Source organism: Arachis ipaensis, chromosome B10 (genome assembly GCF_059453495.1).
Source record: "Arachis ipaensis isolate K30076 ecotype BB chromosome B10, ASM5945349v1, whole genome shotgun sequence".
In the NCBI taxonomy this organism is placed as follows: domain Eukaryota; kingdom Viridiplantae; phylum Streptophyta; class Magnoliopsida; order Fabales; family Fabaceae; genus Arachis; species Arachis ipaensis.
The window spans coordinates 55,188,828-55,260,916 of record NC_142435.1 but is presented as its reverse complement, the minus strand read 5'-3'; the positions used below and the strand labels follow the sequence as shown (position 1 = coordinate 55,260,916).

The following is a 72,089-nucleotide window of genomic DNA, read 5'->3' as shown; positions in this document are numbered from 1 at the left end:
ATGTGAATCTCATGGATATAAGATTCCTTTATGTAATTTTATGGAGATATGTTTGTAATAGAATTCAACTACAAGTGTCCACCTTTGCATTGTTTACGGCTTTTATTTTTAATTTTTTATTGATCCTTTTTCTTCCTTTCTTATTGTTTTGATAAATATTGTAATATCTGTTCATTTATTCAGCATGCTGCTTGCAGATTGGAATTTATTAGTCTTCATCAAGAAAACTTACAGCTAGATGGAATTATATTCTTTTTCCTTCCTGGTCTAGTCTAGGTCGTAGGGCTCATTCTGGTTGTGCAATTTGACATACTGCTAGCTATGAAACAGTCCATATGTAATGTCTAAGACAGAATTTAAAATGATTGTTACAAAGAATTTGATCCTTGTTACTTAGCTAGCCTAAAATATGTTTTGTTTTGTTACTTAAGTTCACAACTATAACAGGTTTTGTTACTTATGCATGTTCACAATTCTGAATTCTTGTTTCTCTATCCAAGTTCATATTTATATTTTATATATACATTACAATATAACAAGTTAAGGACTCTTTTTCTGTTCATGTATGGAAAAGCTTGTGGGATCCGTTTAAGCGTGACTGAATAGTATAATTAATTAATTAAATAAATAAGCGCAAAACATTTAGGCATTTAGCTAACTAACAACTCTAGTTGCCTTCTGTCTAAGCAGTCTTCTTTTTTTGCTTTCATTGAGCTGTTGTTATGCTAGTGTATAAAATAGATAAAAAATATATATAGTTAGTTTTTTTTAACATATAGTATCTTAAAAAAAACTGATTAGATTTTAGTCTTTTAAATTGACCATTATCCTTCTGATTCTGAGTTGCTTGCTCATGTCTTTCCAAGGTCATTGCTGTGGTTAGAAAAAGAGAGTTGCATAATTTTTCATGCTTTGCTGTTTCTATTTGATGGAGTAATGTTTAATTAATATAGTTATTCTTAGGTAGAAGTTTATTATTATTATGATTACCTTATGGCTTGAGAATGATTGTATTTAAAGTATACTTATCAGGAGACCTAAAATTAGATTATTGAAAAATCACAGCCTAGATATACTTTAATCTCAGAGAAATTAAAGTTGAGACATACTTGCCGGTTTAAGTCAAAATTGAAATAGTACTAGTAATTCATAAAACAGTTTATATAACAGCGAAAAATAATTCAGAAATGTGTTAATTGCTGGTTGGTTGCTACATGCTACAATGGCTATATTTTTCAGTAAAAAAAAATAGGCTGACAAGTGTTAGGGGCCACTCTCACCCTGGTTGAAGATGAGAATTAAAATTCTCAAAAGAGTTTATATTCATGTATTTTTTATGTCTTAAAGTAAGAAAAAAATTTAATTCTCAAGAGAATTTTTATTTTATGCTTTCCAACAGGCTTTTGATAGTTATCTATCCACTACTACTACCACTTCTTTTATTCTGCTGCTCCTGTGGTATTGCTTTGATGTTGCTGTGGTACTAATTATCTGCTGCCGAATCTCTATTCGCTGCTGCTGCTACCTTTCTAATTCTGCTTCTGTTGCGCTACTACTTTGGTGCTGGTGTTGTACGGATTAAGACAGTATTTAAGGTTGGTTCATGCAAATTTAAATACATCTATTAATTTGTTATTAATGTTATGTGGACAACTTAAGTGCTTTCCTGAGGCACTCACTTCAGGACCTTCTTTAAGAATTGCTAAAATTTAATTTTCTTTGCTATTTTATGTCCAATGCCTTCAAAGTATTTTGGAGACTTGGAAAATATTGTCTCTTAGTTAATTCAGAAGCTAGACTCGCAGTTAGTGAGACTAGCAGTAAAGACTTCAAACTAGAAACTTAGCTATCTATTTGAAATATATAGGTTTTCGATGGATGTGTCCAAGGATTGGATGGATACATCACGTCATGAAAAAGAATATCAACTCGGTGTAGAAAAGTTTTTACACTTTGCTTTTTCATCACCGGGAATTTCTCAAGGGGAAGAAATTCAATGCCCATGTGCAAAGTGTTGTAATAGACTTTGGTTAAGGAGAGATGTCGTGTATGACCATCTAATATGCGATGGATTCGTAAAAGGTTATAGGCGGTGGTTTAATCATGGGGAATCACTTGTTGCTATGGATGTTGACAGTGACACAGATGAGGAATATAACTACAATGATAACATTAATGAGTTGTTACGTGATAGATTCAGAGATACTACACAAGTTGATGGATATAACATGGGGCCTAACAAAGGTGCAAAAGAATTTTATAAATTGGTAGACGAGGCAAGCCAAGAACTATACCCTGGATGTAAAGGATTCACAAGATTATCCTTTACCATCCGTCTTTACTTGTTAAAATGCTTGCATGGTTGGAGTAAGGCGTCGTTCACTTCTCTCTTAGAATTATTGAAAGAAGGAATGCCACATTTGAATATTCCTACTTCTTTTGATAAAACGAAGAATATGGTGAAGAATTTGGGTCTTGACTACCAAAAGATCGATGCATGTCGCAATGATTGCATGTTGTATCGGAACGGGCATGAGAATGACTCATCTTGCCATGTCTGTGGAACATCCCGTTATATTGAGCATCATGTAGAAGAGGACGATGCTACCTCATCTAAAAAGCCTCGTAAAGTTGCTGCAAAAACTCTAAGGCATTTCCCCCTGATTCCCAGACTTCAAAGGCTTTTTATGTGCACAAGGACGGTCGAAGCTATGTCTTGGCATCATAATGAACGTGTTAAAGATAGGTCGTTAAGTCATCCTGCCGATGGTGAATCTTGGAAAGCGTTTGACAGTCGACATGAAGATTTTGCAAAGGAGCCTCGTAATGTGAGACTTGGCTTAGCAAGCGACGGATTCAATCCGTTTCGAACTTTGAGTAGTACAAATAGTACATGGCCTGTTGTTCTAATGGTGTATAATCTACCCCCTTGGATGAGCATGAAGCCTGATTATTTTATGCTCTCTTTACTCATTCCTGGCCCACAATCACCAAGAAATGATATTGATGTCTTTCTTCAACCACTAATTGAAGAATTAAAAGAATTGTGGGAGTTAGGTGTCGAAACATATGATTCCAAAGAGAACAAAACATTCAACATGAGAGCATGTCTTTTATGGACAATTAACGACTTTCCTGTGTATGCTATGTTATCTGGGTGGAGTACAAAGGGAAAATTGGCTTGTCCATGTTGTAATGATGAAACTTCTTCTATATATCTGAAACATAGCCACAAGACTGTTTATATGGATCATCGAAGGTTTTTACCTATGAACCATCAATGGAGACATAATAAAAGATCTTTCAATGGGAAAACTGAACTTAGGCTGTATCTACTAAGAATGCTGAAAATAGGTCAAAACAAACATGTCCTCACCGGATGGGTTCCACAAATTTTGGAATAGTGCGCAAGCAGCTGGTAATATAACTTATTTTTTTGTGATTTCTCATTTATATTCATGTTGTAATTTTCTAGTTAGTATGCTTCATGTAAATTTTTCTATATGTACTCTAGCGCGACTCTAAAGAGAACAGTGAAGAACCATCAAGAGTTGAAGTTTTCATAGTAACTCGCACAAGTAAAAAAGGAAAAGAAATTGATGCTAAAACACAAAGCACAATTGTGAGTTGTTTGTATTTGTATTTGGATTTGTACAATATAAATTCTATAGTGATTTCTATTAATATTGAGTTAATGCGGCTTTGTATTTTATTGCTCCTCACTTTTGACAGGCTAAACTTCAAATCCGCATAGAGGCAGGGGAAAATGATGAGGATGCATTTGTAGGAGTGCTAGGAAAGGACCAACCAGGTCGAGTTTGTTGTTATGGGGCTTCGATTACAAGAAGGTCTCTTAAAAAGGATGAGGAGATTCGACAAGTCAAAGTTGAATACAACAACAATGTTGAATCATTAGAGAAGAAGATGGACGGTGTATGTAGTTTATTAAAGGTATTGGTGCACCAAGTCAACCCTGGAATGAGTGAGGAAGAGGTAGCAGCCTTAGTGCAAGCTGCCCAAAATTCTCCTTTGGATGCCTCAAGTAGTAGACCGAGATATACTCCTCGCTCCTCCGAATCAACTCATATTCCACCCAAAGATGTAAGTCATTATCTTTGGATATTCGATATATTTCTATTCAAAGTAGTTGACTTATTGTTGTTGTTGATTTTGGACATTTGATAGTGAGATAAAATATTATAAATGGTGCTAATGGTGTTGAATTGGAATCTGAATTCAAAGTTGTTGACTTTTTAGTAGTGTTTTGTTTTGTATTTAGTGTGGTATTGAATCTCAATTTTGGAAAACACGAGAAATCTTTGAAGATTTGCACTTTTTCGTAATCAAATTGGAAAAAGGAAAAGAAAAGAAACCATAATTGAATTTTAATGGTTTTGTTTCTTTTGATTTTTGCAAACTCCAGAAGGAATTAATGGCTCTCATGGTATATCTTATTTTGCTTGATTTATTTGTTGAGGATTGGTCTTTTCTTTCTTTCTTTTCCCACCTTTATTAATTAGAAGAAAAAATCGGTTATTAATTACCGGCACCCTTGCAGTTGTGACCCTTTCAAAAGCGTGCCGGTAGCTCAAAAAGCGTGGCGAAAAGCTATCGCTACGCTTTTTTAGACTTTTCGCCACGCTTTAAAAGCGTAGCAAAAAGCTTGTTTTCTTGTAATGGCTCTCAATTGCGTTGGAAAGTAGATATCTTGGGCTTTCCAGCAATATGTAATAGTCCACACCTTGCCCGAGATTTGATGGCCCAAACTGGCGTTCAAAGTCAGTTTAAAAATTATGGTGTAAAATGCCCAAACTGGCACCAGAATTGGTGTTAAATGCCCAAACTGGCACCAAAGCTGGTGTTTAACTCCAGGAACAGCCTAAGCACGAAAAAGCTTCAATTCTCAGCCCAAGCACACACCAAGTGGGTCCTGGAAGTGGATTTCTGCACTATTTGCACTTAGTTACTCATTTTCTATAATCCTAGGTTACTAGTCTAGTATAAAAACTACTTTTATAGATTCATTTTACAACTTATGATATTTTTACACTTCAATTGTACCTTTGACAGCATGAGTCTCTAAACCCTATAGGTGGGGGTGAGGAGCTCTGCTATGTTTCAATGGATTAATGCAATTGCTACTATTTTCTATTCAATTACGCTTGATTCTATTCTAAGATATTCACTCGTACTTCAATATGGAGAATATGATGATTCGTGACACTCATCATTATCCTCAACCGTATGAACGCGTGCCTGACAACTACTCCGTTCTGTATGAGCTCAACGTAGTCATTGGGCGACAGCTTGAGTGCGTATCTCTTGGGTTTCTAATCCACGGACCGAGTCCGGAGGTTAGAACCTTCGTGGTATTGGCTAGAATCATTGGCAGCATTCCTGAGATCCAAAAAGTCTAAACCTTGTCAGTGGTATTCTGAGTAGGATCTGAAAGGGCATGACTATGACGAGCTTCAAACTTGTGAATATTGGGCGCAGTGACAGTGTGCAAAAGGATAATGGTCCTATTCCGACGCTAGTGAAAACCGACAGATGATTAGCCATGCGGTGATAGCGCCTGGTATTTCTCATTCGAGAGGATCATACAGCCTGCTGATGTTAGCTCGTGGACTACGTCGGTAAAGAATTTCTCGGTAACGTCGCGTTGCAAGTATAGCTCTACCAACAACAATCCTCGAGTATCAAATTTAGAAAGGGATTTGGTTGTCACAAGTTCAACCCCAATAGAAATAATCGAAGTATTCAAACCTCGGGTCATCTCACAAGGAATGGGAAAACATGTGCTTCAACATTGGTTAGAAATCCGGGGTTGTGAGTCATGAGCAAGAATTTAAACTAGGAATCTTAACAAGCAAGTAATCTTAAATTGCAAGAAACTAATTCAAATAACTAAGCAAGATATGAGCAATTCCAAACTAACAAAGTAGCATCCAATATAATTCTACACCAAACTAAACAACTAACTATAACTAAGATAAGTAATCAATAATTTTGGATTTTTAGATATGAATAATAAAAGCAACTCTTGGCTAGGCATGGGAATTGGGGTCACCATCCTTGTCTAATAACCATATCTTGACAATTATGAGGAACCAAACTCATTAAGTCTACTTCTATACTTGAAGTACGTCAAATGGTTTGGTCAATATTGGTGCACGAAATTGTGATCCTTAACAACGGCGCCAAAAACTTGGTGCTCGGAAGTAATTCACACACTTTATCACAACTTCGCACAACTAACCAGCAAGTGCACTGGGTCATCCAAGTAATAAACCTTACGTGAGTAAGGGTCGATCCCACGGAGATTGTCGGCTTGAAGCAAGCTATGGTAACCTTGTAAATCTCAATCAGACGAATTTAAATGGTTATAGAGTTTTAATAATCAAAAGATAAATAAAACGTAAAACGGGATAGAGATACTTATGTAAGTCATTGGTGAGAATTTCAGATAAGCGTATAAAGATGCTTTTGTTCCTCTTGAACCTCTGCTTTCCTGCTGTCTTCATCCAATCATTCCCACTCCTTTCCATGGCAAGCTTTGTCTAGGGCATCACCGTTGTCAATGACTACTTCCCATCCTCTCAGTGAAAATGGTCCAAGATGCGCTGTCACCGCACGGCTATTCATCTGTCGGTTATCGATCATACTGGAATAGCATTCAGTAATCCTTTTCCGTCTGTCACTACGCCCAGCACTCACGAGTTTGAAGCTTGTCACAGCCATCCCTTCCCGGATCCTACTCGGAATACCACAGACAAGGTTTAGACTTTCCGAACCTCAAGAATGGCCGCCAATAGTTCTAGCCTATACCACGAAGACTCTGATCTCACAATCAGAAGGCTAAGAGATACACATTCAAGCTTGTTTGCATGTAGAACGGAAGTGTTTGTTAGGCACGCGTTCATAAGTGAGAATGATAATGAGCGTCACATAATCATCACATTCATCATGTTCTTGTGTGCGAATGAATATCTTAGAGAAGAAATAGGCTTGAATTGAATAGAAAAACAGTAGTACTTTGCATTACTTCATAAGGAACAGCAGAGCTCCACACCTTGATCTATGGTGTGTAGAAAATCTACCGTTGAAAATACATAAGAATAAGGTCTAGGCATGGCCGAATGGCCAGCCCCCAAAACGTGATCCAAGGATCAAAAGATAATCCAAAGATAGATCTGAAGATGTAAATACAATAGTAAAAAGTCCTATTTATACTAAACTAGTTACTAGGTTTTACAGAAATGAGTAAATGATGCAGAAATCCACTTCCAAGCCCACTTGATGTGTGCTTGGGTTGAGCATTGAAGCTTTCACATGTAGAGGTCTTCCTTGGAGTTAAACGCCAGTTTGTAACCTGTTTCTGGCGTTTAACTCTGCTTTGCAACCTGTTTCTGGCGTTTAACTCCAGAATAGGGCAGAGAGCTGGTGTTGAATGCCAGTTTGCGTCATCTAAACTCGAGAAAAGCATGGAATATTATATATTGCTGGAAAGCCCTAGATGTCTACTTTCTAACGCAATTGAGAGTAGGGAGGTCAGAATCCAACAGCATCTGCAGTCCTTCTTCAACCTCTGAATCTAATTTTTGCTCAAGTCCCTCAATTTTAGCCAGAAATTACCTGAAATCACAGAAAAACACACAAACTCATAGTAAACTCTAGAAATGTGATTTTTATTTAAAAACTAATAAAAATATACTAAAAACTAACTAAATCATGCTAAAAACTATGTAAAAACAATGCCAAAAAGCGTATAAATTATCCGCTCATCACAACACCAAACTTAAATTGTTGCTTGTCCCCAATCAACTGAAAATCAAATAGGATAAAAAGAAGAGAATATACTATAAATTCCAAAATATCAATGAAACTTAGCTTTTTGCCTCTTGAATAGTTTTGGCATCTCACTTTATCCATTGAAGTTCAGAATGATTGGCATCTATAGGAACTTAGAATTCAGATAGTGTTATTGATTCTCCTAGTTCAGTATATTGATTCTTGAACACAGCTACTTTATGAGTCTTGGCCGTGGCCCTAAGCACTCTGTTTTCCAGTATTACCACCGGATACATACATGCCACATACACATAACTTGGTGAACCTTTTCAGATTGTGACTCAGGTTTGCTAAAGTCCCCAATTAGAGGTGTCCAGGGTTCTTAAGCACACTCTTTTTTTTGCTTTGGACCTCGACTTTAACCGCTCAGTCTCAAGTTTTCACTTGACACCTTCACGCCACAAGCACATGGTTAGGGACAGCTTGGTTTAGCCGCTTAGGCCAGGATTTTATTCCTTTTGGGCCCTCCTATCCACTGATGCTCAAAGCCTTGGATCCTTTTTATTACCCTTGCCTTTTGGTTTTAAGGGCTATTGGCTTTTTGCTCTTGCCTTTTGGTTTAAAGAGCTTTTGGCTTTTTCTGCTTGCTTTTTCTTTTTCTTTCTCTTTTTTTTTTGCCATTTTTTTTCGCAAGCTTTTGTATTCACTGTTTTTTCTTGCTTCAAGAATCATTTTTATGATTTTTCAGATTATCAAAAAATATGTCTCTTTTTTCATCATTCTTTCAAGAGCCACATATTTAACATTCATAAACAACAATTTCAAAAGACATATGCACTGTTCAAGCATTCATTCAGAAAACAAAAAGTATTGTCACCACATCAAAATAATTAAACTAGTTTCAAGGATGAATTTGAAATCATGTACTTCTTGTTCTTTTGTAATTAAAATATTTTTCCTTTAAGAGAGGTGATGGATTCATAGGACATTCATAACTTTAAGGCATAGACACTTAAATACTAATGATCATGTAATAAGACACAAACATAAACATAAAGTATAATAAACGAAAAACAGGAAAATAAGAACAAGGAGATTAAGGAACGGGTCCACCTTAGTGAGGGTGGCGTCTTCCTCTTCTTGAAGAACCAATGGTGGTCTTGAGCTCCTCTATGTCTCTTTCTTGTCTTTGTTGCTCCTCCCTCATAGCTCTTTGATCTTCTCTAATCTCATGGAGGATGATGGAGTGCTCTTGGTGCTCCATCCTTAGTTGTCCCATGTTGGAGTTTAATTCTCCTAGGGAAGTGTTGATTTGCTCCCAATAGTTTTGTGGAGAAAATTTCATCCCCTGAGGCATCTCAGGGATTTCATGGTGAGGAATTTCCTCATGCTCTTGTTGAGGTCCATGATCTCTTGTTTGCTCCATCCTTTTCTTAGTGATGGGCTTGTCCTCTTCAATGAGGATGTCTCCCTCTATGTCAATTCTAGCCAAATTGCAGAGGTGGCAAATGAGGTGAGGAAAGGCTAACCTTGCCAAAGTAGAGGACTTGTCAGCCACCTTGTAGAGTTTTTGAGGTATAATCTCGTGAACTTCCACTTCCTCCCCAATCATGATACTATGGATCATGATGGCCCAGTCTATAGTAACTTCAGATCAGTTGCTAGTAGGAATGATTGAATGTTGAATAAACTCCAACCATCCTCTAGCTACAGGCTTAAGGTCCAGTCTTCTCAATTGAACCGGCTTGCCTCTTGAGTCAACTTTCCATTGAGCTCCTTCCACACATATGTCCATGAGAACTTGGTCCAACCTTTGATCAAAGTTGACCCTTCTAGTGTAGGGGCGTGCATTTTCTTCCATCATTGGCAAGTTGAACGCCAGCCTTACATTTTTTGGACTGAAATCTAAGTATTTCCCCTGAACCATGGTAAGCCAATGCTTTGGATTAGGGTTCACACTTTGATCATGGTTCCTAGTGATCCATGCGTTTGCATAGAACTCTTGAACCATTAAGATCCTGACTTGTTGAATGGGGTTGGTGAGAACTTCCCAACCTCTTCTTCGGATCTCATGTCGGATCTTCGGATACTCATTCTTTTTGAGCTTGAAAGGAACCTCAGGGATCACTTTCTTCTTGGCCACAACTTCATAGAAGTGGTCTTGATGGACCTTTGAGATAAATCTCTCCATCTCCCAGGACTTAGAGGTGGAAGCAATTGCCTTCCCTTTCCTCTTTCTTGAGGTTTCTCTGGCCTTAGGTGCCATTAATGGTTATGGAAAAACAAAAAGCTATGATTTTACCACACCAAACTTAAAATGTTTGCTCGTTCCCAAGCAAAAGAAGAAAGAAAGAAGAAGAATAGGAAGAAGATGGAGGAGATGGAGGAAGAAGGTGTATTCGGCCAAGGGGAAGAAGAGAGGGTTGTGTTGTGTGAAAATGAAGAAGGAATGAGGGATTTATATAGGAGTGGGGGAAGGTTTAGGGTTCGGCCATTAGGGTTGGGTTTGGGAGGGAAAAGAGTTTGAATTTTGGAGGTAGGTGGGGTTTATAGGGAAGAGATGATGGATGTGAGTGGTGAAGAGGTGATGGGAAAGAGTGATTGAGGTGATTGGTGAAGGGTATTTGGGGAAAAGAGTTATAAAAAGGTGTGAAGAGGAGAGAAGAAAAGGTGGAGATCCTGTGGGGTCCACAGATCCGAGGGGATCCTATGGGGTCCACAGATCCTGTAGGGTCAAGGACTTAACATCCCTGCTCCAATTAGGCGTGTAAAATGCCCTTAGCATGCATGTCTGGCGTTAAACGCCAGCTTGCTGCTTGTTTTGGCGTTAAACGCCACTTCCATGCTCTGTTCTGGCGTTAAACACCAGTCTGGTGCTTGTTTCTGGTGTTTAACGCCAGCTTGATGCTTCTTTCTGGCGTTAAACGCCAGTTTGATGCTTCTTACTGGCGTTTAAACGCCAGTAAGTTCTTCCTCCAGGGTGAGCTATTTTTAATGCTGTTTTTCATCCTGTTTTTGATTTTTCAGTAGTTTTTGTGACTCCATATGATCATCAACCTAAAAAAAACATAAAATAACAATAAAATAAAATAGATATAATTAAATAACATTGGGTTGCCTCCCAATAAGCGCTTCTTTAATGTCAATAGCTTGACAGTGAGCTCTCATGGAGCCTCACAGATGTTCAGAGCATTGTTGGAACCTCCCAACACCAAACTTAGAGTTTGAATCTGGGGTTTCAACACCAAACTTAGAGTTTGGTTGTGGCCTCCCAACACCAAACTTAAAGTTTGACTTTGGGGGCTTTGGTTGACTCTACAGTGAGAGAAGCTTTTCATGCTTCCTCTCCATGGTTACAGAAGGAGATCCTTGAGTTTTAAACACAAGGTTGTCCTCATTCAGTTGAAGGACCAATTCTCCTCTGTCCACATTAATCACAGCTCTTGCTGTGGCTAGGAAGGGTCTTCCAAGGATGATGGATTCATCCTCTTCCTTCCCAGTTTCTAGGATTATGAAATCAGCAGGGATGTAAAGGCCTTCAACCTTTACTAACACGTCCTCTACTTGTCCATAAGCCTGTTTCCTTGAGTTGTCTGCCATCTCTAAAGAGATTCTGGCAGCTTGCACCTCAAAGATCCCAAGTTTCTCCATTACAGAGAGTGGCATTAAGTTTATTCCTGACCCCAGATCACACGGAGCCTTTTCAAAGGTCATGGTGCCTATGTTACAGGAAATTAGGAATTTACCAGGATCCTGTTTCTTTTGAGGTAATTTCTGCCTATCCAATGCATTTAGTTCATTGGTGAGCAAGGGAGGTTCATCTTCCCAAGTCTCATTACCAAATAATTTGGCATTCAGCTTCATGATTGCACCAAGGTACTTAGCAACTTGCTCTTCAGTAATGTCTTTATCCTCTTTAGAGGATGAATACTCATCAGAGCTCATGAAGGGCAGCAGGAGGTTCAATGGAATCTCTATGGTCTCTAGATGAGCCTCATATTCCTTTGGTTCCTCAGAGGAAAACTCCTTATTGGTCACTGAGCGTCCTAGGAGGTCTTCCTCACTAGGATTCACGTCCTCCTCCTCCTCTTTGGGTTCGGCCACACCAAGCAAGGTAATAGCCTTGCACTCTCTTTTTGGATTTTCTTCTGTATTGCTCGGGAGAGTACTATGAGGAGTTTCAGTGACACTTTTACTTAGTTGGCCCACTTGTTCCTCCAAATTTCTAATGGATGGCCTTCTTTCATTCATGAAACTTAAAGTGGCCTTAGATAGATCAGAGACTATATTTGCTAAGCTGGATGGATTCTGCTCAGAATTCTCTGTCTGTTGCTGAGTGGATGAAGGAAAAGGCTTGCTATTGCTAAACCTGTTTCTTCCACCATTATTAAAGCCTTGTTGAGGCTTTTGTTGATCCTTCCATGAGAAATTTGGATGATTTCTCCATAAGGGATTATAGGTATTTCCATAGGGTTCCCCCATGTAATTCACCTCTGCTATTGCAGGGTTCTCAGGATCATAAGCTTCTTCTTCAGAAGATGCCTCTTGAGTACTGTTGGATGCAGCTTGCAATCCATTCAGACTCTGAGAAATCATATTGACTTACTGAGTTAATATTTTATTCCGAGCCAATATGGCATTCAGAGTATCAATTTCAAGAACTCCCTTCCTCTGAGGCATCCCATTACTCACAGGATTCCTTTCAGAAGTGTACATAAACTGGTTATTTGCAACCATGTCAATGAGTTCCTGAGCTTCTGCAGACGTTTTCTTTAGGTGAATGGATCCACCTGCAGAATGATCCAATGACATCTTTGATATTTCAGACAGACCATCATAGAATATATCCAGGATGGTCCATTCTGAAAGCACGTCAGAAGGACACTTTTTGGTCAGTTGCTTGTATCTCTCCCAAGCTTCATAGAGGGATTCACCTTCTTTCTGTTTGAAGGTTTGAACATCCACTCTAAGCTTGCTAAGCTTTTGAGGAGGAAAGAACTTGGCTAAGAAAGCTGTGACCAGCTTATCCCAAGAGTTCAGGCTATCTTTAGGTTGAGAGTCCAACCATATTCTAGCTCTGTCTCTTACAGCAAACGGGAAAAGCATAAGCCTGTAGACCTCAGAATCAACCCCATTGGTCTTAACAGTATCACAGATTTGCAAGAATTCAGTTAAGAACTGAAAAGGATCTTCTGATGGAAGTTCATGAAACTTGCAATTCTGCTGCATTAGAGAAACTAATTGAGGCTTTAGCTCAAAATTGTTTGCTCCAATGGCAGGGATTGAGATGCTTCTTCCATGTAAATTGGAATTGGTGCAGTAAAGTCACCAAGCATCTTCTTTGCATTGTTATTATTTTCGGCCATGTCTCCTTCTTTTTCGAAAATTTCTGTCAGATTTTCTTCAGAGAATTGTGCTTTAGCTTCCTTTAGCTTCCTCTTCAGAGTCCTTTCAGGTTCAGGATCAGCTTCAATAAGAATGTTCTTATCCTTGTTCCTGCTCATATGAAAAAGAAGAGAATACAAAAGAAAATATGGAATCCTCTATGTCACAGTATAGAGATTCCTTATGTAAGTATAAGGAGAGAAGAATAGAAGAAAGAAAAGATAAGAATCTAAACACAGAGGGGAAGAGTGGGTTCGAATTCTTGAATGAAAGAGGGGTGTTAGTAGATAAATAAATAATTAGAAGGAGATGAGAGAGGGAAGAATTTTCGAAAATAATTGAAAAGAAAAGAAAAATATTTTTGTTTTTAATTTAAATTTAAAGTTGAAATTTGAAAATTAAATTAAATTAAAATTCAAAACAATTAGTTAATTAAAAAGGAATTTTGAAAAAGAGGAAGGTGATTTTCGAAAATTAGAAAGAGAATTAGTTAGGTAGTTTTGAAAAACATATGATTGAAATAGTAAACTTTTAAAATCAAACAAAAAGTCAAGTAGTTAATTGAAAAAGTTTTGAAAATCAATTTTTTTGAAAAGATAAGAAGTTAGAAAAGGTTTTGAAATTGATTTTGAAAAAGATGTGATTGAAACTTATTTTGAAAAAGATTTGAAAAAGAAATTAAAAAGATTTAATTTTTGAAATCAAAGTTGATTACTTGACTAACAAGAAACTTGAAGATATGATTTTAAAATTTAAAGATTGGACCTTTCTTAATAGGTCAGTAACAAACTTAAAAATTTTTTAATCAATCACATTAATTGTTAGTAAAGATTTTGAAATTATGAACAAGATAAGAAAAAGATTTTTGAAAATCAATTTGAAATTTTCGAAAATCATAAAAGAAAAATAAAAAAGATTTGATTTTTGAAAAAGATAGAATTTTTAAATTGAAAATTTTATTTGACTCATAAGAAACAACTAAATTTTAAAAAGTTTTGAAAAAGTGAACTCAAATTTTTGAAAATTTATGAGTGAATAAGGGAAAGATATTTTTTTCATTTTTGAATTTTTAATGATGAAAGAGAAAAATAACAAAGAGACTTAAAACATAAAAATTATGAATCAAAACACACAATGCATGCAAGAACACTTTGAATGTCAAGATGAACACCAAGAACACTTTGAATGTCAAGATGAACACCAAGAACTTTATTTTTGAAAAGGTTTTTTTTTTAAGAAAAGAAAAACATGCAAGACACCAAACTTAGAAATTTCCAATGTTAAGACATTAATAATTCAAAAATGCATATGAGAAACAAGAAAAGACACCAAACAAGAAAATATGAAGATCATACAAGAAGATTCATCAAGAACAACTTGAAGATCATGAAGAATGCAATGCATGGATTTTCGAAAAATGCAAGAGATAAACATGCAATTGACACCAAACTTAAAAACCGACACAAGACTTAAACAAGAAACATCAAATTATTTTTGATTTTATGATTTTATTAAATTTTTTCGATTTTTCGAAAATTAATTGGAAAAAGAAAAAGAAAAATAAGGACTTCAAAATTTCTAATGAGAATTCCAGGAGTCATGCAATATTAGTCTAAAGCTCCGGTCCAGGAATTAGACATGGCTTACTAGCTAGCCAAGCTTTCAGTGAAAGCTCCGGTCCAAAATACTAGACATGGTCAATGGCCAGCCAAGCTTTAGCAGATACAAATCAGACATACAATAGCTGATACTTCATTCAACTTGCTTCTGTGCTGATGAGTGGAAGCCTCGGTCCAAAAGAATTAGACATGGCTTTACAGCCAGGCAGGCTTCAACATGTAATCTTGAAACTCTAGAATTCATTCTTAAAAATTCTGAAGCCATAGAATAATTTATTTTTGAATATATATATATATATATATATATATTTTGAAAATTTTTCGAAAATAAAAAGAATAAAAGCAAAAACTTAAAATTAAAATAAAATTACCTAATCTGAGCAACAAGATGAACCGTCAGTTGTCCAAACTCGAACAATCCCCGGCAACGGCGCCAAAAACGTGGTGCACAAAATTGTGATCCTTAACAACAGCGCCAAAAACTTGGTGCTCGGAACGTAATTCACACACTTTGTCACAACTTCGCACAACTAACCAGCAAGTGCACTGGGTCGTCCAAGTAATAAACCTTACGTGAGTAAGGGTCGATCCCACGGAGATTGTCGGCTTGAAGCAAGCTATGGTCACCTTGTAAATCTCAATCAGGCGGATTCAAATGGTTATAGAGTTTTAATAATCAAAAGATAAATAAAACGTAAAACGGGATAGAGATACTTATGTAAGTCATTGGTGAGAATTTCAGATAAGCGTATAGAGATGCTTTCATTCCTCCTGAACCTCTACTTTCCTACTGTCTTCATCCAATCATTCCCACTCCTTTCCATGGCAAGCTTTGTGTAGGGCATCACCGTTGTCAATGGCTACTTCCCATCCTCTCAATGAAAATGGTCCAAGATGTGCTGTCACCGCACGGCTATTCATCTGTCGGTTCTCGATCATACTGGAATAGGATTCAGTAATCCTTTTGCGTCTGTCACTACGCCCAGCACTCGCGAGTTTGAAGCTCATCACAGCCATCCCTTTCCGAATCCTACTCGAAATACCACAGACAAGGTTTAGACTTTTCGGACCTCAAGAATGGCCACCAATAGTTCTAGCCTATACCACGAAGACTCTGATCTCATGATCAGAATGCTAAGAGATACACATTCAAGCTTGTTTGCATGTAGAACGGAAGTGTTTGTCAAGCACGCGTTCATAAGTGAGAATGATAATGAGCGTCACATAGTCATCACATTCATCATGTTCTTGTGTGCGAATGAATATCTTAGAGAAAAAATAGGCTTGAATTGAATAGAAAAACAGTAGTACTTTGCATTACTTCATGAGGAACAGCAGAGCTCCACACCTTAATCTATGGTGTGTAGAAACTCTACCGTTGAAAATACATAAGAATAAGGTCCAGGCATGGCCGAATGGCCAGCCACCAAAACGTGATCCAAGGATCAAAAGATAATGCAAAGATAGATCCGAAGATGTAAATACAATAGTAAAAAGTCCTATTTATACTAAACTAGTTACTAGGGTTTACAAAAATGAGTAAATGATGCAGAAATCCACTTCCGGGCCCACTTGGTGTGTGCTTGGGCTGAGCATTGAAGCTTTCACATGTAGAGGTCTTCCTTGGAGTTAAATGCCAGTTTGTAACCTGTTTCTGGCGTTTAACTCTGCTTTGCAACCTGTTTCTGGCGTTTAACTCCAGAATAGAGCAGAGAGCTGGCGTTGAACGCCAGTTTGCGTCATCTAAATTCGAGCAAAGTATGGATTATTATATATTTCTGGAAAGCCCTGGATGTCTACTTTCCAACGCAATTGAGATCGCGCCATTTGGACTCTTGTAGCTCAAGAAAATTCACTTTGAGTGCAGAGAGGTCAGAATCCAACAACATCTGCAGTCCTTCTTCAACCTCTGAATTTTTGCTCAAGTCCCTCAATTTCAGCCAGAAATTACCTGAAATCACAGAAAAATACACAAACTCATAGTAAAGTCCAGAAATGTGATTTTTATTTAAAAACTAATAAAAATATACTAAAAACTAACTAAAAATCATACTAAAAACTATGTAAAAACAATGCCAAAAAGCGTATAAATTATCCGCTCATCAAACATCAACCCATAAGTTCTAACCTCACTACTAATTGACTTAGTAGAAGGTTAGCGTCAATGGCTATCAAATTGACCACTAAGGGCTCCCAAATCATCAAATCCATTAGACCCAATGACTCAAGTTTTCCCAATTCCCTTAGCCTAGGCCAAGAGTAAAGAGAACTACTCCATAATCAAGGTAAACAATTCATCGAACACATGGTAAGCATTAATAAAAGACATGTTCAAATTGTAATTAAATTGAAATTAACAAGTACCCACTAACAATTATCCACATACAATCACTCAAACAACACAATTAATCATAGAAATCATAAATATAACATCAACAAATCAAGATTCACAACATTCATGAAATGGGTATAAAATGACAATTGACAAGAATTCATAAAACTAAAACAAGATCTAAGCAAAATTATACTAAGGAATTCAATTTAAACAATTAAAACTAGTAATCAACAAGATCCAAATCAGAATTCAACAAGGGAAGATCAAATTAAAGCTAGATCTAGAGAGGAACAAGGGTTTCTCTCTTTAGAACAAAGAACCAAAAACTAGCTAAAAATTGTGTTTAGTGTAAAATGAATGATCCCCTCTTTTCCCCTAGCATCCTTGGGTATTTTCCATGCAGAAACAACTTGAATTTGGGCCTGATGAGCCTCAGAAATCGCCAGGCACGATTTCCTTTAGTGAGGTCACGTGCAGCTTTCCGCGCATGCGCGCCATGCGTGCGCATGCGCCGATTGCTCTTGTGATCCACGCGTGCGCGCCAGGTGCACGTGCGTGACAGTGGGAATTCTTTGATCTGCGCGGATGCGTCCATCCTTGCGCGCCACTTCTAGCTATCCTCATCCATGCGTGCGCGAGCGCGCCAATGATAAATTTCCCAAAATCCAAATCTTCATGTTCCTTCCTCTTGTGCATGCTTTGTTTCTCTATTCTAGGCCATTCTACCCTATAATTCCTGAAATCACTCAACAAATACATCACGGCATCGAATGACAATAAAAGAGGATTAAAATATGGAAATTTTAAGGCAAAAGAAGCATATTTTTCATCATGGAGCAATATTAGGAAAAGAACACAAAACCATGCATTTCTTGTGAATAAGTGTGAGAAATATTGTTAAAAACCCCCAAATTCTACACAATATAAACCACAAAATTGGGGTTTATCACCTGCCATGGAAGAAAACCATGCGTGTTTGGAGAAGAAGACAGTAGGAAAGCAGAGATTCAGATGACAGAGCATCTCCGATACCTCAGCCTGTTTCTCATTACTGAATCACAAATACTATTTATTTTATGTTATTTATTTTTCATAAATATAATCACTCTTATCATTAATCTCTTGACTAAGATTTACAAAATAACCATAGCTTGCTTCAAGCCGACAATCTCCGTAGGATCGACCCTTACTGACGTAAGGTATTACTTCGACGACCCAGTGCACTTGCTGGTTAGTTGTGCGGAGTTGTGAAAAGTATAATCACAATTTCGTGCACCAAGTAGTTCTCTTGACCCTTGGCCTAGGCTAAAGAGGATTGAGTAATCTTGAGTCCTTGGGCGTCATTGAATTGGTAATTCTAGAACCCTTGGGGATCAATTTGATAACAATTCACTCTATCCTACTACTAAGTTAATTAGTAGCTAGGTTGGGACTTATGGATTGATGTTGATCAAGCCATTCGACGTACTCCAAGCCTAGCAGTAGAGATTACGTACTTAAGGCTTTAGTGAGTAGACCTAATGCGCTCGATTCCTCATAATTATCAATATTTGAATTGTTGACAAGGATAGTGATCTCAATTACCTAAGTCTTAGCCAAGAGTCCTTTATCTTGCTTCCTTTAATTACTTGCTTGATTTACTTTTCTTGCTCCTCTTATAAACCAAAACCCCTTGCATTCTCATAGCCAATAATTTACTACTTCATTGCAATCCTTTTGAGACGACCCGGAGTCTAAATACTCCGGTTAATTCTTATTTGGGGTTTGTTCTTTGTGACAACCAAAATTTTTTATGTGAGAATTGTTTGTTGGTTTAGAGCTATGCTTACAACGAAGTAATTATTTCCTATAAGAAGAAAATCTAGACCATCGAGAAAATCTACACCTATCAAAATGGTGCTGTTGTCGGGGATAGCAATGGTGCTATGTTATTGGCTATTGTATATATTGTGAATAGCTTGAATTTTGGCTTGTTTGTTAGTTTTTGCTAGTTGTAGAATTTTGCTCTTTTTGCTTCTTATTAGTATTTGTTTTTATTTTCTCTTAACACTATGAATTCTCATCCTTTTGGTTATGAGTGTGGTTCAAATTATGTTGTAGGAAATGGGAGTTACAATGAGGATGTGCATCAAGGATGGAACAATCAAAGATGGGAGGAGCCTCAAGGAATTAATCAACCTTCTTGGCAACAACAACCTCTGGATTCTTATGGGTATAATCCTAATCCTAATGTATACCAATCTAATGTATGTGATGACCCTTATTGTGATTGTCAACAACCACCACCATATGCCTACGAACCACCTCCGTAACATAATTTTAAACCACCTTACTCACAAGCCTTCTACCACCATTTACCTCCATATGACCCCAATCCATACCCACCATACCAACCACCATATGAACCACATCTAGAACCACCACCTTTCCAACACCAATACTCCCATAAACCACAAAGTCCATACACACCACCTCAAGAATTTTACCAATATGAACCACCTCCCAATTACAACAACCTTCCCTCAAACAATGAACTTTCTCTTCCACCATCACCTTCCGATGAAGCCCCCATGTTGGAATTGAGAGATCTTGAATCTCATGTTTTAAGGCGACAAGAGGAGGATGAAAAGAAATTTGCGGAGTTAAGAGCAAAAATGGCTATCATGGTAGAAGCCATTGGTAATATGGTCTCATCCTGCCTAAGCCTATGCGATCAAGGCGCTCCCATTGTTGAATGTGGAGAAGCAACCAAGGAACTTGGTGAGGGAGTGAACTTGAAGCTCCATGGTGAAGAGGAGGAGTTAAAACAAGAAGTACAACAAGAGGAGGAGGTAGAAATTAGTGAACAAAAGGAAGTAGTAGTTGGATGTTTATGATATGTTGAGCACATAAAGGAATCTCAAGTTGAAGAGCCCTCCTCCACGAAGTTTGGAAGGGATGTTAAAGAGGAGAGTGATGTTGAGGAAGTGGATAGAGAGTTGAAGGAAATTGATCAAGAAGTGGATTTCGTCATTAGTGATTTTTTGTCCACATTGATCAATCCCCTTGATGATCTTGTTAAGCCTTCTTCCAGTGAATTAGAAAGCAATGTTGAGGAGGACGTGCAACCTCCAAGGCATATTGTGAATGAAGAATCGGAAGAAGTGTCCCAAGCAACAAGCCCCCTATATATGATTATTCTGCATCAACATATGACCCTTTTCGACTTGAAGAGTCCTTCCCCACTATGCTTGGAATTGATGACGAGGTAGACTTCACTAAATCTCCTATCTATGATGAGAGTAATAGGGAAGGGATTGAAGAAATTAGTGGAGAAGAAGGTGAACTTGAGGAAGCTTGGCGAGAGGTAAAGCTTGAAGAACCTTGCCAAGTGGTGGGAACCTCTAGAAAAGGATGGACGGGAGTGGAGCGTGCCTTGTCAAGATCATTGGAAACTCTTCCACCTAGGTTATCATCCAATCTTTCATTTGAGTGGGTAAAACTTCTAACTCTTAGCTTTATTATCCCACTTGAGTATGGTTTGCTTGAGACGGATGACCAACTTAGGGCGCTTTGTGGAATTAAGCAAAAGAGGAGGATGTTTAGTGGTTGGCGTTGTAAATCTAGACTCATTATGGTTGGAAGCTCAAAATTGAAGAGCATGGATTGGTGTCATGCTCAATTAAATGGGTCTAGGAGGGTAGTTTGGTGCTTTCACGAGAATTCAGCTTTCTTGTCACCCGGGCAGAATCAAGGCAGTCAACTAGAAGATGGGTGCGAAGATAAGATATGGGATCTTGGATCACACCATGAAAACCAATTTTGGGAGCTCATATCTTGGAGAGAACCTCACCAAAGCTTGGTGAAAATGGTTGGAACTTCTGACAACCAATTAAAGGACAAGCACTCTTGGAGGTTCAAGGATGAATACCGGCATAAACCACCTTGACAAGAAACCTTCCAAATGTCCAACTTAAGGACTTAAACCAAAAGTGCTTGGTGGGAGACACCCCACCGGTAAACTCTTTCCATTCTCTTGTAGATATAATAAATGAATGAATTGGGTTCTAGTTTCTTTACTTTTAAGTATATTTTGCTTTTCTTGCTAAGGTGTTTATAAATTTCATGCCTTAATTAGGGATGATTCTTGGAATTTGAGTTTTTGCTTGGATTGCAAGTTTCCTCAATTTGATTGAAAATTTCCAAAAATTCAAAAATTGGTTGGTTTTGCATTTTAGTTGGTTTTTGAGTCTTAGAGAAGGCTATGAGGATTTTGAGCTCTTCTTGGTGCTCTTAAAAAAAAAGAAGAAGAGCCACGCGCAAGCGCACTGTGCGCGCGCGCGTCGGCTGTGCATTTGAGCTTTCGGGGCCAAGGACCAGATGGTTGTGCCAATTTTGGGCCAACTCTGCGCCTCAACTCAGGTGGATGCGTGCATAACGCGTCCGCATCCTTTTGCATTTTCCTACCCACGCGTAAGCGCACCTGGCTCCCCCGCGCCCCGCTTGTCACTCAACTCATCCAAGCGCAAGTGCACAGTGCGCATACGCATCGATGCAGTTTTGCATCACCCAGGCCAAAGACCCGAGAATTGTGCCAACTCTGGGCAACTTTTGTGCCTCTGGTCCAGCTCGACCCGCGCAGACGCGCGCTGTACGCGTCCGCGCCCATGCCTACACAGCCCATCTACGCGACAGCGCATATGACGCTTCTGCGCCAGTTCCTTATTCTCCCACCCATGCGAACGCCCACCGTGCACGCACGCATGGATTCGAAAAATTCACTTACCCAAGAACGCAAAAGCCCTAGCGCAGTCGCTCCCCAACTCTTTTTCTTCTCCAACGTTCCATTTCCTCTTCTGTCCCACCATAACCAGCTCTGCAACCAACACCCTTCACCTCCAGCGACCACGTTCTGCCACCATCAACCACTGTTGCGACACTTTCCCCCTCTCTCTTCTTCCTCCCTTCCTCACCCTCTCTTTCTCACCCCCTTGCTCTGTCTCCGGCTCTGTCCCGGCGCCACCTGGGAGCCACCACGAGCTCCACGGCGCCGCCACCATTCCTGAGCAGCGCCACCATTCTGCTACTTCTTCTTTCCCCTTTTCAAATTCTTTCACTCTCTGCCTCTGCTTTCCAGGTTCCATACCCTTGACCCCTATTTTGTTCTCTGTTTCTTTCCTGTTTAATTGATTTTGTTAGTTAGTGTTAGACTAGATTATTATTTAAATTTTTTATGTTAGGTTAGATAGAGATATATGCTATTATGTAGTTAGGATGTGGTTAGAGGATTCTAGGCCTGATAAGTGCTCCATTCCTGTTTATCTGTTCAGCTCCCTCAATTTCAGCCAGAAATTAACTGAAATCATAGAAAAATACACAAACTCATAGTAAAGTCTAGAAATGTGATTTTTATTTAAAAACTAATAAAAATATAATAAAAAGTGACTAAAACATATTAAAAACTACCTAGAAACAATGCCAAAAAGCGTATAAATTATCCGCTCGTCACAACACCAAACTTAAATTGTTGCTTGTCCCCAAGTAACTAAAAACAAAGTAGGATAAAAAGAAGAGAATATACAATGAATTCCAAAAACATCTATGAAGATCAGTCTTAACTAGATGAGCTGGGCTATTAGCTTTTTGCTTCTGAACAGTTTTGGCATCTCATTTTATCCTTTGAAGTTCAGAATGATTGGCGTCGATAGGAACTCAGAATTCAGATAGTGTTATTGATTCTCCTAGTTTAGTATGTTGATTCTTGAATACAGCTACTTTATGAGTCTTGGCCGTGGCCCTAAGCACTATGTTTTCCAATATTACCACCGGATACATACATGCCACAGACACATAACTGGGTGAACCTTTTCAGATTGTGACTCAGCTTTGCTAGAGTCCCCAATTAGAGGTGTCCAGGGTTCTTAAGCACACTCTATTTTTGCTTTGGACCTCGACTTTAACCGCTCAGTCTCAAGTTTTCACTTGACACCTTTACGCCACAAGCACATGGTTAGGGACAGCTTGGTTTAGCCGCTTAGGCTAGGATTTTATTCCTTTAGGCCATCCTATCCACTGATGCTCAAAGCCTTGGATCCTTTTTATTACCCTTGCATTTTGGTTTTAAGGGCTATTGGCTTTTTGCTCTTGCCTTTTGGTTTAAAGAGCTTTTGGCTTTTTCTGCTTGCTTTTTCTTTTTCTTGATCTCTTTTTTTTTTTCGCATTTTTTTTGCAAGCTTTGTTCTTCACTGCTTTTTCTTGCTTCAAGAATCATTTTTATGATTTTTCATATTATCAAATAACATTTCTCCTTTTTCATCATTCTTTCAAGAGCCAACAATTTTAACATTCATAAACAACAAATTCAAAAGACATATGCACTGTTCAAGCATTCATTCAGAGAACAAAAAGTATTGCCACCACATCAAAATAATTAAACTATTTTAAAATTCGAGATTCATGTATTTCTTTTTCTTTTTCAGAAAACATTTTTCATTTAAGAAAGGTGATGGATTCATAGGACATTCATATCTTTATGACATAGACACTTAGATACTAGTGATCATGTAATAAGACCCAAACATAAATAAACAAAAAGCACAGTAAACAAAAAACAGAGAAATAAGAACAAGGAGATTAAGGAACGGGTCCACCTTAGTGAGGGTGGCGTCTTCCTCTTCTTGAAGAACCAATGGTGCTCTTGAGCTCCTCTATGTCTCTTCCTTGTCTTTGTTGCACCTCTCTCATAGCTCTTTGATCTGCAGTCAAATGCTCTACCACTGAACTATGGACCCTTGAGATGAACCTCTCCATCTCTCGTGACTCCGGGGTGGAAGCAACTGCCTTCCTTTTCCTCTTTCTAGGGTTTTCTCCGCCCTTAGGTGCCATAAATGGTTAAGGAAAAATAAAAAGCAACGCTTTTTTCCATACCAAACTTAAAAGGTTTGCTCGTCCTCAAGCAAAAGAAGATAGAAGGGAGTAGAAGGAGAAGTGGAGGAGAAGGAAGTGCGTGAATGGGTGGGTATGGGAGGGGAATGGTTTGAATTGGAATGGTGAGGTAGGTGGGGATCCTATGGGGTCCACAGATCCTATAGAGGATCCTGTCGGATCCACAGATCAAGTGGGGTTAAGAACTTAACATCCCTGCTCCAATTAGGCGTGTAAAACACCCTTGCTGTGCAATCCTGGCATTTAACGCCAGACTGCTGCTTGTTTCTGGCGTTAAACGCCCAAATGTAGCCTATTTCTGGCGTTTAACGCTAGGCAGATGCTTGTTTCTGGCGTTTAAATGCCAGACTGCTCTCCTCGAGGGTGTGCTGTTTTCAATGCTGTTTTTCATTCTATTTTTGATTTTTCAGTAGTTTTTGTGACTTCACATTATCATCAACCTAATAAATCACGAAATAACAAAAAGAAAATAAAATAGATATGATTAAATAACATTGGATTGCCTCCCAACAAACGCTTCTTTAATGTCAATAGCTTGACAGTGAGCTCTCATGGAGCCTCACAGATTATCAGAGCAAGGTTGGAACCTCCCAACACCAAACTTAGAGTTTGGTTATGGCCTTCCAACACCAAACTTAGAGTTTGAATGTGGGGGTTTTGTTTGACTCTGTATTGAGAGAAGCTTTTCATGCTTCCTCTCCATGGTTACAGAAGGAGAACCTTATGTCTTATAGTTTGCAATGTCTGCAAACCACAGAGCTTCCTGAATAGCAAACAATTGCTCATCCAGAAAGGTTTCAGAGATCTCAGTAGAAGGGAGGGATACTCCTGCTACTGGTTCTATCCGGGACAGGTGATCAGCTACTTGATTCTCTGTCCCTTTTCTGTCTCTTATTTCTATATCAAACTCTTGCAGAAGCAACACCCATCTTATGAGCCTGGGCTTTGAATCCTGCTTTGTGAGTAGATATTTAAGAGCAGCATGGTCAGTGTACACAATCACTTTTGATCCTACTAAGTATGATCGAAACTTGTCAATGGCATAAACCACTGCAAGCAGCTCTTTTTCTGGGCATCATTTAAAACACGGCTAGCATAATAAATGACATGCAGAAGCTTGTTATGCCTCTGTCCCAATACTGTACCAATGGCATGGTCACTGGCATCACACATTAGTTCCAAAGGTAATGTCAAATCTGGTGCAGAAATAACTGGTGCTGTGACCAGCTTAGCTTTCAGGGTTTCAAACGCCTGAAGACACTCTGTGTCAAACACAAATGGCATGTCAGTAGCTAGCAGATTGCTCAGAGGTTTTGTGATTTTTGAAAAATCCTTTATAAACCTCCTATAGAATTCTGCATGCCCCAGAATGCTTCTGATTGCCTTAACATTGGTGGGTGGTGGTAATTTTTCAATTACCTCTACCTTAGCTTGATCCACCTCTATTTCCTTGTTCGAAATTTTATGCCCAAGGACAATTCCTTCAGTCACCATAAAGTGACATTTTTCCTAATTTAGAACCAGGTTAGTCTCTTGGCATCTTTTCAGAACAAGTGCTAGATGGTTAAGACAGGAGCCAAATGAGTCTCCAAATACTGAGAAGTCATCTATGAAGACTTCCAGAAATTTCTCTACCATATCATAGAAGATAGAGAGCATGCACTTCTAAAAGGTTGCAGGTGCATTGCACAGACCAAAATGCATTCTTCTGTATGCAAATACTCCAGATGGACATATGAATGTTGTTTTCTCTTGGTCCTGAGGATCTACTGTAATTTGGTTGTAACCTGAATAGCCATCCAAAAAGTAGTAGTATTCATAACCTTCTAGTCTTTCTAGCATCTGGTCTATGAATGGTAAAGGGAAGTAATCCTTTCTGGTGGCTGTATTGAGCCTTCTGTAGTCAATATACATACGCCACCCTGTAATTGTTCTTGTAGGAACCAGTTCATTTTTTTCATTATGAACCACTGTCATACCTCCCTTTTTAGGGACAACATGGACAGGACTCACCCAGGGGCTATCAGAAATAGGATAAATAATCCCAGCCTCTAGTAACTTAGTGACCTCTTTCTGCACCACCTCCTTCATGGCAGGATTTAGCTGCCTCTGTGGTTGAATCACTAGCTTAGCATCATCCTCCAATAGGATCTTGTGCATGCATCTAGCTGGGCTAATGCCCTTAAGATCACTTATGGACCACCCAAGAGCTGTCTTGTGTGTCCTTAGCACCTGAATTAGTGCTTTCTCTTCCTGTGGCTCTAAAGCAGAGCTTATGATTACAGGAAAAGTGTCATCTTCTCCCAGAAATGCATATTTTAGGGATGGTGGTAGTGGTTTGAGCTCGGCTTTAGGAGGTTTCTCCTCTTCCTAAGGAGTTTTTCAGAGATTCTTTTATTTCCTCTCGTTCCTCCAGATCAGGCTGAACATCTTTAAAAATGTCCTCTAGCTCTGATTCAAGACTCTCAGTCATATTGACCTCTTCCACCGGGGAGTCAATAATATCAACGCTCAGGCAGTCGTCTGATGTGTCTGGATGTTGCATAGCTTTGACAACATTCAACTTAAACTCATCCTCATTGACTCTCAGGGTTATCTCCCCTTTTTGGACGTCAATGAGGGTTCGTCCAGTTGCTAGGAATGGTCTTCCTAGAATGAGAGTTGCACTCTTGTGCTCCTCCATTTCCAGCACTACAAAGTCAGTAGGGAAGGTAAATGGCCCAACCTTAACAATCATGTCCTCAATTATGCCTGATGGGTATTTAATAGAGCCATCAGCAAGTTGAAGATAGATCCGGGTTGGTTTGACATCTTCAGTCAAGCCAAGCTTTCTGATAGTGGATGCAGGGATTAGGTTGATGCTTGCCCCAAGATCACATAAAGCTGTCTTGGTGTAATTACCCTCTAATATAAATGGTATCATAAAGCTCCCGGGATCTTTAAGCTTTTCTGGAAAGCTTGTTAGAATGACTGCACTGCATTCTTTAGTGAGGAGAACTCTTTCAGTTTCTCTCCAATCCTTCTTATGACTCAAGATATCTTTCATGAACTTGGCATAAGAAGGTATTTGCTCAAGTGCCTCTACAAATGAAATCTTTATTTCAAGAGTCCTGAGATAGTCTGCAAAGCGAGCAAATTGCTTATCCTGCTCCTCTTGGAGGAGTTTTTGAGGATAAGGTATCTTGGCTTTGTACTCCTTAACCTTGGTTACTACAGGTTTATTTCCTACAGAAGTGGTTGGGAAAGCCTTTTTAGAGGGGTTGTTATCAGCACTTGTGTGTGTCTGATCCCTCACTGGCATTTGAATGCCAGGGTTGGAAGCTTGATTGGCGTTGGACGCCAACTTCCTACCTGTTCTTGGCATTTGAACGCCAGAACTATGCGTGGGTTGGGCGTTTAACGCCAACTTTGCACCCTTTTCTGGCGTTTGAACGCCAGAGTTATTCCTCTCTGGGCTCTTACTGTCCTCAGAGGGATTTTGGATAGTATTTTGCTCATCCTCTGTCAGTTGTTCTTTTCTTGGCTTTCTTCTGCTCTGAAGTGAGGTATTTAATGTTTTCCCACTTCTTAATTGAACTGCTTGGCACTCTTCTATTATTTGTTTTGATAACTGCTGTTTTGTTTGCTTCAACTGTACTTCCATATTCATATTACCGATTCTTGTGTCTTGTAGTATCTCCTTGAATTCGGCTAGCTGTTTTGTTAGAAAATCTAATTGCTAATTAAATTCAGTAACTTGTTCTGCAGGACTGAGTTCAGCAGTTACTGTTTTAGCCTTTTCTTTCATGGAAGACTCACTACTTAGGTACAGATGCTGATTTCTAGCAACTGTATCAATGAGCTCTTGAGCTTCTTCAATTGTCTTTTTCATGTGTATAGATCCACCAGCTGAGTGGTCCAAAGACATCTGAGCTTTCTCTGTAAGCCCATAATAGAAGATGTCTAACTGCACTCACTCTGAAAACATTTCAGAGGGGCATTTTCTTAGCATCTCTCTGTATCTCTCCCAGGCATCATAAAGAGATTCATTATCTCCTTATTTAAAGCCTTGGATGTTCAGCCTTAGCTGTGTCATCCGTTTTGGAGGGAAATATTGATTCAGGAATTTTTCTGACAGCTGTTTCCATGTCCTTATGCTAGCCTTAGGTTGGTTATTTAACCACCTCTTAGCTTGGTCTTTTACAGCAAATGGAAACAGTAATAATCTGTAGACATCCTGATATACTTCCTTATCATGTACTGTGTTAGCAATTTGTAAAAACTGTGCCAGAAACTCTGTAGGTTCTTCCTGTGAAAGACCGGAATACTGGCAACTTTGCTGCACCATGATAATGAGCTGAGGATTCAACTCAAAACTACTGACTCCGATGGAGGGTATACAGATACTACTCCCATATGAAGCAGTAGTGGGGTTAGCATATGACCCCAGAGTCCTTCTGGACTGTTCATTTCCACTTAGGTCCATAATGGAGAAAGGGAGATGATGCGGATTGCAAATAATTTTTTTTTTTTGAAAACCGAAATTAAAATAAAAGAAAATAAATGAAAAATTAACTATAATTTCGAAAATTTGAAGAAAAATAAATAAAAGAAAATTGAAAACTAAATTAATTAATTAAAAAGATTAGAAAAAGATGTGGGTGAGGATTTTTGAAAAACTGAAGAGAGAGAAATTGGTTATGAAGTTTTGAAAAAGATATATCTTAAATTTAAAGATACTTGTAATAAAATAAAATAAAATAAAAAAAGAAAAGATATGAAAAAGGTTTGATTTTAAGATTTGAGATTAGAAAAGATAAGATAAGTTAGGTAAGAGAAGATAAGAAATTTAAATTAAAAATTTTGAAATTTGAATTTTGAAATTTGAAATTTGAATTTTAGAAGTTGAAATTTGAAATTTGAATTTTAGAAGTTGAAATTTGAAATTTGAAATAGGATAAGATAAGATTTAAAAAAAAAGACATGATTTTTTTTTAAGACTTGACAAATAAGATATGATAAGATAAAATTTTGAAATTGAAATCTGAATTTTTATGAAAAATTTTGAAATATTTGCTTAAAATAGTTAGAAAAGATATTTTTTTTATTTTTGAATTTTATGATGAAAGAGAAAAAGACACAAAAGACACACAACTTAAAATTTTTAGATCTAATGCTCCTTATTTTCGAAAATTTTGGAGGGAAAACACCAAGGAACACCAAACTTAAAAATTATAAGATCAAAACACAAGGAAGACTCAAGAATACTTTGAAGACTCACAAGAACAACAAGAACATGAAGATAGAACACCAAACTTAAAATTTTTAGAAAACCAAAATAAAATTTTCGAAAACTAAAGAAAAGTTAACAGGAGAACACCAAACTTAAAGTTTGGTGCAAGATTTATTCAAAGAAAAATTATTTTTGAAAATGTTTTAAAAAGAAGATAGCCAATTACCAAGAACATAAGCATAACACTCTAGCAAATGGAGCTATAAATTTAACGTGTTTTAATAAGGTATTTAATAATAATTTTTTTTTTTGAAAAATGATATTTTGAAAAAGCACAAGAAAAACAAGAAAATACATAAAATAGGAAAAACTAAAGATCAAACAAGAAAAATAGCAAGAACAACTTGAAGATTAAGAAAGAACAATGAACACAAATTCGAAAATTTAAAAGAAAATAAAAACATGCAATTGACACCAAACTTAAAATAAGAAACTAAACTCAATCAGAAAAACTCAATTATTAGTTTATAAAATTTTTTTGAAAAATTTAAAAAGAGAAAATAAGGATTAAAAAGAAAATTTCAACCAAAAACAATAATATAAGACTCTAGACCAAAAAGAAAAAATTTTCCTAATCTAAGCAATAAAATAAACCGTCAGTTGTCCAAACTCGAACAATCTCCGGCAACGGCGCCAAAAACTTGGTGCACGAAATTGTGATTCACACTTTTCACACTTCCGCACAACTAACCAGCAAGTGCACTGGGTCGTCCAAGTAATACCTTACGTGAGTAAGGGTCGATCCCACGGATATCGTTGGCTTGAAGCAATCTATGGTTATCTTGTAAATCTTAGTTAGGAGATTAATTATGATTATCAGTTTTAATTGTGAAAAATAAAGGAGCATGAAATAATTACTTGTTATGCAGTAATGGAGAATATGTTGGAGTTTTGGAGATGCTTTGTCTTTTGAATCTCTACTTTCCCCCTGTCTTCTTCTTCACTCATGCAAGGTTCCTCCTATGGCAAGCTGTGTGTTGGTGGATCACTGTTGTCAATGGCTACCATCCGTCCTCTCAGTGAAAATGGTCCAGGTGCGCTGTCACCGCACGACTAATCATCTGTCGGTTCTCACTCATGCTGGAATAGGATCCATTGATCCTTTTGCTCTGTCACTACGCCCAACCCTTGTGAGTTTGAAGCTTGTCACAGTCATTCAATCCCTGAATCCTACTCGGAATACCACAGACAAGGTTTAGACTTTCCGGATTCTCAAGAATGCTACCAATGGATTCTAGCTTATACCACGAAGATTCTGATTAAGGAATCCAAGAGATACTCATTCAATCGAAGGTAGAACGGGAGTGGTTGTCAGGCACGCGTTCATAGATTGAGAATGGTTATGAGTGTCACGGATCATCACATTCATTATATTGAAGTGCGAATGAACATCTTAAATAGAAACAAGCGTGTTTGAATAGAAAACAGAAATAATTGCATTAATTCATCGAGACATAGCAGAGCTCCTCACCCCCAACAATGGAGTTTAGAGACTCATGCCGTCAAAGAGTACAAAGTTCAGATCTAAATTATCATGAGGTACAAAATAAATCTCTAAAAGTTGTTTAAATACTAAACTAGTAACCTAGGTTTACAAAAAATGAGTAAACTAAGATAGATAGTGCAGAAATCCACTTCTGGGGCCCACTTGGTGTGTGCTGGAGCTGAGACTTGAGCTTTACACGTGCCTAGGCTGTTTCCAGAGTTAAACGCCAGGTTGTAACCTGTTTCTGGCGTTTAAGTCCAACTTGTAACTTGTTTCTGGTGTTTAACGCCAGAATGCAACATGGAACTGACGTTGAACGCCAGTTTACGTCATTTATCCCTGAGCAAAGTATGGACTATTATCTATTGCTGGAAAGCCCTGGATGTCTACTTTCCAACGCAATTAAGAGCGCGCCATTTGGACTCCTGTAGATCCAAAAAATCCACTTTGAGTGCAGGGAGGTCAGAATCCAACAGCATCTGCAGTCCTTTTTCAGCCTGAATCAGATTTTTGCTCAGCTCCCTCAATTTCAGCCAGAAATTACCTGAAATCACAGAAAAATACACAAACTCATAATAAAGTCCAAAAATGTGATTTTTATTTAAAAACTAATAAAAATATAATAAAAAGTGACTAAAACATATTAAAAACTACCTAGAAACAATGCTAAAAAGCGTATAAATTATCCGCTCATTAGGAGTCACAAAAACTACTGAAAAATCAAAAACAGAATGAAAAACAGCATTAAAAACAGCAAACCCTAGAGGAGGAGCATTCTGGCATTTAAACGCCAGAAACAAGCATCTGTCTGGCGTTTAACGCCAGAAACAAGCACCAAGCTGGCGTTTAACGCCAGAAACAAGCATCTACCTGGCTTTAAATGCTAGAAACAGGCTACATTTGGGCGTTTAACGCCAGAAACAAGCAGCAGTCTGGCATTAAACGCCAGGATTGCACAGCAAAAGCGTTTTACACGCCTAATTGGAGTAGGGATGTTAAGTCCTTGGCCCCACTGGATCTGTGGATCCCACAGGATCCCCACCACTTCTTCTCTCCTCTTCACACCTTTTCATAACTCTCTTCTCCAAATACCCTTCACCAATCACCTCACTCACTCTTTCCCATCATATCTTCACCACTCACATCCATCTACTCTTCCCCATAAACCCCACCTACCTCCAAAATTCAAACTCTTTTTCCTCCCAAACCCAACCCTAATGGCCGAACCCTAAACCTCCCTCCACTCCTATATAAACCCCTCATTCCTTCTTCATTTTCACACAACACAACTCTTTCTTCTTACCCTTGGCCGAATACACACCTCTATCCCTCTCCTCTATTCTTCTTCTTCTTTTCCTTCTTTCCCTCTTCTTTTGCTCGGAGACGAGCAAATATTTTAAGTTTGGTGTGGTAAAAAGTATTGCTTTTTGTTTTTCCATAACCATTAATGGCACCTAAGACAAGAGAAACCTCAAGAAAGAGGAAAGGAAAGGCAATTGCTTCTACCTTTGAGTCATGGGAGATGGAGAGATTCATCTTAAAGGTCCATCAAGACCACTTCTATGAAGTTGTGGCCAAGAAGAAAGTGATCCATGAGGTTCCTTTCAAGCTCAAAAAGAATGAGTATCCGGAGATCCGACTTGAGATCCAAAGAAGAGGTTGGGAAGTTCTCACTAACCCATTCAACAAGTCGGGATCCTAATGGTTCAAGAGTTCTATCCAAACACATGGATCACTAGGAACCATGATCAAAGTGTGAACCCGAATCCAAAGCATTGGCTTACCATGGTTCGGGGGAAATACTTAGATTTCAGTCTGGAAAATGTAAGGCTGGCGTTCAACTTGCCAATGATGGAAGAATACGTACGCTCCTACACTAGAAGAGTCAACTTTGATCAAAGGTTGGACCAAGTCTTCATGGACATATGTGTAGAAGGAGCTCAATGGAAGGTTGACTCAAGAGGCAAGCCGGTTCAATTGAGAAGACTGGACCTTAAGCCTGTAGCTAGAGGATGGTTGGTGTTCATTCAATGCTCAATCATTCCTACTAGCAACCGATCTGAAGTTATTGTAGACCGGGCCATCATGATCCATAGTATCATGATTGGGGAGGAAGTGGAGGTTCATGAGATTAGACCTCAAGAACTCTACAAGGTGGCTGACAAGTCCTCCACTTTGGCAAGGTTAGCCTTTCCTCACCTCATTTGCCACCTCTGCAATTCGGCTGGAATTGACATAGAGGGAGACATGCTCATTGAAGAGGACAAGCCCATCACTAAGAAAAGGATGGATCAAACAAGATATCATGGACCTCAACAAGAGCATGAGGAAATTCCTCACCATGAAATCCCTGAGATGCCTCAAGGGATGCACTTCCTGCCATAAAACTATTGGGAGCAAATCAACACTTCTCTAGGAGAATTAAGTTCCAACATGGGACAACTAAGGGTGGAGCACCAAGAGCACTCCATCATCCTCCATGAGATTAGAGAAGATCAAAGAGCTATGAGGAAGGAGCAACAAAGACAAGGAAGAGACGTAGAGGAGCTCAAGAGCACCATTGGTTCTTCAAGAAGAGGAAGACGCCACCCTCACTAAGGTGGATGGTGCACGAAATTGTGATCATCAATGTCACCATCAACATGGTACGCTCAATTGTAATCTCAACTTTTTATCACAACTTCGCACAACTAACCAGCAAGTGCACTAGGTCGTCCAAGTAATAAACCTTACGCGAGTAAGGGTCGATCCCACGGAGATTGTTGGTATGAAGCAAGCTATGGTCATCTTGTAAATCTCAGTCAGGCGGATATAGAATGGTTATGGAGTTTTCGAAAATAAATAATAAAATAGGGATAGAAATACTTATGTAAATCCTTGGTGAGAATTTCAGATGAATGCATGGAGATGCTTTCGTCCCTCTAAACCTCTGCTTTCCTGCTGTCTTCATCCAATCAGTCTTACTCCTTTCTATGGCTGGCTTTATGTAAGGACATCACTGTTGTCAATGGCTACTTTTGATCCTCTCTGAAAAATAGTCCGATGCACTGTCACTGCATGGCTAATCGTCTGGAGGCGTCACCCTTGCCAATGGCTGCATCCTATCCTCTTGTGAAAATGGTCCAAATGCTCTGTCACAGCATGGCTAATCATCTGAGGTTCTCGATCATACTGGAATAGGATTCACCCACCTTTTGTGTCTGTCACTACGCCCAGTACTCGTGAGTATGAAGCTCGTCACAGTCATTCAATCCCAGAGTCCTACTCGGAATATCACAGACAAGGTTTAGACTTTCTGGACTCTCATGAATGCCGCTATCAATCTAGCTTACACCACAAAGATTCTAATTAACAGATCCAAGAGATACTCATTCAATCTGAGGTAGAACGGAAGTGGTTGTCAGGCACGCGTTCATAGGGAATGATGATGATTGTCACGTTCATCACATTCAGGTTGAAGTGCGAATGAATATCTTAGAAGCGGAACAAGTTGAATTGAATAAAAAACAGTAGTACTTTGCATTAATCTTTGAGGAACAGCAGAGCTCCACACCTTAATTAGGTGAACCTTTTCAGATTGTGACTCAGCTTTGCTAAAGTCTCCAATTAGAGGTGTCCAGGGTTCTTAAGCACACTCTTTTTTTTTTGCTTTGGACCTTGACTTTAACCGCTCAATCTCAAGTTTTCACTTGACACCTTCACGCCACAAGCACATGGTTAGGGACAGCTTGGTTTAGCCGCTTAGACTAGGATTTTATTCCTTTAGGCCCTCCTATCCACTGATGCTCAAAGCCTTGGGATCCTTTTTATTTGCCCTTGCCTTTTGGTTTTAAGGGTTATTGGCTTTTTGCTCTTGCCTCTTGGTTTTAAGAGCTTTTGGCTTTTTCTGCTTGCTTTTTCTTTTTCTTTCTATTTTTTTCGCCTATTTTTTTCTTTTTTTTTTTCTGCAAGCTTTGTTCTTTGCTGCTTTTTCTTGCTTCAAGAATCATTTTTTATGATTTTTCAGATTATCAAATAACATGTCTCCTTATCATCATTCTTTCAAGAACCAACATATTTAACATTCTTAAACAACAATTTCAAAAGACATATGCACTGTTCAAGCATTCATTCAGAAAATAAGAAGCATTGTCACCACATCAATATAATTAAACTAAGTTCAAGGATAAATTCGAAACTCATGTACTTCTTGTTCTTTTGAATTAAAACAGTTTTCATTTAAGAGAGGTGATGGATTCATAGGACATTCATAACTTTAAGAAAAAGTTACTAAATACTAATGATCATGTAATGAAGACACAAACTTAGATAAGCACTTAACATAGAAATGAAAAACAGAGAATGTAAGAACAAGGAATGAGTCCACCTTAGTGATGGTGGCATTTCCTTCTTGAGGAACCAATGATGTCCTTGAGCTCTTCTATGTCTCTTCCTTGTCTCTGTTGCTCCTCCCTCATTGCTTTTTGATCTTCTCTAATTTCATGAAGGATGATGGAGTGCTCTTGATGTTCCACCCTTAGTTGTCCCATGTTGGAACTTAATTCTCCTAGGGAGGTGTTGATTTGCTCCCAATAGTTTTGTGGAGGAAAATGCATTTGAGGCATCTCCGGGATCTCATGGTGATGAGCTTCATACGCCTCTTGAGCTCCATGAATGGGCTCTCTTGCTTGCTCCATCCTTTTCTTAGTGATGGGCTTCTCTTCCTCAATGGGAATGTCTCCTTCAATGAAAGCTCCAGCTGAGTAACATAGATGGCAAATAAGATGAGGAAAAGCTAGCCTTGCCATGGGGGAGGGCTTTTCGGCTATTTTGTAGAGTTCAAGGGAGATGACTTCATGAACTTCTACTTCCTCTCTAATCATGATGCTATGAATCATGATGGCCCGATCCACAGTAACTTCGGATCGGTTGCTAGTGGGGATGATGGAGCGTTGTATGAACTCTAACCATCCTCTAGCTACAGGCTTGAGGTCCAGTCTTCTTAGTTGAACCGGCTTGCCTTTGGAGTCAATCTTCCATTGAGCTCCTTCCACACATATGTCCATGAGAACTTGGTCCAACCTTTGATTAAAGTTGACCCTTCTAGTGTAGGGGCGTGCATCTCCTTGCATCAAAGGCAATTTAAACGCCAACCTCACATTTCCGGACTAAAATCTAAGTATTTCCCCCGAACCATGGTGAGATAATTCTTTGGGTCCGGGTTCTTACTTTGATCATGGTTCCTAGTGATCCATGCATTGGCTTAGAACTCTTGAATCATTAGGATGCCGACTTGTTGGATGGGTTTTGTTGGATGGGTTTTGGATTTCATGTCGGATCTCCGGATACTCATTCTTCTTGAGCTTGAAAGGGACCTCAGGGATCACCTTCTTCTTGGCCACAACATCATAGAAGTGGTCTTGATGAGCTTTGGAGATGAATCTTTCCATCTCCCATGACTCGGAGGTGGAAGCTTTTGTCTTCCCTTTCCCTTTTCTAGAGGATTCTCCGGTCTTAGGTGCCATCAATGGTAATGGAAAAATAAAAAGCTTATGCTTTTACCACACCAAACTTAGAATTTTGCTCGCCCTCGAGCAAGAAAAGAAAGAATAGATGAAGAAGAAGAAGAAATGGAGGAGAGGGAGAGAGAGATGTGTTTCGGCAAAGAAGGGGAAGAGAGGGTTGTGTTGTGTGAAAATGAGGAAGAATGGAGGGCTATATATAGGGAAGGGAGGGGGGGTAAGGTTTCGGCCATTAGGGTGGGTTTGGGTGGGAAATTGATTTTGAATTTTGAAGGTAGGTGGTGTTTATGAGGTAGGTTTATGGGGAAGAGTGGGTGGATGTGAGTGGTGAAGTGGTGATAGGGAAGAGAGATTGAGGTGATTGGTGAAGAGTTTTGGGGAAGAGTGTTTATGGGATTGTGTGAAAGAGGGTGAGAGGAAGTGAGTGGGGGTAGGTGGGGATCCTGTGGGGTCTACAGATCCTGAGGTGATCCTGTGGGGTCCACAGATCCTGAGGTGTTCAAGGATTTACAACCTTGCACCAAATTAGGCATGCAAAATGCCCTTGCACACAACTCTGGGCGTTCAGTGCCAGATTGGTGCTTGTTCTGGGCGTTGAACGCCCATTTGTTGCCCATTTCTGGCGTTGAACGCCAGAACCATGCTTGTTCTGGGTGTTCAGCGCCAGCTCTTCTCCAGGGTGCAATTTTGGCATTCAAACGCCCAGATGCTGCCCATTTTGGGCGTTCAGCGCCAGAACCATGCTTTGTTCTGGCGTTGAACGCCAGCCAGATGCTTCTTACTAGCGTTTAAATGCCAGTGAGATCCTCCTCCAGGGTGTGATTTTTCTTCTGCTGTTTTTGATTCTGTTTTCACTTTTTATATTTATTTTGTGACTCCACATGATCATGAACCTAATAAAACATGAAAGAACAAGAAAAATAAAATTAGATAAAAATTAGGTTGCCTCCCAACAAGCACTTCTTTAATGTCAATAGCTTGACAGTGGGCTCTCATGGAGCCTCACAGATATTCAGAGCATTGTTGAGACTCCCCAACACCAAACTTAGAGTTTGGATATGGGAGTTCAACACCAAACTTAGAGTTTGGTTGTGGCCTCCCAACACCAAACTTAAAGTTTGACTGTGGGGGCTCTGGTTGACTCTACAGTGAGAGAAGCTTTTTATGCTTCCTCTCCATTGGTACAGAGAGAGATCCTTGGGTTTTAAACATAAGGTTGTCCTCATTTAATTGAAGGATCAATTCTCCTCTGTCCACATCAATCACAGCTCTTGCTATGGCTAGGAAGGGTCTTCCAAGGATGATGAATTCATCCTCATCCTTCCCAGTATCCAGGACTATGAAATCAGCAGGGATGTAAAGGCCTTCAACCTTTACTTACACGTCCTCTACTTGTCCATAAGCCTATTTTCTTGAATTGTCTGCCATCTCTAATGAGATTTTAGTGGCTTGCACCCCATAGATTCCCAGTTTCTCTATTACAGAGAGGGGCATGAGGTTTATCCCTGAACCAAGGTCACACAAAGCCTTCTCAAAGGTCATGGTGCCTATGGTACAAGGTATTAAGAACTTTCCAGGATCCTGTTTCTTCTGAGGCAATCTCAGTTGATCCAGATCACTTAGTTCATTGGTGAACAAGGGAGGTTCATCTTCCCAAGTCTCAATACCAAATAATTTGGCATTCAGCTTCATGATTGCACCAAGAAACTTGGCAGCTTGCTCTTCAGTAACATCCTCATTCTCTTCAGAAGAGGAATACTCATCAGAGCTCATGAATGACATAAGGAGGTTTAATGGAATCTCTATGGTCTCTAGATGAGTCTCAAATTCCTTTGGTTCCTCAAAGGGAAGCTCCTTATTGATCACTGGACATCCTAGGAGGTCTTCCTCCTTGGGATTCACGTCCTTTCCTTCCTTCACAGGTTCGGCCATGGTGATTAATTCAATGGCCTTGCACTCTCCTTTTGGATTTTCTTCTGTATTGCTTGGGAGAGTACTAGGAGGGATTTCAGTGATCCTTTTACTTAGCTGGCCTTAGATAGATCAGAGACTAAGTTTGCTAAATTAGAGGTATTTTGTTCAGAGTTCTCTGTCTGTTGCTGAGTGGATGATGGAAAAGGTTTACTATTGTTAAACCTATTTCTTCCACCATTATTAAAGCCTTGTTGAGGCTTTTGATCCTTCCATGAGAAATTTGGATGATTTCTCCATGATGGGTTATAGGTGTTTCCATAAGGTTCACCCATATAATTTACCTCTGCTATTGCAGGGTTTTCAGGATCATGAGCTTCTTCTTCAGAAGATGCCTCTTGAGTACTGTTGGATGCAGCTTGCATTCCATTCAGACTCTGAGAAATCATATTGACTTGCTGAGTCAATATTTTGTTCTGAGCCAATATGGCATTCAGAGTATCAATTTCAAGAACTCCCTTCTTCATAGGCCTCCCATTACTCACAGGATTCCTCTCAGAAGTGTACATGAACTGGTTATTAGCAACCATGTCAATGAGTTCTTGAGCTTCTGCAGGCGTTTTCTTTAGGTGAATGGATCCACCTGCAGAAACATCCAATGACATCTTAGCCAATTCAGATAGACCATCATAGAATATATCCAGGATGGTCCATTCTGAAAGCATGTCAAAAGGACACTTTTTGGTCAGTTGCTTGTATCTTTCCCAAGCTTCATAGAGGGATTCACCTTCTTTCTGTCTGAAGGTTTGAACATCCACTCTAAGCTTGCTCAGCTTTTGAGGAGGAAAGAACTTGGCTAAGAAAGCCGTGACCAGCTTGTCCCAAGAGTTCAGGCTATCTCTGGGTTGAGAGTCCAACCACACTCTAGCTCTGTCTCTTACAGCAAAAGGGAAAATCATGAGCCTGTAGACTTCAGGATCTACTCCATTAGTCTTAATAGTATCACATATCTGCAAGAATTCAGTTAAGAACTGAAAAGGATCTTCAGATGGAAGTCCATGAAACTTGCAGTTCTGCTGCATCAAGAAACTAATTGAGGTTTTAGCTCAAAGTTGTTTGCTCCAATGGCAGGAATGGAGATGCTTCTTCCATGTAAATTGGAATTAGGTGCAGTAAAGTCACCAAGCATTCTCCTTGCATTATTGTTGTTGGGTTCGGCTGCCATCTCCTTTACTTGTTCGAAATTTTCAATAAGGTTGTCTCTGGATTGTTGTAATTTAGCTTCTCTTAGTTTCCTCTTCAGAGTCCTTTCAGATTCTGGATCAGCTTCAACAAGAATGCCTTTTTCCTTGTTCCTGCTCATAAGAAAGAGAAGATAACAAGAAAAGAAGAGGAATTCTCTATGTCACAGTAAAGAGGTTCCTTATTGTTAGTAGAAGAAGAAAAGGAATAGGGGTGAAGAAGAATGAAGAATCCAAACACAAGGGTAAGGATAGGAGCAGTGATGTGAGATGAAGAGAAGTGTTAGTAGATGAATAAATAATTAGAAGGAGATGAGGGAGAAGGATTTTCGAAAATTATTTTTGAAAAGGGGTTAGTGATTTTCGAAAATAGTTTTTGAAAAAAAAGGTTAGTTTTCGAAAATTAAAATCAAAAATTAAAATAATTAGTTAATTAAAAAGAAATTTTGAAGAAGAGGGAAGATATTTTCGAAAATTAGAGAGAGAGAGAGTTAGTTAGGTAGTTTTGAAAAAGATAAGAGACAAACAAAAAGTTAGTTAGTTAGTTGAAACAAATTTTGAAAAGGTAGGAAGTTAGGAAGTTAGAAAAGATATTTTGAAATCAAATTTTTGAAAAAGATAAGATAAGAGGATATTTTTGAAAAGATATGATTGAAATTAGTTTTGAAAAAGATTTGATTTTTAAAATCACAATTAATGACTTGATTCACAAGAAATCATAGGATATGATTCTAGAACTTAAAGTTTGAATCTTTCTTAACAAGTAAGTAACAAACTTGAAATTTTTGAATCAAAACATTAATTGGTGATATTATTTTCGAAAATTAAGAGATAAAGATAAGAAAAAGGTTTTTGAAAAATATTTTTATAATTTTCGAAAATAAATAAGAAAAAATGAAAAAGATTTAATTTTTGAAAAAGATTTTGAAAAAAGATGAGATTTTTAAATTGAAAATTTGATTTAACTCATAAAAATAACTAGATTTTAAAAATTTTTGAAAAAGTCAAATCTAATTTTTGAATTTATGAGAGAGAAAAAGGGAAAGATATTTTTTTTTATTTTTGAATTTTTTTATGATGAGAGAGAGAAACAAGAAAAATGATGCAATGCATGAAAGTTATGGATCAAAACAATGAATGCATGCAAGAATGCTATGAATGTCAAGATGAACACCAGGAAAACTATGAAGATCATGATGAACATCAAGAACATATTTTTGAAAATTTTTATATGCAAAGAAAATATGCAAGACACCAAACTTAGAAATCTTTCATGTTCAGACACTATGAATGCAAAAATGCACATGAAAAACAAGAAAATACACAAAACATGAAAACATCAAGATCAAACAAGAAGACTTACCAAGAACAACTTGAAGATCATGAAGAACACTATGAATGCATGAATTTTTTCGAAAAATGCAAGATGAATATACAATTGACACCAAACTTTCAACTTGACTCAAGACTCAAACAAGAAACATGAAATATTTTTTATTTTTATGATTTTTTTATTTTTTTTTTGGATTTTTATTTTATATTTTTCGAGAATCATTTGGAAAAGAAAAAGAAAAATAAGGATTCCAAAATTTTTAAAATGAATTCCAGGAATTTTGTATTCTTATTCAAAAGCTCCAATCTGAGGGTTAGGCATGGCTTAATAGCCAGCCAAGCTTTAGTATGTAATTACATGCATTGAAGTGATTAGTTGAATCCTCAGTCCAAAGGAATTTGGACATGGCTTCACAGCCAGCCAGGATTCAACAAATTATCATGAAACACTAGAATTCATTCTTAAAAATTCTGAAGAAAAAAATATATTATTTTTTATTTTGAAAACATTTTTTTTCGAAAATAGATGAGATATTTTTGAAAACTTTTTGAAAAATTTTTGAAAATAAAACAAAAAGAAAATTACCTAATCTGAGCAACAAGATGAACCGTCAGTTGTTCAAACTCGAACAATCCCCGGCAACGGCGCCAAAAACTTGGTGCACGAAATTGTGATCATCAATGGCGCCATCAACATGGTACGCTCAATTGTAATCTCAACTTTTTATCACAACTTCGCACAACTAACCAGCAAGTGCACTGGGTCGTCCAAGTAATAAACCTTACGCGAGTAAGGGTCGATCCCACGGAGATTGTTGGTATGAAGCAAGCTATGGTCATCTTGTAAATCTCAGTCAGGCAGATATAGAATGGTTATGGAGTTTTCGAAAATTAATAATAAAATAGGGATAGAAATACTTATGTAAATCCTTGGTGAGAATTTCAGATGAATGCATGGAGATGCTTTCGTCCCTCTAAACCTCTGCTTTCCTGCTGTCTTCATCCAATCAGTCTTACTCCTTTCTATGGCTAGCTTTATGTAAGGACATCACCGTTGTCAATGGCTACTTTTGATCCTCTCTGGAAAATGGTCCGATGCGCTGTCACTGCATGGCTAATCGTCTGGAGGCATCACCCTTGCCAATGGCTGCATCCTATCCTCTTGTGAAAACGGTCCAAATGCTCTGTCACAGCACGGCTAATCATCTGAGGTTCTCGATCATACTGGAATAGGATTCACCCTCCTTTTGCGTCTGTCACTACGCCCAGTACTCGCGAGTTTGAAGCTCGTCACAGTCATTCAATCCCAGAGTCCTACTCGGAATACCACAGACAAGGTTTAGACTTTCTAGACTCTCATGAATGCCGCCATCAATCTAGCTTACACCACGAAGATTCTGATTAAGAGATCGAAGAGATACTCATTCAATCTGAGGTAGAAGGGAAGTGGTTGTCAAGCACGCGTTCATAGGGAATGATGATGATTGTCACGTTCATCACATTCAGGTTGAAGTACGAATGAATATCTTAGAAGCAGAATAAGTTGAATTGAATAGAAAACAGTAGTACTTTACATTAATCTTTGAGGAACAGCAGAGCTCCACACCTTAATCTATGGAGTGTAGAAACTCTACCGTTGAAAATACATAAGTGAAAGGTTCAGGCATGGCCGAGAGGCCAGCCCCCAAAAACGAGATCACAGGATCAAAAATACAATCCAGGATTATCCGAAGATGTCTAATACAATAGTAAAAAGTCCTATTTATAATAAACTAGCTACTAGGGTTTACAGAAGTAAGTAATTGATGCATAAATCCACTTCCGGGGCCAACTTGGTGTGTGCTTGGGCTGAGCTTGAATGTTACACATGCAGAGGCTCTTTCTGGAGTTGAACGCCAGGTTGTAACGTATTTCTGGCGTTCAACTCTGGTTTGTGACTTGTTTCTGGTGTTTAACTCCAGACAGCAGCGTAGAACTGGCGTTCAATGCCCTTTTACGTCGTCTAAACTCGGCCAAACTATGGACTATTATACATTTCTAGAAAGCCCTGGATGTCTATTTTCCAACGCAATTGGAAGCGCGTCATTTTCAGTTCTGTAGCTCCAGAAAATCCACTTTGAGTGCAGGGAGGTCAGAATCCAACAACATCAGCAGTCCTTCTTCAACCTCTGAATCTGATTTTTGCTCAAGTCCCTCAATTTCAGCCAGAAAATACCTGAAATCACAGAAAAATACACAAACTCATAGTAAAGTCCAGAAATGTGAATTTAACATAAAAACTAATAAAAACATCCCTAAAAGTAACTAGATTCTACTAAAAACATACTAAAAACAATGCCAAAAAGCGTATAAATTATCCGCTCATCAGTGGACCCGTTCCTTAATCTCTTTGTTCTTATTTTTTCTGTTTTTTGGTTTTATGCCTCATGTTTATTTATGTTTGTGTCTTATTACATGATCACTAGTGTCTACGTGTCTATGCCTTAAAGTTATGAATGTCCTATGAATCCATCACCTCTCTTAAATGAAAAATGTTCTAAAAAACAAAAGAATAAGAAGTACAGGGTTTCGAATTCATCCTTCAAACTAGTTTAATTATTTTGATGTGGTGACAATACTTTTTGTTTTCCGAATGAATACTTGAAAAATGAATATTAAATATGTGGTTTATGAATATTAAATATGTGGTTTATGAATACTTTTGATATTGTGGTTTATGAATATTAAATATGTTAGCTCTTGAAGAATAAGGAAAAAGGAGAAATGTTATTTGATGATCTGAAAAATCATAAAAATGATTCTTGAAGCAAGAAAAAGCAGTGAATACAAAAGCTTGCGAAAAAAAAGGAAAAGAGAGAAAAAAAATTAGCAAAAAAAATAAAACAAAAAAAAAGAAAAAGAAAAAGCAAGCAGAAAAAGCCAAAAGCTCTTTAAACCAAAAGGCAAGAGCAAAAAGCCAATAGCCCTTAAAACCAAAAGGCAAGGGTAATAAAAAGGATCCAAGGCTTTGAGCATCAGTGCATAGGAGGGCCTAAAGGAATAAAATCCTAGCCTAAGCAGCTAAACCAAGCTGTCCCTAACCATGTGCTTGTGGCGTGAAGGTGTGAAGTGAAAACTTGAGACTGAGCGGTTAAAGTCGAGGTCCAAAGCAAAAGAAGAGTGTGCTTAAGAACCCTGGACACCTCTAATTGGGGACTTTAGCAAAGCTGAGTCACAATATGAAAAGGTTCACCCAGTTATGTGTGTGTGGCATTTATGTATTCGGTGGTAATACTGGAAAGCAAAGTTCTTAGGGCCACGGCCAAGACTTATAAAGTAGCTGTGTTCAAGAATCAACATATTGAACTAGGAGAATCAATAACACTATCTAAATTCTAAGTTCCTATAGATGCCAATCATTCTGAACTTCAATGGATAAAGTGAGATGCCAAAACTATTCAAGAGGCAAAAAGCTACTAGTCCCACTCATCTGATTGGAGCTAAGTTTCATTGATATTTTGGAATTTATAGTATATTCTCTTCTTTTTATCCTCTTTGATTTTCAGTTGCTTAGGGACAAGCAACAATTTAAGTTTGGTGTTGTGATGAGCGGATAATTTATACGCTTTTTGGCATTGTTTTTACATAGTTTTTAGTATGATTTAATTTGTTTTCAGTATATTTTTATTAGTTTTTAAATAAAAATCACATTTATGGACTTTACTATGAGTTTGTGTGTTTTTTTGTGATTTCAGGTATTTTCTGGCTGAAATTGAGGGACTTGAGCAAAAATCAGATTCAGAGGTTGAAGAAGGACTGCAGATGCTGTTGGATTCTGACCTCTCTGTACTCAAAATAGATTTTCTGGAAATACAGAACTCCAAATGATGCGCTCTCAATTGCGTGGGAAAGTAGACATCCAGAGATTTCTATAAATATATAGTAGTCCATACTTTGCCTGAGTGTAGATGACGCAAACTGGCGTTCAACGCCAGCTCCCTGCCCTATTCTAGAGTCAAACGCCAGAAACAGGTTGCAAAGTGGAGTTAAACGCCAAAAACAGGTTATAAACTGGCGTTTAACTCCAAGAAAGACCTCTCCACGTGAAAGCTTCAATGCTCAGCCCAAGCACACACCAAGTGGGCCCCTTAAGTGGATTTCTGCATCATTTACTTATCTCTGTAACCCTAGTAACTAGTTTAGCATAAATAGGACTTTTTACTATTGTATTTAGAGCTTTTGGAACATCTTTGGATGTTTAGTTCTAAGATCATGGAGGCTGGCCTCTCGGCCATGCCTGGACCTTGTTCTTATGTATTTTCAATGGTAGAGTTTCTACACACCATAGATTAAGGTGTGGAGCTCTGCTGTTCCTCGTGAATTAATGCAAAGTACTATTGTTTTTCTATTCAACTCAAGCCAATTTCTTATCTAAGATATACACTTGTTCTTCAACCTGAGGAAGGTGATGATCTGTGACACTCATCATCATTCTCACCCATGAACGCGTGCCTGACAAACACCTCCGTTCTACTTGCAATCGCTTAAGTGCATATCTCTTAGCCTTCTGGTTCATGAGGCATGGTTGCCTCGCCTGAAAACCAAACCTTCCATTCCATGAGATCAGAGTCTTCGTGGTATAGGCTAGAATTATTGGCAGCCATTCTTGAGATCCGAAAAGTCTAAACCTTGTCTGTGGTATTCCGAGTAGGAACTGGGAAGGGATGGCTGTGACGAGCTTCAAACTCGCGAGTGCTGGGCGTAGTGACAGACGCAAAAGGATGACTGAATCCTATTCCAGTATGATCGAGAACCGACAGACGAATAGCCGTGCGGTGACAGTGCATTTTGGACAATTTTCACTGAGAGGACGTGATGTAGCCATTGACAACGGTGATGCCCTGCATAAGCTTACCATGGAAGGGAGTATGAATGATTGGATGAAGACAGCAGGAAAGCAGAGGTTCAGGAGGAACGAAAGCATCTCTATACGCTTATCTGAAATTCTCACTAATGAATTACATAAGTATCTCTATCCTAGTTTATATTTTATTTATATTTTTTATTATCAATTCACCATAACCATTTGAATCCGCCTGACGGAGATTTACAAGGTGACCATAGCTTGCTTCAAGCCGACAATCTCTGTGGGATCGACCCTTACTCACGTAAGGTTTATTACTTGGATGACCCAGTGCACTTGCTGGTTAGTTGTTCGAAGTTGTGACAAAGTGTGATTCACGTTTGAGAGCACCAAGTCTTTGGCGCCATTGTTGATGATCGCTATTTCGTGCACCAGCATTCCTGAGATCCGGATTGTCTAAACCTTGTCTGTGGTATTCCGAGTAGGATCTGAGAAGGGATGACTGTGACGAGCTTCAAACCTGCGAATGTGGGGTGCAAGTGACAGTGTGCAAAAGGACAATGGTCCTATTCCGACGCTAGCGGGAACTGACAGATGATTAGCCGTGCGGTGACAGTGCATATAGAATTGTTTTCATCCGAGAGGATCATACAGCTTGCCATGGAAGGAGGTAACGCATGGTTGGAAGAAGGAAGTAGAAAAGCATAGGTTCAGAAGCAACAAAGCATCTCCATACGCTTATCTGAAATCCCACCAACGAATTACATAAGTATTTCTATCTTATTTTATATTTTATTTATATTTTAATTATCAAAACCTCATAACCATTTAAATCTACCTGACTGAGATTTACAATGATGACCATAGCTTGCTTCAAGCCGACAATCTCCGTGGGATCGACCCTTACTCAGGTAAGGTTTATTACTTGGACGACCCAGTGCATTTGCTCGTCAGTTGTGCAAAGTTGTGAAAAAGAGTTGAGATTACAATTGTGCGTACCAAGTTGTTGGCGCCATTAAGATCACAATTTCGTGCACCAGGCCCCCTACACTCTTTATTAAAAATAAAAGGAGTGCCAGTGGCAAAGAGATTGCACTGTGGTTTTGCAATTTTGGAGAAATCTTTGATAAACCTCCTGTAGAATCCTACATGTCTTAAGAAGCTTCTGATTGCCATAAGAGTAATAGGTGGTGGTAACCGCTCAATTACTTCCACCTTGGCCTGATCGACCTCTATCCCCTTATTGGAAATTCGGTGTCCAAGAACAATGCCTTCAGTTACCATGAAATGGCATTTCTCCCAGTTTAAAACTAGGTTAGTTTCTTGGCATCGTTTCAGAACTAGGGCCAGATGGTCAAGGCAGGAATCAAAGGAATCCCCAAAGACAGAGAAATCATCCATGAATACTTCAAGGAATTTCTCAACCATGTCTAAAAAGATGGAGAGAAAACACCTTTGAAAGGTGGCAGGTGCATTGCAGAGGCCAAATGGCATCCTCTTGTAAGCAAACACTACATATGGGCATGTAAATATTGTCTTTTCTTGATCTAGGAGATCTATTGCAATTTGATTGTAGCCTGAATATCCATCCAGGAAGCAGTAAAAGGCATGTCGAGCTAGTCTCTCTAGCATCTGGTGTATGAACGGCAGAGGGAAATGGTCCTTACTTGTGGCATTATTGAGTCTTCTATAATCAATGCACATGCGCCACCCTGTCACTGTCCTTGTGGGGATCAGTTCATTTTTTTCATTATGGACCACTGTCATCCCTCCCTTTTTGGGTACAACCTGGACAGGACTGGCCCAAGGGATATATTTGAGATGGGATAGATAATCCCGGCCTCCCAGAGCTTAGTGACTTCTTTCTGCAGCACTTCCTTCATGGTGGGATTCAGCTGCCTTTGCGGTTGTACCACAGGTCTGGTATCATCCTCGAGCCTTATCTTGTGCATGCAACGAGTTGGGCTAATCCCCTTTAAGTCACTTATGGTCCAGCCTAGAGCCGTTTTGTGTGTCTTCAGCACCTGAATCAGTGCTTCTTCCTCTTGTGGCTTAAGGGAAGAACTTATGATTACAGGGTAAGTGTCACTGTTTCTGAGAAACACGTATTTCAAAGATGATGGCAGCGGCTTGAACTCGAGTTTCGGAGGTCCATCCTCCACTTTAGGAGCTTTTGAAGCCTTCTCCTGCTGTTCCGACACCTCCTCGTCAGAGCTGGCATCCTCAAGGATGTCATTCAGCTCCTTCTCTAGGCTCTCAACTGCATGTGTCTCTTCCACCAGAGAATCAATGATGTCATTCGCATGCACTCCTCGAATACATCCGGATACTTCATTGCCTTAGTGGCATCCAGGACAAATTCATCCTCATTGACTCTCAGGGTCACTTTCCCCTTTTCCACGTCAATGAGGGTCCTTCCTGTGGCCAGGGCAAGGTCTTCCGAGGATGATGGACACATTCTTGTGTTCCTCCATGTCTAAGACTACAAAGTCTGTAGGAAATGCAAAGGTTCCAACCCTTACAATCATGTCTTCAATTAATCCTAATGGAATCTTAGCTGAGCCGTTGATGAGAGGACTTTTGACGGTTTAGAAATTCACAAATGAATTTTCGTTGCAAGTATAGTTTCTAAACCAAACAATAGTCCTTTCATACAAAAATTTGTTTGTCACAAGTACAAACCCCTAAAATCTATAAATCGAAGTATTTAAACCTCGGGTCATTATCCCTAGGAATTGAAACAAAGTGTCTTGTTATTGGTTATGAATTATGTTTTGGGGTTTTTGATAAGAGACATGAAATGTAAATGGCAATGAAAATAAACTAATAACTAAAAAGACCTTGGCAAGGTTTGGTGGTCAAGGATCTCTATCCTAATCACTAATCACAACATGAGAATTGGCAAGGATCAACCCCACTAAGTCATCTTCTAACTAATAAAGGAAAGTCAAGTGAGCTATGTCAATCTAAGACCATAAGTCCTAGTTCTCCACCAAATCAATTAGTAAGATCTAGCGTTAACGGCTCCCAATCGTCAATCACTTGGACATTAGTAACTCAAGAGTTCCTAAGTTACCTTCCCAAGCCAAGAGCATAAAATTCTACTCTAAAATCCAACCAAGCATTTTATCAAATACTTGGAAGGCATAAAAGGAAAACATAGTAAAATTGCAAGGAAAGTAAATCTACACTACTCAATTGCAAGGAATTAAACAACAACAAATCAAATGAACAATAAAGGAACATGAATCATAAATTGCATTAAAGGAAAATGGAAGAACAAAGGTGCATCAACATAAAAGTAGAGAATTACAAGAATTAAATGCTAAACTAGAGAGAGGAGATGTAGAAGAAGAAGAAATTACAAAAGAAAAGTGAATCAAGCATGAATTAAACCTAGATCTAACAACTAAATGTAATTTTAATTCCTAATTCTAGAGAGAAGAGGGAGCCTCTCTCTCTCTAGAAAACTAACTAAAGGTTCATGTTGGCTAAACTAATTGCTCCCCCTTTGCTTGGACTTCAATTCTGTATGAAATACACTCAGAAACAAGTTGGATTTGGGCCTGGTGATAAACCCCATTTGTAGGATTTATCTTGTGCTTGATTTAGGGGATTTTATAACCTTTTACCCACATTTATCCAATGAAATAGCATGGTTTTATAACTTCTCCTTTAATTGTGCTTAAGGGTGAAAACATGTTTTTAGGTCTTAAAATAGCTAAATCTAATTCACCTTGATTTCATTAGATGCCTTGATATGTTTGTTGAGTGATTTCAGATTGAGGAGGCAAAGATTGGAGCAAGGGAATGAATGAAAAGCATGTAAAAATGGAGAACTCATGAAGAAATGAAGGAATCGCAAAAGCTGCCAAGCCGACCTCTTCGCACTTAAACGACCATAACTTGAGCTACAGAGGTCCAAATGATGCGGTTTTAGTTGCGTTGGAAAGCTAACATCCGGGGCTTCAAAACGATATAAGATTTGCCATATTTTCTACACGAAAGGTGACGCCTACATGCACTATACACGCACGCATCATTGCTGCCATAGGATCCACTTAAAGCAATACGTGGCCAGCGCATTCTAAAGCCTTGTGGGCCCAATCCAACTCATTTCTGATGATATTTAAGCCAAGGATTGAAGGGGAATCAACATACTTTAGATACGTTTGATCATTAGTTTAGTTTAGATTAGTTTTGGAGGGAAAGTTAGCTTTTAGAGAGAGAAGCTCTCACTTCTCTCTAGGATTAGGAATTAGGATTAGGATTAGTTCTTAGATCTAGGTTTTCATTCATGCTCTCTCCTTCTTCTTCTTCTCAAGTCTTTGTTGTTGTATTTATGATTCCTCTATTCTTTTGTTGTAATTTCCTTTATGTTGTTTCTATGCTTTATTGTAGATCTACTCTTGTTCCTTCTATTTTCTTCCAATTCAATTTGAGGTAATTCATAATAATTGTGTTTCTTTCGATTGATGTTATTAATTCTTTACAATAAGTAGTTGTTAGATTTCATTGTTGTTATCAATTTACTTTGTTTACCTTTTATGCCTTCCAAGTATTTGATGAAATCCTTGGTTGGATTTTAGTGTAGATTTTGTTCCTCTTGGCTTTGGTAGAGTAATTAGTGATGCTTGAGTTATCTAATTCCTTTGTTGATTGATAATTAGAAGTTGCTAATTGATTTGGATACCACTAAAGCTAGTCTTTCTCTTGGGAGTTGGCTAGGACTTGTGGAATCAAGTTAATTCATCCACTTGACTTTCCTCCATGGTTAGAGGTTAACTAAGTGGTAGCAATGGATAATAGTGGTCAAAATTGAGGAGGATAACTAGGATGGGACTTCTAGTTCTCATTCCTTGTCAAGAGCTTTGTTAGTTGTTAGTTTATTTTCATTGCCATTTACATTTCTTGCCTATTATTCCAAAAACCCCAAACAATACCTCATAACCAATAACAAGAACATTTGTTTGCAATTTCTAGGGAGAACGACCCGAGCTTCAATACTTCGGTTTATAAATTTAGGGATTTGTTACTTGTGATAAACAATCTTTTGTATGAAAGGACCATTGTTGGTTTAGAAACTATATTGCAATGAGCTTTCATTTGTGAATTCTAAACCACACAAAAGTCTTCTCATCACCTGGGCAACTCAAAAATTGCCCCCAGTGTTTTGCCCTTAAGTGGGCCACGTGAGAGTATCGGCGCATGCGCGTCGATTGGCAAATTCACCATCCGCGCGGACGCGGCATGTATGCTTGCGTGTCTCTATGCGAAACCACTTCTGCGCGTGCGCGTCCATTGATACACTCCCAATCTTTGTTTCTTCATGCATTCTCCCTTTTTGCATGCATTCTCCCATGTAATTCACTTCTTCTATTGTAGGATTCTCAGGGTCATAAGCTTCTTTTTCAGAGGAAGCTTCTTTAGTACTGCCGAATGTAGCTTGCATTCCAGTCAGATTCTGAGAAATCATATTGACTTGCTGAGTCAATATTTTATTCTGAGCCAATATAGCATTCAGAGTATCAATCTCAAGAACTCCTTTCTTCTGAGTCATCCCATTATTCACAGGATTTCTCTCAGAAGTATACATGAACTAGTTATTTGCAACCATTTTAATAAGTTCCTGGGCTTCTGCAGGTGTTTTCTTCAGATGTGGTCTAATGACATCTTGGACAATTCAGACAGACCATCATAGAATATACATAAGATGCTCCATTCTGAAAGCATGTCAGAAGGACACCTTCTGATCAATTGCTTGTATCTTTCCCAAGCTTCATATAGGGATTCACCTTCCTTCTGTTTGAAGGTTTGGACTTCCACTCTAAGATTGCTCAACTTTTGAGGTGAAAAGAATTTGGCCAAGAAAGCATTGACTAACTTTTTCCAGGAGTTCAGGCTTTCTTTAGGTTGTGAGTCCAACCATATCCTAGCTCTGTCTCTTACAGCAAAGGGGAAAAGCATAAGTCTGTAGACCTCAGGATTAACCCCATTGGTCTTAATAGTGTCACAGATTTACAAGAATTCAGCTAAAAACTGATGAGGATCTTCCAATGGAAGTCCATGAAACTTGAAATTCTATTGCATTAGAGAAACTAATTGAAGCTTAAGCTCAAAGTTGTTTGCTCCAATTACAGGAATTGAGATGCTTCTTCCATAGAAGTCAGAATTTGGTGCAGTAAAGTCACCAAGCATCTTCCTTGAATCTCCATTATTGTTGTTATTTTCGGCTGCCATGTCTTCTTTTTCAAAAATTTCTGCTGTGTCCTCTCCAGAGTTTTTTGCTTTAGCTTCTCTTAGCTTCCTCTTCAAAGTCCTTTCAGATTCAGGATCAGCTTCAACAAGAATGATCTTATCCTTGTTCCTGCTCATATGAAAAAGAAGAGAACAGAAAAGAAGAGGAATCCTCTATGTCACAGTATAGAGATTCCTTTATATGAGTAGAAGAATAGAAGAATATAATGAAGAAGGGAGAAGAAGAAGAATTCGAACACAGAGAGAGGAAGAGGGTTCGAATTATAAGTAGAAGAGAAGTGTTAGTAAATAAATAAAATAAATAGAAAGAGATGAGAGAGAGAGTGTATTCGAATTTTTAATTAAAAGAAAAGAAAAATATTTTTGTTTTTATTTTAATTATGAGTTAGAGTTCGAAATTTAAGAAAATAAATAAAATAAAATTAGAATTTAAAACAATTAGTTAATGAAAAAGAATTTTGAAAAGTGGTTAGTGATTTTTGAAAATTAGAGAGAGAAAAGTAGTTAGGTGGTTTTGAAAAAGATTTGCAAATAAATTTTGAAAAGATAAGAAGTTAGAAAAAGATTTTGAAATTAAGTTTTGAAAAATATTTGAAATAGAAATTAAAAAGATATGATTCTAGAATTTAAAGATTAAACCTTTCTTAATAGGAAAGTCACAGAATTGAAATTTTTGAATCAAAACATTAAATGTTAGCAATAGTTTAAAAAATTATGAAATAAAATTAAGAAAAAGATTTTTGAAAAATTTATTTTGAAGAATTTTCGAAAACCATGAAAGAAAAATGAAAAAGATTTGATTTTGAAAAAGATTTGAAAAGATAAGATTTTTAAATTGAAATTTTGACTTGACTAACAAGAAACAACATAATTTAAAAAAAAAAAATTTGACTAAGTCAATCCAAAATTTCGAAATTTATGAGTAAAATAAGGGAAAGATGTTTTTTTTATTTTTGAATTTTTAATGAGGAGAGAGAAAAACAACAAAATGAAACAAAACATAAAAATTTAATATCAAAACAAATAATGCATGCAAGAACACTTTGAATGTCAAGATGAACACCAAGAACACTTTGAAGATCATGATGAACATCAAGAACATATTTTTGAAAATTTTTAAGAAAAGAAACACATGCAAGACACCAAACTTAAAAATTTTTAATGTTTAGACACTATGAATTCGAAAGTGCATATGAAAAACAACAAAAAACACCAAATAAGAAAAATTAAAGATCAAACAAGGAAAATCATCAAGGACAACCTGAAGATCAAAGAAGAACACAATGCATGAATTTTCGAAAATTCAAGAAAAATTAAAAACATGCAATTGACACCAAACTTAAAATTTGACACAAGATTTAAACAAGAAACACAAATTTTTTTTTTGGTTTTTATGATTTTATTAATTTTTTTGTAATTTTTCGAAAATATTTTGGAAAAAGAAAATAAAGAAATTCAAAATTTTTAATAAGAATTCCAGGATTCGTGCAATGTTAGTCTAACGCTTCGGTCCAAAAGAATTAGACATGGCCAAATGGCCAGCCAAGCTTTAGCATAACAAATACAGACATGTCCTTTCTACAATGGAAAGTCGAAACCTCGGTCCAAAAGATTAGGCATGGCTTAACAGCCAGCCAGGCTTCAACATATCTCATGAAGCTCTAGAATTCATTCTTAAAAACTCTAAAGAACATTTATTTATTTATTTGAATTTTTCGAAAACTAAAATTTTTTTTTGTAATTTTTTTTTCGAAAATAAAATAAAAAAGCTTAAACATAAAATAAAATTACCTAATCTAAGCAACAAGATGAACCGTCAGTTGTCCAAACTCGAACAATCCCCGGCAACGGCACCAAAAACTTGGTGCACGAAATTGTGATTCACACTTTTCACAACTCCGCACAACTTCCAGCAAGTGCATTGGGTCGTCCAAGTAATACCTTACGTGAGTAAGGGTCGATCCCACGGAGATTGTCGGCTTGAAGCAAGCTATGATCATCCTGTAAATCTTAGTCAGGCGGATTCAATTGGTTATGAGTTTTTGATAATTAAAAGATAAATAAGACATAAAATAAAATAAAGATACTTATGTGATTCATTGGTGGGAATTTCAGATAAGCGTTTGGAGATGCTTTGTTGCTTCTGAACCTCTGCTTTCCTACTGTCTTCTTCCAATCATGCGTACTCCCTTCCATGGCAAGCTGTATGATCCTCAAGGATGAAAAATACCAGGTACGATCTCTTCACGGCTAATCAACTGTCGGATTTCTCGTCTCGGATGAAAAATACTAGGTACAGCTACCGCACGGCTAATCATCTGTCGGTTCTCACTAGCTTCAGAATAGGACCCTTATCCTTTTGCACACTGTCACTGCGCCCAACATTCGCAAGTTTGAAGCTCGTCACAGTCATCCCTTCCCAGATCTTACTCGAAATACCACAGACAAGGTTTAGACTTTCTGGATCTCAAGAATGCTGCCAATTGGTTCTAGCCTATACCACGAATATCCTAATCTCACGGACTCAGTCCGTGTATTAGAGACCCAAGAGAATATACTCCGGCTGTCGTCCAATGACTACATTGAACATCATGTAGACCGCTTATGGTTGTCAGGCACGCGGATCTTGGCTAAGCGAGTAACGAAGATAGTGGGTGATTGTCATGGGTCACCCCTTCATTCTGACTTAACTGAATTAAGTACGAGAGTATATCTTGAAGAAGAAGTAGGCGTGAATTGAAAGAGAAACAATAGTACTTGCATTAATTCACGAAGAACAGCAGAGCTCCGCACCTTAATCTATGAGGTGTAGAAACTCCACCGTAGAAAATACATAAGAGAAAAAGGTCTGGGCATGGCCGAATGACCACCCTCTCCAATGTCTAAGGACTAAACGTCTAGAGATCGATAAAGTATATGAATACAATAGTAAAAAGTGCTATTTATACTAAACTAGTTACTAGGGATTACAGAAAATAAATAACTAAGTGCATATAGTGCAGAAATCCACTTCCGGGGCCCACTTGGTGTGTGCTTGGGCTGAGCATTGAAGCTTTCATGTGCATAGGCCATTCTTGGAGTTAAATTCCAGCTTGGGTGCCAGTTTGGGCATTTAACTCTAGTTCTGGTGCCAGTTCCGGCGTTTTACTCCAAAAAAGGGGTCTCTGATCGGTGTTTGAACACCTGTTTGGGCCATCAAATCTCTGGAAAGCCCAAGATGTCTACTTTCCAACGCAATTAAGAGCGCGCCAATTGAGCTTCTGTAGCTCTAGAAAATCCACTTCGAGTGCAGAAGGGTCAGAATCCAACAGCATCTGCAGTCCTTTTTTAGCCTCTGAATCAGATTTTTGCTCAGGTCCCTCAAGATCAGCCAGAAAATACCTGAAATTATAGAAAAACACACAAATTCATAGTAAAGTCCAGAAATGTAATTTTTGCATAAAAACTAATAAAAATATAATAAAAAGTAACTAAAACATACTAAAAACTATGTAAAAACAATGCCAAAAAGGGTATAAATCATTCGCTCATCAGATTCCTACTCCATTATTTTTATTCTAATTTTGTGACAACCCTTCTAAGTTGATAAGAAGATTTTTATCGATTAAGAACTGTACTTGCAACGCTGTTCTTACTTGCCCAGAAGGATTACTCTCCAGGAAGAGGGAGCTCCAGACTTTACATTGCAATTGTATCTAGCGCGTCACCCAAATCTGGCTGTAGAATTTGAACTGAAGACCGCGCTAATCAACCTAATACCCAAGTTTCATGGCTTACCTACTCAGGAGCCCATCAAGCACCTCAGGGATTTTCAAACAGCCTGCTCAACTGTTAGGCATCATGGTGCAGATGAGACTACTATTTTGCTGTCTGTCTTCCCGTTTTATCTTGAGGAAAAGGCAAGGGAGTGGTTCTACACTCAACCTGAAGTAGTCATTACCAAATGGGATCTACTCAAAAAGGAGTTCCTGGAAAAATACTTTCCTTCTAAAATTACAGATAGGCTGAGGAAGGAGATTTCCTGCATTATCCAAGGCGAGTCAGAGACCCTTTACGAATATTGGGAAAGCTTCAGGAATCTCCTAGACTCATGCCCCCACCACAAGATTGACCAGATGGTATTGATCAGCTACTTCACACAAGGCTTGAAGCCTCAAGATAAGACTACATTAGATGCTGCAAGTAATGGCTCTCTGAAGAAGTACAAAATGGCGACAGAAGCGTGGCAACTAATCACTGATCTAGCTAAATCTACCCAGAATGTCAGACATAGGAACAACCATCCCAAGGCTGTTGTGGAGGTTTCCTCTAGTAGTGAGACTGCTGCTCTCACTCAAACTCTAGGAGAGATAACCAACATACTGAAGCAGCTACAACTGAATCAACAACAACCCCAGCCTTCCCCATCACAGCACAGTCAACAGTTGATCCCTCAAAGAGTATGTGGAATATGTCCTGATTATACCCATTACACTGATGAGTGTCCGCAGCTCCAACAAGAAGACAACAACTTGGCAGCTACCCATAACTTCTATGACCACCCGAATTAAGGATACTATTAACATGGCAGCAACTATAACTAAGGTGGGAACCATAACCAAAGTTGGCAAGACAACTCCAACCAGGGGTGGAGGGATAACTCCAACCAAGGATGGAGGGACAACTATAACAGAGGAGGCAGAGACAACAAGGAAAATTAGAGGTGGAATAATAATAACAATCAGCAAAATCGGTATCAGCAGCATCCACCATATCAACAGCAGAACCAAAACCAGCCTTACAGAGCACCTCACCAAAGGCAGTCCCAAGCGCCTCAGAACAACCAACAGCAGGCCCCTCAAATCACCTACCCCCCTTCTTCTTCAAATGATGATATGCTTCGCACTATGACGCAAGGACACCAAGACATTCAGAATTCAATTCAATCTTCCATGAATGGTCTTAGCTCCACCATACAAGCTCTCATCTTCTGGATAGATTCACTAATTACCTCCAACAATCAACCTTCAAGCTCCAGTGCAATTCCTTCTCAACCTCTACCCAACCCCAAAGGTGGCATCAATGCCATTACTTTGAGGTCTGGAACCACACTGCAAGAGAGAAATCACGAGGAGCCAAGCTTAAAGGAAAACATTCAAGTTAAAGATGCTATTGAGGTACAAGATGCCGAAGAGGAGGATGAAGTACAAGACATGGTTGAAGAAGAAGCAGCTCAACCAGAGAATAGCGCACCAAAGGAAGCTGAAGCTACAAGAGACGCCATCCCTATCCCCTTTCCACACCTTGCTAGGAAATCCAGAAAGCAGATGGAGCTCGACCCAAAGATGGTGGAGATCTTCAAAAAGGTTGAGGTAACCATTCCACTTTTTGATGCCATTAGCCAGGTACCTAAATATACGAAGTTTCTAAAGAATTTATGCATGCATAAGAATAGAATACAGGATTTAGAAACTATTCCCTTAGGGAGCTCAATATCTGCTTTAATGGGCGATATACCTGAAAATTACAGTGACCCAGGTCCATGTATGGTTACGTGTACTATTGGGGGTGTAACATTTTCTGACCGCATGTGTGATTTAAGAGCGTGTGTGAGTATTATGCCATTGTCTGTATATGATGCTTTGAGGCTCCCTCCCTTAAAAAGGTCGGCAGCTCGTTTTGTTTTGGCAGATAAAAGCATAATTACAATGGTTGGAATTGCTGAGGATGTGCTAGTGAGCATTAAGGGGCTCACATTTCCTATTGACTTCTATATTTTGGAGATGCCCCCTAATGACTCAGGAAAACCATTATCCATCCTGCTTGGAAGGCCATTCCTGAAGACTTCAAAGATAAAATTAGATGCCTTCTCAGGAACTTACTCTTTTGAGATAGATGGCAGAGCAGTGAGCTTCAACCTAGATGAAGCTATGAAGCACCCTCCGGAAGATCATTCCATCTTCCAGTGCGATATCATAGATGAAACTGTAGCTACAGTTCACCAAGAAGAAGTAGAAGAGATACACATGGAGCAAGATACAAGTGTGGGGAAACCCTCTAAACACAATGCAGACACTTTGCCATCATCACTAGCTCTAGATGATCAAGTACCTAGCCATGAGAAGAAAATGGAGTTAAAGCCTCTCCCATCCCACCTCAAGTTTGCTTACCTTGAGGACACCCAGAAGCTCCCAGTTATGATTGCAAGGGAACTCACTTCCCAGCAGGAGGAGCAGTTGCTTAGTGTGCTGAGAAGACACAAGAAAGCAATTAGGTGGAGCTTGGCGGATATAGTAGGCATCAGTCCTCAAGTTTGTGAGCACAGGATATTTTTAGAAGAGGGAGCAAGACCTGTCCATCAACCTCAAAGGTGGTTGAATCCCACCATCTTAGAAGTTGTCAAGAAAGAAGTGACCAGACTGCTTGAAGATGATATCATTTACCCCATCTCAGATAGTAAATGGGTCAGCCTAGTACAAGTGGTGCCCAAGAAGTCTGGAGTCACAACAGTGAAGAATGAGCATGGAGAGCTCATAGCAACTAGAATGCAAAATTCATGGAGAGTTTGCATTGATTACAGGCGCCTCAACCAAGCTACTCGTAAGTATCATAACCCCTTGCAATTTATTGATCAGATGCTTTATCGCCTGTCAGGTAAATCATATTACTGCTTTCTAGATGGTTATACAGGCTATTTTCAAATTCATATAGCTCTTGAAGATCAGGAGAAGACTACTTTTACATGTCCCTTTGGAACGTATGCATACAAAAGGATGCCTTTTGGCTTGTGTAATGCACCAGCTACTTTCCAAAAGTGTATGATGAGCATTTTTCTGATCTTATTGAGAGCTATATGGAAGTTTTCATGGATGATTTTAGCGTATATCGTGATTCATTTAGCCTTTGCTTGGATAGTTTAGCTAGAGTATTGGACAGGTGTGTTAGTTCAAACCTTGTATTAAATTTTGAAAAATGTCACTTTATGGTAAAACAAGGTATTGTTCTAGGACACGTTGTTTCTAATACTGGTATTTCTGTAGATCCAGCAAAGGTAGATGTGATTTCTAGTTTACCTTACCCCTCCTCCGTGAGGGAAGTTCGTTTGTTCCTTGGTCATGCAGGTTTCTACTGGAGATTTATCAAGGACTTCAGTAAGGTAGCATTGCCTTTATCCAGACTGTTACAGAAGGATGCTGAGTTCGAGTTGAGCGAGGACTGCATGAATGCGTTTGATAAAAATGGTATATTCAGTAAGGTAGCATTGCCTTTATCCAGAATGGAGCATCATATGTATATTCTATGATGGTCTATCTGAGTTGTCAAAAATATCATTGGACCATTCTGCAGTAGGATCTCTTCATCTGAAAACACCTGCAGAAGCTCAGGAACTCATTGAAATGGTTGCAAATAACCAGTTCATGTACACCTCTGAGAGGAATCTTGTGAACAATGGGACACCTCAAAAGAAGGGAGTTCTTGAAATTGATACTCTGAACGCCATATTGGCTCAGAACAAAATATTGACTTAGCAAGTCAATATGATTTCTCAAAGCTTGATTGGATTGCAAGCTGCATCCAACAGTACTAAAGAAGCATCTTCTGAAGAAAAAGCTTATGATCCTGAGAACTCTGCAATGGCAGAGGTGAATTACATGGGAGAACCCTATGGAAACACCTATAATCCTTCATGGGGAAATCATCCAAATTTCTCATGGAAGGACCAACAGAAGCCTCAACAAGGCTTCAATAATAATGGTGGAAGAAATAGGTTTAGCAATAGCAAGCCTTTTCTATCATCTTCTGAGCAACAGACAGAGAACTCTGAATAGAGCCATTCTGGCCTGGCAACCATAGTCTTTGATCTATCCAAGACCACACTAAGTTTCATGAATGAAACAAGGTCCTCCATTAGAAATTTGGAGGCATAGGTGGGTCAGCTGAGTAAGAAGATTATTGAAACTCCTCCGAGTACTCTCCCAAGCAATACAGAAGAAAATCCCAAGAGAGAGTGCAAGGCCATAACCATGACCAATATGGCCGAACCTGGAGAGAGTGACGAGGACGTGAGTCCCAGTGAGAAAAGCCTCATGGGATGTCCTCTGGACAAAAAGGAGTTTCCCTTTGAGGAACCAAAGGAATCTGAGGTTCATACAGAGAAAATAGAGATTCCATTGAACTTCCTTCTGCCATTCATGAGCTCTGATGAATATTCTTCCTCTGAAGAGGATGAAGACATCACTGAAGAACAAGTTGCTAAATATCTAGGAGCAATCATGAAGCTGAATGCCAAGTTATTTGGTACTGAAACTTGGGAGGATGAACCCCCTTGCTCACCAATGAACTGAATGACTTAATGAGGCAGACAATACCTCAGAAGAAACCGAATCCTGGAAAATTCTTCATACCTTGTACCATAGGCACCATGACCTTTGAGAAGGCTCTGTGTGACCTGGGGTCAGGGATAAACCTCATGCTACTTTCTGTAATGGAGAAACTGGGAATCTTTGAGGTACAAGCTGCAAGAATCTCACTATAGATGGCAGACAAATCAATGAAACAGGCTTATGGACTAGTAGAGAATGTGCTAGTGAAGGTTGAAGGCCTTTACATCCCAGCTGATTTCATAATCCTAGACACTGGGAAGGATGAGGATGAATCCATCATCCTTAGCAGACCCTTCCTAGCCAAAGAAAAAGCTATGATTGATGTTGACAGAGGAGAGTTGGTCCTTCAATTAAATAAGGACTACTTTATATTTAAGACTCAAGGTTCTCCTTCTGTAACCATGGAGAGGAAGCATGAAAAGCTTCTCTCAATATAGAGTCAAACAAAACCCCCACATTCAAACTCTAAGTTTGGTGTTGGGAGGCCACAACCAAACTCTAAGTTTGGTGTTGGGAAGCCACAACCAAACTCTAAGTTTGGTGTTGGAAAGCCACAACCAAACTCTAAGTTTGGTGTTGAGAGGGCCCAACCCTGCTCTGATTATCTGTGAGGCTCCATGAGAGCTTACTGTCAAGCTATTGACATTAAAGAAGTGCTTATTGGGAGGCAACCCAATGTTATTTAATTATATCTATTTATTTTCTATTGTTATTTTATGTTTTCTTTAGGTTGATGATCATGTGAAGTCACAAAAACAACTGAAAAATCAAAAACAGAATGAAAAACAACATTAAAAACAGCTCACCCTGGAGGAAGAGCTTACTAGCATTTAAACGCCAGTAAGAGGCATCAGACTGGCGTTTAACGCCAGAAAGAAGCATCAAGCTGGCGTTAAACGCTAGAAACAAGCTACAGTCTGGCATTTAACGCCAGAAACAAGCACCAACTTGGCGTTAAACGCCAATAAAGGGAGAAAAGCTGGCATTTAACGCGAGAAACAAGTAGCAGTCTGGCGTTAAACGCCAGGATTGCACTCTAAGGGCGTTTTTGCACACCTCAATAGAGCAGAGATGATAAGTCCTTGATCCCTCAGGATCTGTGGACCCCACAGGATCCCCACCTGCCACACCTCTTCTTCTCTCCTCTTCACACCTTTTCATACACACTTCCCCCACCCTTGGCCGAACCCACCACACACCTCCATCTCCTCTATTTCTTTTTCTTCTCCTCCTTTCCTCCTTCTTTTGCTCGAGGACGAGCAAACATTTTATGTTTGGTGTGGAAAAAGCATTGCTTTCTTGTCTTTCCATAACCACTAATGCCTCAAGGGATGCACTTCCCTCCACAAAACTATTGGGAGCAAATCAACACCTCCTTAGGAGAATTAAGCTCCAACATGGGACAATTAAGGGTGGAGCACCAAGAGCATTCCATCCTCCTCCATGAAATTAGAAGAAGACCAAAGAACCATGAGGGAGGAGCAACAAAGGCAAGGAAGATACATAGAGGAGCTCAAGAGCACCATTGGTTCTTCAAGAGGAGGAAGATGCCACCCTCACTAAGGTGGACCCGTTCCTTAATCTCCTTGTCTATTTTTTTTTTCTTTTTTCATTCTCTATGCTTTATTTTTATTTATGTTTGCATCCTTATTACATGATCATTAGTGTTTAAGTGTTTATGTCTTAAAGCTATGAATGCCCCATGAATCCATCACCTTTCTTAAATGAAAAATGTTTTTATCACAAAAGAACAAGAAGTACATGACTTTGAATTCATCCTTGAAATTAGTTTAATTATTTTGATGTGGTGATAATACTTTTTGTTTTCTGAATGAATGCTTGAACAGTGCATATGTCTTTTGAATTTGTTGTTTATGAATGTTAAAATTGTTGGCTCTTGAAAGAATAATGAAAAAGGAGAAATGTTATTGATAATCTAAAAAATTATAAAATTGATTCTTGAAGCAAGAAAAAGTAGTGAAGAACAAAGCTTGCAAAAATAAAAAAAAAAGAGAAAGAAAAAGAAAACGCAAGCAGAAAAAGCCAAGAGCTCTTTAAACCAAAAGGCAAGAGCAAAAAGCCAATAACCCTTTAAACCAAAAGGCAAGGGTAAAAAGGATCCAAGGCTTTGAGCATCATTGGATAGGAGGGCCCAAAGGAATAAAATCCTGGCCTAAGCGGCTAAACCAAGCTGTCCCTAACCATGTGCTTGTGGCGTTAAGGTGTCAAGTGAAAAGCTTGAGACTGAGCGGTTAAAGTCGAGGTCCAAAGCAAAAAAAAAAGAGTGTGCTTAAGAACTCTGTACACCTCTAATTGGGGACTTTAGCAAAGCTGAGTCACAACTGAAAAGGTTCACCCAGTTATGTGTCTGTGGCATTTATGTATCCGGTGGTAATACTGAAAAACAAAGTGCTTAGGGCCACGGCCAAGACTCATAAAGTAGCTGTGTTCAAGAATCAACATACTAAAGTAGGAGAATCAATAACACTATCTAAATTCTGAGTTCCTATAGATGCCAATCATTCTGAACTTCAAAGGATAAAGTGAGATGCCAAAACTGTTCAGAGGCAAAAAGCTACTAGTCTCGCTCATCTAATTGGAGATAAGTTTCATTGATATTTTGGAATTTATAGTATATTATCTTCTTTTTATCCTATTTGATTTTCAGTTGCTTGGGGACAAGCAACAATTTAAGTTTGGTGTTGTGATGAGCGGATAATTTATACGCTTTTTGGCATTGTTTTTACATAGTTTTTAGTATGATTTAGTTAGTTTTTAGTATACTTTTATTAGTTTTTAAATAAAAATAACATTTTTGGACTTCAATATGAGTTTGTGTGTTTTTCTGTGATTTCAGGTAATTTCTGGCTGAAATTGAGGGACTTGAGCAAAAATCTGATTCAAAGGCTAAAGAAGGACTACAGATGTTGTTGGATTCTGACCTCCCTGCACTTAAAATGGATTTTCTGGAGCTACAGAAACTCAATTGGCACGCTCTCAATTGCGTTGGAAAGTAGACATCCAGGGCTTTCCAGAAATATATAATAGTTCATACTTTGCCCGAGTTTTGATGACGCAAACTGGTGTTCAAACGCCAACTTCTTGCCCTATTCTGAAGTTAAACGCCAGAAACAGGTTACAAACCAGAGTTAAACGCCAGAAACAGGCTGCAACCTGGCGTTTAACTCCAAGAGAAGTCTCTACATGTGTAAAGCTCAATGCTCAGCTCAAGCACATACCAAGTGGGCCCCGGAAGTGGATTTCTGCATCATTTACTTATCTCTGTAAACCCTAGAACTAGTTTAGTATAAATAGGACTTTTTACTATTGTATTCGACGTCTTGGTCATTCTGGTTCCCCCTTTAGGGCCGAAGCCAATGAACACCATTATCACTTATGTATTTTCAACGGTGGAGTTTCTATACCACATAGATTAAGGTGTGGAGCTCTGCTGTTCTTCATGAATTAATACAAAGTACTATTGTTTTTTTATTCAATTCAAGCTTATTCTTATTCCAAGATATTCACTTGCACTTCAATCTGATGAATGTGATGATCTGTGACACTCATCATCATTCTCACCTATGAACGCGTGCCTGACAACCACTTCCGTTCTATCTGCAATAGCTTGAGTGTGTATCTCTTAGCCTTCTGAAAGATCGGAGTCTTCGTGGTATAAGCTAGAATCAATTGACAGCATTCTTGAGATCCGGAAATGTAAACCTTGTCTGTGGTATTCCGAGTAGGATCTGGGATGGGATGACTGTGACGAGCTTCAAACTAGCGAGTGTTGGGTGTAGTGATAGACGCAAAAGGATCAATGGATCTTATTCCAACATGATCGAGAACCAACAGATGATTAGCCGTGCGGTGACAGCGCATTTGGACTATTTTCACTGAGAGGATAGATGGTAGCCATTGACAATGGTGATCCCCCAACATAAAGCTTGCCATGGAAGGGAGTATGAATGATTGAATGAAGGCAGTAGGAAAGCAGAGATTCAGAAGGAGCAAAGCATCTCCATACGCTTATCTGAAATTCTCACCAATGAATTACATAAGTATTTCTATCTTATTTTATATTTTAATTATCAAAACCTCATAACCATTTGAATCTGCCTGACTGAGATTTACAAGAATGACCATAGCTTGCTTTAAGCCGACAATCTCTGTGGGATCGACCCTTACTCACGTAAGGTTTATTACTTGGACGACCCAATGCATTTGCTGGTTAGTTGTACGAAGTTATGAAGAAGAATTGAGATTATGATAGTGCGTACCAAGTTTTTGGCGCCATTGAGATCACAATTTCGTGCACCAACCATGCAGCTCTAAAATATTTATTAGCTAAAAAAAGTCCAAACCAAGGTTAATATGTTGGATATTGTTGCTGCAAGATTTTGATTTAGAAATTAAGGATAGGAGTGGTTCCCAGAATTTAATGGCAGACCACTTGAGTCACCTTGAGCACATAAAGGATGACTCCACTCCTATTAATGATGCTTTTCCATTTGACAGCTTGCATGCAATATCTGAAGTAGTTCCTTGGTATGCTCCTATAGCTAATTATCTAGTTAGTCATATCTTCCCTCCTAATTTTACTAAGCATCAAAGGGATAAGCTGAAAAGTGAGTCCAAATATTATATATGGGATGGCCCATATTTATGGAGGTATGGTGCTGACCAGGTAATTAGAAGGTATGTGCCTCAATCAGAATTCCAGTCAATTCTAGAGGCTTGCCACTCTTTTGAGAGTGGTGGACATTTTGGCCTTCAAAGAACAGCTAGAAAAATTTTAGACTGTGGATTCTGGTGGCCCACTCTTTTTAAAGATGCTACTGCCTTCTGTAAATCTTGTTCCCATGCCAAAGGTTTGGAAATATATCCAAGAGGGATGAGATGCCCCCAACAGCTTATGCTTTTCTGTGAAATTTTTGACGTTTGGGGCATTGACTTCATGGGTCCATTCCCATACTCTAGTGGTTTCTTATATATACTGTTAGCTGTAGATTATGTTTCTAAATGGGTGGAAGCAATTCCTACCCATACTGATGATGCTAACACTGTTTTCTCCTTTGTTAGAAATCATATTATCTGTCGCTTTGGATCACCACGAGCAATCGTGAGTGATCAATGGACTCATTTTTGTAACAGGAGACTAGCAAGTTTACGGAAGAAGCATGGGATTATTCACAAAGTAGCAACAGCCTACCATTCTCAGACCAATGGACAAGCCGAGGTGTCTAACAGAGAGATAAAGAATATATTGTAGAAGATGGTCAAGCCTCATAGGAAAGACTGGAGCACCAGGCTTGTGGATGTGCTCTGGGCTTATCGGACAGCGTACAAGACACCAATCGGGATGAGTCCCTTCCGCCTAGTCTATGGCAAAGCTTGTCACCTCCCAGTGGAGGTGGAACACAAGGCTTTCTGGGCCGTGAGGGAATGTAACATGGATTTGAGAAGGCTGGTGCTGAGAGGAGGCTGCAACTGGCAGAATTGGAGACCCTTCGACTCGAAGCATATGACAACTCCAGATTATACAAATAGAAAGTGAAGGCTGTGCATGACAAGCATATCAAGAGAAGAAAGTTCAGACTTGGGGAGCTAGTTCTCCTTTACAACTCCAGGCAGAGGCTCATGAAGGAAAGCTGAGATCCAGATGGGAAGGCCCCTACAGAGTAGAAAAGGTAGAGCCATATGGAGTCTTCCATCTGAGTCATCCTTCAAGTTCCAAATTTATCAAGGTCAATGGACATCGCTTAAAGCTATATCATGGTGAAAAGATGAAGAAAAATAAAGAGCTAGAGGTCTACCTCTTGGAGGATCCACCAACAGAAGCAGATAAACTTATGGACTGTCCAACTTAAGGACGTAAAAGCAAAGTTCTAGGTGGGAGACAACCCACCATGGTATGATCGTTCCTTCTTCCTCTTAGTTTTATTTTATTTTATTTCTATTAGTGATCTTCTCATATATTCTGCATATTCATCTTCATGTTGCATTTTGCATTCTGTATATATATATATATATATAAAACAAGCACACGACGCGCAAGCATCGCTGACGCGTACACGTCATATGTGCTTGCGATAATGAGAAGAAGTGAACAGAGAGTTAGGTGGGACTGGTGCTGGACACGTGCCTTGCGCACAAGCAAGTCCACGCATACGCATCACTCACGCGTATGCGACGCTTGCGTTTTCACCAGTCCACGCGTACGCGTCCCCCACGCGTATGCGTGACCCTGCAAATCGGCGTAAATGGGTGTATGGCTAGAGAGTTATGATGGTGTGGGGCTGGAACTGTGCAGGGAGCACAAGCCCTATCACGCGTACGCATCCCTGTCGCGTACGCGTCGTTTTCCCATCCAGGCCATCCACGGGTGTGCGTCCCTGACGTGCACGTGTCGTATACAATTTTGGCACATGTGCGTATTGGACAGAGAGTTGTGCATGCGCGAGGCAGCCTTTGCGCCATTCGCACAACCACTATCACGCGTACGCGTCCTAGACGCGTACGCGTCGCCTGAAAATAGCACGATCCACGCGAATGCGTGATGCACACGTACGCATCGCATGCGACACACAATTAATCCACTTCAGCGCCTGATTTCAATTCTCCTCTCCCCCCAATCCTAATTCTTTTCCAACTTACTTATCTTTCCTTCCTTTTTCTTCATTTCTTCCTTATTCTTTCTTTATATCTATTACTTTATTCTTTCCTTTTCCATCTTCCTCAAAAGGTTCTTTTCTTCTTTCCCATCTACTCTTTCATTATTGCATTTATTTATGTTTCTTTCTTCTCTAATTTTTCTTTTAGCTTAATTATCTATGGTTTCTTTTTCTTTCTTTTTCTTGCATTCTTATGTTGGTGTTGGAATTTTATTTGGGTATTACCTTACTTTATTAAAGCTTGTGGATATTCTATGGAGTGATTTGACAATTGATATTTTAAATTGCCTCTCATATACATTTGGATTATATTATTTTCATTCCTATTCCAACTTGCACTCCAAGTGTTTGTGATAAAGCACTTATGGCATCTTGAACTCTATTTTGTTTTACTCTTTTACTTGAATGCCTCTTTTTCACCACACTTGCTCTCCGCATGTATTTGGGATTATCATTCACAATTGTCATCATACAAATACTCTCTATATTGGCACATTTAATTATTGATGCTTAAGTTATGCTTCTCATGCCTAGTACTTGCATGCTTTTACTCTCTTGCATCTCCTTATTATGAATTGCCTTCTTGCTCTTAATTGATATCTTACCTACATGTTGTAGCTACCATGTATTTGAGCTATCATCGTTCCTTTGGCATTCATTATCACTTGGAATTTTCTCCCTTCCGATTTTAGTTATCTATATTTCACATTCCTCCTTTTTCTTCTTCCTTACGCATGGGTACCAAGAAAGGAAAAGAGAGGGCCACTAACAAGCCACTGGCTAGAAGAGGAACCAAGAGAACACTAGCAAAGGCACTACCATCTACCAGTGTCAAGCCACCAACAAAGCGGGTGAAGAGGATCATTAAAGTTAATGAATCAGAGAAAGCCTTTCCCGCCCGAGACTCCATACGGTTCACTAACCGTTACTGCGAACAGATGTTCCCCATCATGGCTGAGAGGAACTACAACAATGAGCATCTACTTATTGTCCCAACATACTTTGTTGATTTTGTAGAGCCCCGAATTAAGAAGAGACAGTGGGGATTTTTGAGGAGGCAGCCACGAGAGGCCAACTTATCCTGGGTAGTTGAATTCTACTCAAATTTCTACTCACCCACTCTGCAGACTGTCTTTGTCCGTCAGCATCAAGTCCTTGTCTCTGAGAGTGCCATACAGAGAGCACTAGACCTTCCACCTAGTCCAGATGGATGGGATGCATATCAAGAAGCATCTCATAAGCACCAGATGTATCAGTTCGACTGGGATAGCGTCATTGGAGTTATAGCCCAACCTAACAGCACTTAGATCTACGGGCAGCATTATTCTAAACCCAAGAACATCTCAGCCCAGTCACTCACCCTGGAGGCTCGCGTGTGGGCACAGATTATGTCCCACTATGTCTTTCCGAGCACTCACGAGTCGACCTTCACAGCCGACATAGCTGTCCTCATCTGGTGCATCCTGACAGAACAACCCCTCAACCTACCCCGACACATCCGGCAAGCATTGGGACATGTACAGATTGCGGGTAACCTGCCTTTTCCTGCCTTGGTTTCAGATTTAGTTCCTGTAGCAGGTGTGTCCCATCGGGCAGTAGACACGAAGGTCGTCATCCTTAGAGCCGACCAGTATGTCCCAAATGGGAAGTACATCAGGCCGCCAGTTCCCTCTGTGAGCTGGCCTGCAGTTCCGTCCTTGGATACTCCTTCCTCTTCCACTCCACCATCCTCCACACCACAAGCACCATCCATCCAGCAGAAGTTCTTACAGATCTTTGAGAGGTTCGACTGGCAGGACCGGCGAATGGAGCAAATAGAGTGCCGTAACAAGCGCAGATACAACTATCTGAAGGAACTCATAGCTGGTATACACCCACCTCCAGAATAGAAGGACATCCCAGACTCCCCTTCATCTAGTAGTAGCCATGGCGAACCAGACAGCGGAAGTGACACTTCTAGCCTTAAATGTGGGGAGGTCAGTCCTTGACTTCCGGAGGTAACTTCTCTCTCTTAACAACAACATTTGACTTTTTCTTTTGTTAAATAGGATAGATTGCATTATAATAATTGTTTGCATGTATGTTTTGCTTGGTTAAAGTAATGAGTTTCCTTTCAAGACACTTTTTATAGCATTTCACTAATTTAAATTGAAAATTTGTGTTAAACTTGTTTGAGGATTGTAATTTGGAACATGAATTATAGCTAAGAACACACAACCTATGAGATTTGAGCTTAATTACATGGTTACATTATTTAACCATAATATTTTATTCTTGTGCATTTGCTTCTTTATGATTGTAATCTATATTTTGTTCCATTCTATATGTCTATTGTTTAGTACATTTACATGCTTGCATATGATTGAGGCCATCATTTGTTATTACCTCACTTATCCCAAATAGCCTACCATTCCAATTACCTTTGTTAGCCACTTTGAGCCTTTTAATCCCCCTTTGTTCTATATTTTACCACATCACTAGCCTTAAGCAGAAAAATAATTATAAACCCCAATTGAATCTTTGGTTAGCTTAAGATAGGGATTGTGTATCAATTAAGTGTGGAGAACTATGGGAACCTGGGTTAATGAGAATGTGTTATGTTTTTAATTTCTTTGAATATTGGAAATTTGGGTACCTACTCATGTGAGACCATAAAAAAATAAATTAAAAACCCATGTACATTGATATGTTATGTTTATTTTTACCTTAAAAAAATAAAAAAAATCAAAAATATTCAAACAAATAAATAAATAAATAAATAAGGGGACAAAATTACCCCAATGCTAAGTTTAATAAAAGGTCAATGCATATGTGGTGAAACTTAAAGAAAAATTTGGTACATGAGTATGTGATGAAAAAGTGGGAATTATGGGTAGCTAGGCATGATTTTAGAATTAAATAGAGTGTGTGTGTGTGTGTGTGTGTGTGTGTGTTAGGTGAAAGCTTAGATTAGTCAAAGATTCATATTATAGCTCACTTGGCCATACATATATCCTCACCCTTACCTTAGTCCCATTACAACCTTGAAAAGACCTTATGATGTTTACATTGGTATACTAAATTTTTGTTGATTGGTTAGATGAAGAATAAAATCTAAAAAGCATGATTAGAGAAGAGTACAGTGAATTAACCCTAGACACTTGAGCGATTAGAGTGCATATACACTACCAGTGAGGGTTCAATGCTTAATTCTATGTTCCCTGCTTTCATGAGCAATATTCTTACAAGTTTACTTGTTTTTTATTGTGTGATTTGAATTAGTGGAATCTGATTTATGTTTGTCTTGGAGAACTTATTTACTTTTAACCAAGTAGACAGAAACATCCTAGCATATAGTTGCATTCATAGGTTGCGTATCACGAGTCTTACTTTCCCCCATTCATTTCTTCTGTCTCCTTGAGCTTAGCATGAGGACATGCTAATGTTTAAGTGTGGGGAGATTGATAAACCACTATTTTATGATTTACCTTGTACTGATTCGAGTGGTTTTTATCAAGTCCTTGTACACTTATTCATACAATTTGCATGATATTACAATTCCTTTCCAATTTTGTTCTATAATTGAAAACTTATTTCCTAAGCCTTTAAATTGTATATTTTTATCCCCCTTTTTACCATTCGATGCCGTGATCTATGTGTTAATTGTTTTCGGGCTTTATAGGGTAGGAATGGCTTAAAGGATGAAGAGGAAGCTTGCACAAACGGAAGGAGCACAAGAAATAAAGGAGACAACTAGCAAGGAGCAACGCACACGCATGGCTCACGCGTGTGCGTGAATCGGAGTCTGCACGGTAACATGTACGCGTGCCTGACGCGTATGCGTGGTACACAAAAATGACCAGCGACGTGTACGCGTGACTGACGTGTACGTGTGATATGCGCTTCCTGCAGAAAATGCTAGGGGCAATTTTGGGCTGAGTTTCGACCCAATTTTCGGCCCAAAAATAGACTAGAGCCAGGGGACGAGTAGAGACTCAACATATATTCTCATTCGCAGAGTTTTTAGTTTTTAGATTGAAATCTTAGAGAGAAATCACGCTTCCTCTAGGTTTTTCTACACACTCATAAATTTCTAGTTTTTATGCTTTGATGCTTTTGCTTTGGATATTGAGAAGAGTCACTAGCTCCGTTGAAGTTTCATTATTCTAGTTTTTTTTCTTATTCCTTTATTCTTTTGTTGCCCATTAACCCTGTTCAGATATGTATGTTTATGATTTTGGGATTTATTAATGCAAAGAACTACTTTTACCTTTAATTAATTTCCAGTTAATATTTTAGTTAATTCATCATGTCTTTCTCTTATCCTTTTATGAAAATTACATTCATGTCAATGGAATAGACTCCCAACTTAACTTGGAGGTTGGTTAAAAGGAGACCCTTGAGTTGAAACTCAAGTGATTAGTTAAATTGGAAGTTGTTGGCTAACTCTCTAGGCACTAACGCTAATCCTTCCCAAGGGAGAGGATTAGGACTTGTGAATAAGAGTTAGCTCAATCACTTGACTTTCCTTTATTTAGTAAGGGTTAACAAAGTGAAAACAACAACCTCTTGATACTACACTTGAGAGAATCCAATAAGGATAGAACTTCCAATTAATCTTCCCCCGGTCAAGACTTTTATTTGATTATATAAATTCTCTTGCTAATTTCCACTGCTTTAAATTACAATCATTTAAATTTCTGTTCTCCAACTCTTAAAAATTCTCGGAAAAATCCTTATTAATAAATTAGCACCCTTTTGTCAACTCGTTGGGAGACGACCTGGGATTCCTACTCCTAGTATTTTTATTCTAATTTTGTGACAACCCTTCTGAATCGATAAGCGGATTTTCGTCGGTTAAGAACTGTACTTGCAACGCTGTTCTTACTATAATTTCTTAATTGGCTAATTTCTGCCCCCATCAACAAGCAACCACTCTAAGTTTGGTGTTGGAGGTCATGCTTTACATAGACTAAAAGATGATAAAAAGGGAGATAACTCTACCTTTGAGTTTTTATTTCTTATATATTGCAACTGTTTTGATAATCATGATTCAATCTTCCTCATTTCTCTTCACTTTTGAAATTTCTTGCAACCAATATCTTTAAGCATGCAACAAATAATTTTTGAATGAAAAAAGTTGAAGAAAATTTTTAAATATGGGGCGAGTAAAGA

The 72,089-nt window shown here is 38.7% G+C and overlaps 1 protein-coding gene and 2 non-coding genes across 3 annotated transcripts; all 3 read left to right on the top strand.

Moving 5' to 3' along the window:
• Nucleotides 1-1,895: 1,895 nt before the first annotated feature.
• Nucleotides 1,896-4,182, top strand: LOC148580118 (uncharacterized). Its single transcript, XM_088491662.1, has 4 exons — nt 1,896-3,259; nt 3,355-3,418; nt 3,515-3,622; nt 3,733-4,182. The coding sequence occupies exons 1-4, from the start codon at nt 1,896-1,898 to the stop codon at nt 4,180-4,182; spliced, it is 1,986 nt and encodes a 661-aa protein (XP_088347788.1).
• An 8,475-nt stretch (nt 4,183-12,657) lies between these two features.
• LOC148580117 (small nucleolar RNA R71) lies at nt 12,658-12,765 on the top strand. The gene has a single exon (XR_015895682.1). It is a non-coding gene; the product is annotated as a small nucleolar RNA R71 (small nucleolar RNA).
• Nucleotides 12,766-38,943: 26,178 nt separating this feature from the next.
• Nucleotides 38,944-39,051, top strand: LOC148580116 (small nucleolar RNA R71). The gene has a single exon (XR_015896401.1). It is a non-coding gene; the product is annotated as a small nucleolar RNA R71 (small nucleolar RNA).
• Nucleotides 39,052-72,089: the final 33,038 nt, after the last annotated feature.

Bases quoted from the DNA above. Each gene is read 5' to 3' on its own strand.
- LOC148580118 (XM_088491662.1), top strand. From the start codon at position 1,896: ATGGATACATCACGTCATGAAAAAGAATATCAACTCGGTGTAGAAAAG. The intron at 3,260-3,354 runs GTTTTTACCTAT...TGCTGAAAATAG, and splicing joins GTTTATATGGATCATCGAAG to GTCAAAACAAACATGTCCTC. The intron at 3,623-3,732 runs GTGAGTTGTTTG...CACTTTTGACAG, and splicing joins CTAAAACACAAAGCACAATT to GCTAAACTTCAAATCCGCAT.